We start from the raw sequence: 72,089 nt of genomic DNA on the forward strand, positions 1-72,089 counted from the left end.
TGTGCATGGAGATTAGGTCAGATGGTGACTTTAGGCTCTCACCCTCCAAAGGGAAAAAACAAAATAAACATCCTTAATCTGAAGAGAAGAAAATAAGGAAAACAAATTGGCCAGAACCACACAGAACCGCTGGGCCACAGACAGGAATCAAAGCTGCCTTGAGCCCTTGCTTACCCCTTGTATTACAATCCCAGCCTTCCTGCTCCAAGCATCCTTTTGGTTACTACTGAGAATATGAACTAAGGTTGTGCATCATCTTTAAGAAAAATGCCTCAGATGATCCAAGGCATTGGGAATTAATTCCTTAAGCCTTTTGGCTGGACCCCATGAGCTCATTTCAGTTGTGGAGCATTTCTGGAGTGTGTTGCCCTTCTGTACTGAAATAGCTACACAGATCAGAACCTGGGCACAAAATTCTCTCCATGGCACCTCAAGCCTCCAGGTCTGCCCATGGCCTGCCTTCCCCAGCCATGCCTGGGCTCCACTGAGCACATCTCTGCAGTGCCTCTAGCAGGCACACACTGTCTCTATGGCAATGAGAGACAGGAAGAGCCTGGGAAAGATGCTGCAGAAAGGACTGTCTGGCACCAGGAGGAGACAGCAGAATGTGCAGGAGACCAGAGCAAAACATTCCCTGCAGGCTTAGGAAAGTGATGTGGCCACGGGATGACAATAAAGGATCCAAAGGAAACCAGCAATAAGTGTCAGTTTGCTTCAAGTCAGGTTTTCCTTGCCATTAATGTTTTCATTACCTTTTATTTATAATGGATTAAATTTTAACCACACAGTACTGTAAAAAGTGCTTACTGTGCACCACCCAGCTCGATCTCCATCAGGCTCCTGAAAAGTGTGAAATGTAACCTTTCCAGCTCTTTAGTGCAGAACTGCACTGCCTGTTATGTACCTTGCTGTGGCACAGGAAGGGTTATTATGAAATAACAAGTACTGCATAAGAGCACTTTCAGGTGCTCTCTGTATTTGTGTCAGGCTTTTCCCTCTTTGGAAGAACTGCAGTTAAAAGGCATTACATTAGCATAAAAACCATACTTAACTAAAAACATAACTACTATTATAACTGATGATTCAGAACAGGAAAGGAAGGAAAGTAAGACTTCCAATTCACTCTTACCTATTTATTGTTTCCTTTTTAACACTTCATTCAGACAAGAGCAATGAAATGGCCTTGCCAGGCTCAGTCTCTATTTATAGCTTCTTTTCAGTACTCAGGTACTAGTGCCTTCCTGCCTCATATACAAGAACAAGAGAAGTATATTTAAAAATGTACATGTTTTAATTTTGTCAGGATTTAATGTGTCACTAGAGAAAAATGCAGCAAAAGTCTATAAGTTTCTGCTTCTGCTATACACCAAACTACTGATCATGATCAAGACAATATGACAGGGATTATTAGTCACATTAATTGTTACAATTCATACTCACAAATTGGTTTTAAAGCTGCATGTAGCTATTTGCTTTCAAAATCCAATAAAATAGAAAGGTCAATTTTTTACTTAAATCACTAAAAAGAAGTCACCTACAAAAGCTGCTGAATTTCATCTCTGTAATTTCAGGGGACAGATTAAGAAATTGGGCAAATTTTTACTTGCACCAAGTAAATGAAGAAAAAATGCAGCATGTATTTGCAGGCTTATTCACCCGTGCTGTACCCCTACTGCATGCTCTTTCACAGCCAACTATTCTCTGCAAGTGGGTAGGAGTGAGGGAGAAAGTGGGAAGAATGAAATATTGGGACAAGTATGTAATCCTGAAGTCACTGGAGAAATCAATACATTGGTAGTATATTCAAGTTCCATATGTGTGTGCAAACAAAAGGCCAGGACGTATATATAAATCTGCATATGGTATATGGGACTTCTGAAACAACTCCCTGAGACATATATTGCTGCCCTACTGCTGTGCTTTTCAAAACCCACATCTTTTCTGAGAGAGAAAATGTCTGCACCTAGCAGATTCTAACTTTGTGTGGGTGTGTAACCGACTTGGTTACCAAAGAAACTAGTTCATGTTCTACACCACTGAAAACTAATATTACTATCAGAATAAATAATTGGAAGGAGAGGAAAGGAGAGGGAAAGGGGGAAAAAAAGAGAGAGAGAGAGAGAGAATTACTGCACTGCAGATTTGTAACAACCAATTAATGGCCAGGGAGAGAAATGCCATAGCCTCTGTCACAAAATTTTCAGTCTCCCTACACCAACCAAACAAGCCTTTGCTTTCAACGCAAATATTTCAAAGCCAAGCCTACACTGCTGTGTTCACGCACCACTGCACTGCCTACACGACGTGTTTTCTGCATAAGTGAAGGAAAGTTGCAGACATCTTGTACTGTTGCCAAGACACTCTGACACTTGCTCAGAGACTCTGCTGCTGCCGCTGCTGCTCAGGAATCCTCTGACTCCCTGCACTCCAGTGCCGCACCTGGGCACTCCCCGGCCGCCTGCACCTCCTGCCTTGCTCTTCCATCTGTGGAAGGTGAACAAAACCCCAAAGAGCAGAACCGGACCTTTTCTTTGGGGCAGAAATGCTGTATTAGTTCATGCTCGCTATGCTGGCAGGGTAACACCCATATGCTTCACGCAACCCCGCGCCAGCCCCACCAGCTGCTGTTTCAGGGGGTTTTGGCCGGTTTTCCCAAAGGGCCACACCAGCGCTGTGCCCGCGGCCGGCGGCAGCTCCTGCGCGGTGCCGGTCCCGGCGGGGCGAGGCGGGAGCGCCCGGCAGCGCTGCCCGACACCGCCGCCCCGCGGCCCCGCCGCCTCCGGTGTGCCCGGAGCGCCCGGAGCTGCTCGGTGTGCCCGGAGAGCACGGATTGCCCGGAGCTGACCGGTGTGCCCGGAGCTGACCGGTGTGCCCGGAGTGCTCGGTGTGCCCGGAGAGCACGGATTGCCCGGAGCTGACCGGTGTGCCCGGAGCTGACCGGTGTGCCCGGTGCGCTCGGTGTGCCCGGAGAGCACGGATTGCCCGGAGCTGACCGGTGTGCCCGGAGCGCTCGGTGTGCCCGGAGCGCTCGGTGTGCCCGGAGAGCACGGATTGCCCGGAGCTGACCGGTGTGCCCGGAGTGCCGGGAGCTGCTCGGCGTGCCCGGAGCGCCCGGAGCTGCTCGGTGTGCCCGGAGAGCACGGATTGCCCGGAGCTGCTCGGTGTGCCCGGAGCGCTCGGTGTGCCCGGAGTGCCGGGAGCTGCCCGGTGTGCCTGGAGTGCCGGGAGCTGCCCGGTGTGCCTGGAGTGCTCGGTGTGCCCGGAGTGCCCGGACTGCCCGGAGCGCTGGGAGCTGGCCGGGGCGCCGAGTGCTGCCCGGAGTGCCGGAGCTGCCCGATGTACTCAGAGCTGCCCGGAGCTGCCCGGAGTGCCCGGAGCTGCCCAGTGTACCTGGAGATGCGCGGTGTACCCGGTGTACCCGGAGTGCCCGGAGTGCCCGGAGTGCCCGGAGTGCCCGGTGTACCCGGAGTGCCCGGAGCTGCCCGGTGTACCCGGTGTACCCGGAGTGCCCGGAGCACCGGGAGCTGCCCGCTCCTCCCTCCCCGCGCTCCCCTCTCGTCCCGCGGGGAAGGCGGCGGAGGAGCGCTGGGAGCCTACAGCGGGTCTGAGGCGAGGGGAAAAGGGAAACAGGGCAGAGGAAAGGAAAGCAAGGAAGAGCGGAATGTTCGGGATCTGATACGGGCGTAGGACACAAGTGCACCTTGTGCCCGGCAGAGGCGGGGACGTGTCCCCGTCCCACGGCCAGCTTTGGCCGAGCGCTCCCCAGAGCCAGCGAGCCCCTTGCAGGCTCCTTCCAAGAGCTGGAGGCATGGGGACCCCCACAATATCGCAGTCAGTGTAAGTGGAAGGCGCTGTTTTCCTTACAAGAATTAATCGACTCCTTTCTTTCCCAGGTAATCCCCTGTTTACAGTCTGTGGCTGATGCATCAGCGGGCTGGTGGCATCCCCCAAGAACGCTGAAAGCAGCAGACACTCGGCAAATGGAAGAAATTACAAAGCTTTACCAGGAGACGCTGGAGCTTAGCAGCCACTCTCCACCCTCAACAACACCTTACTGAAGGTTTCCCTTTTTCATTACCTTTTTTCTCACATCTGTGAGTTTGATTGTGCTAAAGCCTGGCCACTCTTCATATCCTATTCCCTTTTCTCTATCAAGCTGCAGCTGGTTTCACCTTTGTCCAGGTCATTCCATGCCACCTGGACCTCTGGCTACAGATTAGTGACCCAGGCATTAGTGTCACTTATCTTGATTTTCTCTTTCACTCAGAGGATCTCACAGCCCTGACACAAGACAGATAACAAATTTCAGAAGCCAAAGCTGAGTTCACCCACCTTACTGCAGCTGTTCTCCACTCAAGCCCTTTCCTCCCATACTTTTACCCAGACAAAACTCTGCTTCCTTGCTCTCAAATATGAGTCTTCAGGTAGCCAGACATAGCAGTGAGAGGCAAGGACAAAGCCTGATGTGCAAGAGGCTGTACAGCTATGTGACTCCTGAGTCTTTTCTTTAAATCTTCTTTCCTCTCGTTCCAGTCACAGCAAGATTCCAGCACCTACAGCAAAAGACACAGGGCCTGGCCTCCAGGGAACAGACTCATTCCATATGCAGCTCTGATTCCTTCCTTAATTGACCCTGGACACCGAAAATGAATGGCTTAATCCTAAAAAAAGCTAGTGTGTCAGCACGCAAGTAAAATGTATATTTACACTAAGGCCAAATTAATGTCATTTTGGGACCTGAATTTAGGTCCCAAATGGAACATTTCAGTGCCTGACTCTGCAGCATGAATGCTCCTTAATACATATCTGCATATAAATTCTGGAATGGGGCCGGGGATGGGGACAGATGTCTCTATAGCAAATGGTTTCCCACCCCCTACATGAGTCCCTGAATGCATTATTGCCAGAGGACCCACTGAGAGATCTGAAGACTTAATATACAGGCTTTGACCTCACAAGCTGAGAAGGAAACTTTTCAAGGGAGAATAAAACTCTCCCTTTACTGTGATTGTCACCAGTCTTCTCTGGCAACAGAAGAGACACAGGAGCACAAAGAGGGGTGATGTATGGTGGTGGGGAAAGACACTTCTCCCTGTTCATTTTCCACTCCTGTAAGTAATGTGTTCCTCAAGACCAGGATTCATCCTCTCACTGTTTTATCCCATCTGCTGGTCCCAGATCCCCTCTGCACCATTATTCTCCATCAACTGCCTAAGATTTCTGTATCTTCATGCACCTCTCTTCCTCTCCATTTCAGTCAGGCTAATTCACCTTCCATCATATCAGAGAAGGATGCATTAAAAGAAAAAGAAAAAGAAACCCAGGAAAACAATCTCCCTGAACCTCTCAGAATTGCCAGGGACCAGAGCAGCCCCTGGCTTCCAAAAAAAGCAATTGCAAAGCCCCAAACTGAGCATGCTAAATACAGTGTGGTTTAAGCAGCCATCTCTTAGGAACCATCTGCTTAGCATGTGCAAATAGTGACTTTGGAGATTATTATGATTTACTGAATTTTGGAAGGATTTTACAGGAACAGCAAGAGAAGGCTCTAAGTACTACTGTGACATAAGTATTACAGAATAATGAAACACTGATTTTAGTTTTAGAAATAGAATTCATCTGCCATGAACCAAAATGTAAGCTTGCAGCAGCCTTGAGGGAAAAAAAAATACTCATAATGATTTCCTCAAATGTACAGTAAATTTCATTGAAATATAGAACAGTCTTTCCTTGTATGATATTCCCATGCAGTCAAAATAAAGTGTGTGCTCTCAGGTGCAAAGCCAAACTCAATTAGTATTATACACAAACCAGAATATACCCTGAATGCTGATCAGAGGCAGGCTGATGATTCATACTGCCATGGTCTGCACATTCGGATTTGCAAGGAAAGCCAGTGTACAGCTTGATAAGGGGTTTTGATCCAAAAATAGGCACAGATGTGATTTTAAACATTTGCCTTAGAAAATTAGGTTTAGACACTCTGCTTTAATTGTGTGTCATCTAATGCTGATGGGCACTTACCCAGGTAGAACACCAGCTCCTCAATTAAAATGTAAAGCAACATGTAACATTTACAGTAATGTAATTCTATATTCATGAGCAGAAAGAGCTGCTTGGAATGCAGCTTTCATAGAAAGCAAGCCCAAAAACCCTATGAAGATGAAACATGCATCATATAGTAGGATAATTCCCTGCTTCTCTTTTTATCCCAGAAACATCAGGAACAATTGGAAAATCAAGCCAGATCTATGAAAAGCATGTAAGACACAAAGGAATCCAATGTTTTCTTATTTTCAATACACATCTGCTTAATCATCTGATGGTTCTGAACTGAAAATGTATGCCTTAAGAACAACTGATCTCTCTCAAAGACTGCATGCATTTCACCTGCTCATAAAAGGTACACCTGTGAATTACTAATGTGGGTTTCTTCCAGCACTGTACAATCATGCTTTGTCATGAGAGACTTTTAGTGCTAAAAAATAAAAACAGGCTTGTTTTTTTTGTTGTCTCACCCTAAATACAGTACTCTGAGAAACCTTCTCCTACTGTCCTGCATATTCTTTACATGGCAGTGTGGGGTAAGCAAGTAATGGGACACTTTAGGAGCTATTTTAATATGGTTGTGGTAGGTTTTTAGTGAACATGTGTTAATATAAGGGGTGTAAGAATAGCAAATCCCTTGCATTATGATAATGCGGCTGTTTTGTTTTGTCTTTTGTTTTGCCTCCTGAAGGTCCTAAGAAGCTCCTCTTCTATTTTTCTCCTGATGATAGCCAGTTCCTGTCTTCATCCATGGGTACTTACAGCAATGCAGGGGAAAGATGAGTTTGTGCCAGGCAGAAAGGACAGCAGCACAGAGGTACAGCAGCACAGAGGTACATCCAAACTGCTGACAAACACATCCCTGGTGCATTTTTCTGGTGTTTGTTGAGAGAGCACTGGTGCAGGGCTGTAACAATGGCCATCTGGGATCCATGTTTGTGGGAAGTCGAAAATGGGCTGGCTAAAGAGTAGGCAAAATTCACTTCCCCTTTACAATTCATTCTATTTCTTGGCTCATGACAACATAAAAAAAAAAAAAAAAAACCAGCGATAAAAAGTAAGAAAGTGTAATGTTAAGGATGATCTTACAGTAAGGGTTCTGAATAAAACTCTGCACTGGTTTATCATACTGTGTTTCCTAAATGCTGTTAAATTGCTGACTATAGTCATTCCACTCCCTGTAAGAGGCACACAACCTTTATCATCCCAGTGTTAAAACCAGGGAAACTGAGGCAAGGAGAGAGTAAAAGTGAATTTCCTACAGCAACACAGCACTTGTAGAACCTGATTCCAGCAGCTTTCAGTCCTTGGTCTGTCATCTATGCTGCATCCTATAAATGATGCAAAACCCCTGTGATATTGTCTAAAATCTACTCAATCTGATACCAGTCCATAAAGACATTCTGAAAGACTGGAGAAAAATTACAGGGTTTTTAAAAATGTCCTTTACCGAAGGTCTCTTACTTTATAGCCAACAACACTGTCAATATGACTCAATATGCAATCTAGATGCAGGTGGAATAGTGTGACAGAGCACTATGAAGACAATTCTGAGTCAGTGTGCTGTCCCAAAGCTGTACATCTGTAATATATATTTAGATAATTGTTTTTACTAACAGCTTTAGAGACACAAAGCCTAGCCAAAGGCTGTAAAGGGGATGTAAGTCAGAATATAAAGAAGTAAAGCAGGGGAGAAATGGGTTGATCAGGCCTGTCTACACAACTTGGCTGCTCTGCCAGGGACTTCCATCAAACCCACATTTTCTCTTGAAATACAGAGTAGATGAGCTAAGAGGGAGCTGTTCACTGTGCTCAGTAATGAGTCTCTCTGCATCCACAAATCACAGGCTATTTTTCCTATGCTTCATCAGATGCGGAAGTGTGACATCTAACCTATTCTTTGCCCATATCTTGGAGTCACAGAAAATAATGCTGTCTGACAGAGTCCTCCAAGATTCCTAGTCCATTCTTCTGCACCAAAGTGGGATTTGCAATACTTATGTCACACCTTTTACATTTATCCAGCTTTCTTTTAAAACCCACTAGTACTGGAAAGGCTGTGCCCTTCTCCACATTACTATTAGAAAAATGTCACCATCAAAAAGCATTTTTAATGTCCAACTCAAACATCTCCTGCTTTTACTTAAGCCTCTGTAAATATATATAAAATATATATAAACAAGCATGTAATATGTTCCGTAAATACAGTGTATGTATATATTCACATATACATGTGCATTTATGTGTGCATATGTATGTATTCATTCCTAAATCTGAAATCAGATGCAAACCTATTTTAATAGCTCCATGTGTTTTCTTCTGCTTTCACTTGCAACCTACTTCTTTTGCCCATTTTTGTATGAAGGCATATAAACAAAAAGAAGGATTCACACTATTCTAGGACTTGCACTCTGCCAAAAATCCCAGTACCTCCAGACATATTTACTAAATGCCCAGTTAATGTTTTGTTTTATACTAAAACTTGTCTCTTAAAGCAGTGCTTTACCTTTAAAGTAGAGATTTTATACACTTAACTGTGATAGTTAAATGAAAAATACCTATTTTCTTAAAATAATTTACCCACAAATGAAACCTCTTTTCTATTTTGGTCCCTTGAACCCTGAATATTATAATTCCTTTTCTAGCAGTATTCCAATATCAGAATAATCAGGGCTATTCCAGTAAGAACTTTGAATTGTGCACCCAGGGTAACACATACATAGCAATGCTTCTTCATTGGCACACAGACATTTTTCCCAAAGGATATGTTGTTTAAGTCTGTCCTCTTATTTAGACAAATTCATGCTCTTGATAAAATTTGTGCATTTCCTATTCTTTTAGAAAGCTGCATCACCCAGTTATCTAATACAACTCCACTCAGTTAACATCAACCAGACCAAGACACCAAGCAGATTTATTGTGTTGTCATCTGTTTGTTTTGTTTCCTAAAATGTAGTATGAAAGCTGTAAATGGACTCGTCTGCTTATATTAGCTGTAACATTTCAGTACACCAGGACCATTCAGACTGCAATTCAAAACAAGAACTTAATCCATCTTTCTGCAAGGAAGGACTCTTTTTTATCAGGCCATTATTATTTATGGTGAAGGAAGGACCTTTCCCTAGATCTGGCAGAAGTGTCAGCAGACACTCTTTTAAAATGAACAGGGGAGAGGCCATGATAAATAGTCTGGTCAATCACAAATATCAGAGAGTGGAGTCAAAAACATAGCCAGAGAGAGACCCAAAGGTTTCAGCTTAAGAAACAAATCTGGATCTAACAAAATATGGGGGAGCTCAAATAAAAGCAGAGCTGTGGGTTTGTGCAGGCTATGCCAATATGCAAGGGAACAGATCCATCCTTCCCCTCTACTGATCTTTCATACAAGCAGAGGGAAAGAAAAAAGAAAAAAAAAAAAAAAGCAATAAGAAAAGGAAAAAAGAACATGCTCACTGGCTCCCTGTCACATTCCAGAGGTTTTTTTTTTTTCAATCTATTCATATTAATGGCACAACTGGGGATTTCTAGTTTTTGTATCATCACTGCCAGGAGCAGGCTAATGGAGCATCTCAGAGACAGACCACAGCTCCAGCCACACAGGGCACTTTCCTCCTTTTATTACACTCTGTAGAAGATGTCACACATGCTTTCCTTTAGCAGCCCTCATGAATCAGCAAAGAGCTGCCAGAGAGTGACCACCAGGGCACTTGGGAAAGAATCAGGTGCCAGCTGTCATATTTCTTGGTGATTTACATCATTTTTGTATATCTCTCTCTCCACTTGGAGGAACAGGCCAGAGAGGAGCATTTACATATTTGCATTTTACAGGACAGACTGCAAAGAAGAGATGTTGTCATGCAGGAGCAGGAGGGAAGATTTCTTTCCTGTCAGCAGATGCAAAAAGATATTTCAGTTGCTGTGAATTCTCCCAAGATCTGCATTAGCAAGTGCAATGTGTGGAGGGTGTGTGTCCTGTCACGGGTGGCAGCACGTCAGGGCGCCAGGGAGAGCAAAGGGCTCCTCCACAGCTCCTCCTCATCTTTGTCCCTCTCTTCCCTTCCGTTTGGGGAACATTAGGGGCTTGCACACTGAAGGAAAGCTTCCAACGTGACTGATTTTGTCAGCAGCCTGTTTGAGGGAGGTAAGAAATCAGCCATCTTGAACTCCAGCAATGAAATCTGTGGGTGCAGACTGCAAAAAGTGTGGCCATCCCTCGCAGGGTATTGTTCTGGTTTGTACACTGGGTTAAGAAAGCAGCTGTTCTTGAGACAGCCCCATCCTTTAGGACCCAAAGGACTGGTGTAGAGAGGGAATACACAGCCTGTGATGCTGCTTTGTTCCTCTACTTAATTTCTTCTTTCTCTGGTTGCACAGTTTAAAAAGTCACCTTAGTTTTGGGGTTCTTGAGCTCTGAGTATGCTGTTTGTGCCCATGATGCCCCATTCCTTGGTCCCAGCCAAAAGAAGGTGGGACTGAGGAGAGGAAAAGAGGCAAGTGAAGTTTCATTGATTAAATATAAACTACTAACTGCACTGGGACCAGCTTGCCATTTCCAAGGTTTCTTCTAGAAAGTCCTTTTTAGTATAAGAAAATTGTCATTCTTCTGGGAGAAATGCAGCACATAAGAGCAAAAAGAGTGATACTTTTGTATAATATTCCTACTGTGATGGAACCCAGCTGGAAAGAAGGAGGATGCCTCCTTCTGCTTCATTCTTCTGCTAACTGCAAATGGACAAAAGTTGCAAGTTGAGAGGATCCCTCACCAATCAGCAATGGGAGATTAACTTTATCATTAACCTTGTCTGTGCCCTCACCAATTTAATTGGCATTGGCCCAGGTCCCAGACCTGAGGCCAAGAAATATAGAGCAGAGTTTGGTCGGGTGATGCAATGAGAGCCACTCCTCCTCTCCCCAGTCATCCTGGACTGGCTACATGTTGTCTTGATCTCTTGGCACAAAGCACAGGGTCTTTCCATGTCACCAGCAAGACTTTCAGCCAGTATAAATGAGCACAACATAACCAATGTCAATAAAAATAGTTTTGCAGCCCTTAAGAGTCTAACCATAATTATTAAACTCTCCTTGAAATTTTTCTTCTTAGTTCTCTTAAAAAAAAGCCTTTGTTACCCATCTCCTCACTGTGGTTAACCTCATTGTCTCCAAGATCCAGCTGGAACCTGCATTACACTTTGCTCAGTGCCCTGTTGCAAAAAACATTCCCCACTGGCAGCACTAAATCCCCTGCACATGCTCCTAAAATATCTTCTGTGGTTCCTCATGCCTAACTAAACAATGCAAAACCCTGATTCTCTGCATACCTCCCACAGCCATCCCAGCTGCTCCTGACACCTTTCCTTTCCCCTAGGCCCTCTTCACTCATCTGAAGTTACTCACCAGGAATGCCCTCCTCCATCACTTCTCTCAGTTTTTTCTTTCATTAGACCACTTTTGGGGAGTTAAGAGAAAGAAGTTATTTTAAATAAAACCTTGTCAACTTCTTCCTCTCTAAAACTTCCCATCATAACAAGATTTGAGCAGATGCATAAAGATATGCTCATTTCTGGATGTTTAAGTCATTCTCAAGCCCTCTGGCCTGGGCTGCTGTTGACAATGACACCATGGCCTCATGCTAATTCACATTACCTGTTTGTCCTTGAGAGCCTCTGAGCATGGGTCAAGGCAGTCTTTTTGCAGGGATCTGAGAGTCAACAAATGCTCCCCAGCAGACAAATCTGCTCTTGAGAGCAGACTGGAACCCTGTGCAGATGCTGCCTTTGAGTCACATCTTCCCCATCTCCCTTTTATACTCTGTCCCCAAAAGTAGCTACCCTGAGGCGTTTGCTTTGAAAGGACATAATCATATTGTTCCCCCCTCATTATCCCTATTCCCAGCATCTGCACCTCATTGTATGGCCATCTCTTCCCATCATTCTCTCTTAATTTAGTTTGGGAACTCTCTGGAGCAATGAGACATCATTATCTATTTTGTAAAGCGCCATTCAGAGCCGTGGCAGAGTGGCACACATACGTGACAGAAATCCTACCCTTCCCTTTGCTCCAGAGGAGATGCAGAGCAGGGGAAGCTCAGTGCTCACTGTGCAGCATGTGCTGCCAGCTCTCCCCTACAACACAGGCAAGAGCTCACCGGGCTTTGGTCTCCACAGAGTGCTGTGGGAGGTGTCCAGCTGTTCCCCTCCTGACAACCACAATCCCACAGAACACATTTGGATGGCAATTTCTGGAGTGCCAGAGCAAAGATGCTCAGTAGCAAGGTGATTTCACCACCTGCAAAGTCAGGAGTATGCAGGTTTCCCTGCTGGCTTGGGAACACGCATAGGGTGCCTGCAGCATTGTAATGTACTCAGTGCAGCTCCAGAACACAGCTGAGCTCCAGTAGCACATGGCAACATTCCCCTGTATGTTCCTCCCCACAGACAACCCCACAGCCAAAGGCAGGGCAATTCTTTGGGCCAAAGGGAGGAAGAATTTTGTGGAGTGAAATCCTGTGATTCTCTTTGGAAAGACATCATTTCCACTGTAGCTAACAGTGCAGCCTGATGCTGGTTACAACAGGCAGTAAAACTGACACTGCTCTGGGAAGACAGGGGAACCTCCAGCAGAATTGCTGATGCATCAGTTTTTTCCTCTATGCCCCTGCAAAAATGCATATATATATATATTGTTAATGGTTGGGTTCATGTGATTCTTTGAGTCTTCCTGGGGTCACCTGTAGCTTACCCAAAGTTAATGTGCTGAGAACTGGGTTAGATGTCAGATCATCAAACTAGTTCTCCTGAGATACCCTGGAGAAATGTGCATTGGCCACTGGATGGTTACTGAAACAATTAATAATCTCCCTTCCTTTTTAATAATGATAAAATATCTTTAATGGAGACCCAAAAAAACCAGCACAGATGATACTGCCTGCAGCAATGACAAAAGTTCTTTACTTGTTGCTAATGATGTAGAGCACCAGGCACATCCTGACGTTCCCCTGACACACAGAGGTGAGTAAGCCTGTGTTCAGATCCATGTGCAGTCATGGCAGTGAGGGGAAAGTGCTGGACTGGGACACAAGAGACCGGGGCTCTGAGCCTGACCTAACAGTGAATGGTCAACTAAACTCGGGTTCAGCTCTCTCCCATGTCTGTACTTGTATGTCCGCCTTTGAAATATTCTTTAAAATATATTCAAATTGGATTTTCTTTCTTAAACTTACGTAGGACTGATACAAGCAGTGGGGACCCACCTCTGTGGGAGTGCAGCCGAGCAGGGGCAGGATCGTGTTACAAACCCAGCATCCCTGCACTGGGCACTGTGGGTGCAGCTGCACGGACCTCACAGGCAGATCACTCCTGGAGGGATTCCTGGCCTTGGGCAGGAAACCCAGAAGAACCAGGAGATGTTGGTTCTGACCTTGGCCGTGCTCAATCAAGCCACTCGCTTGCTCGCCGCATTACAAGTGAAACATGGAAAGAGTTTAGCATTCAAGCTGTGTGACCTAGCTGTGAGGAGACAGGAATGATGTCAAGGTTTTGTACATGAAGCGTCCATGACAAAACATTAGCTTAGGTCAGACACTACTGAAATGTAAAAGGGAGGATGACCCTAGGTTGTCAGCCTATCAACAACCAAAACAGGGAGGCACTGCCGTTTTATGCAGCAATACATGTAACAGCTATCAAACAGAAACTTCCTTGCCTCAGATTTGTACAACCACCGGCCTGGGGAGTAACTGGACTCCCATTACCAACACCTTTGGATTGGGAAGCAGCAGCCTGGGCCAGGTAACAGGAATCAGCGTGCCCAAATACGCCAATAGCTAGAGCATTTGTGCTCGTTTCTGTTATTTAGATACAATTTGTGTTTAAAATCGAGGCCGTGCCCCCGAATCGCATCCCGTCTGTCCCTACACACAGGTGGGCAGCGCGCTCACCCACCCGCCGCCGGGGTTGCGGTTCGCGCTGCGGGGAGCGGCAGGGGAGCGCTGCCCGGGCACGGCATGGAGCGGCAGGTGCGGGGCTCAGGTGCGGGGCTCCCGGCGCGGGGCACGGCCGGGGCAGCCCGGGGCAGCTCCGGAGACGATGCCGGGTGGCCGGGGACCGTGAGACGGGCAGGGACAGCCCCGCCGCCGGCACCCGCTTTCCCTAATGGGCATGTGCGGCGCTCGCACATGCCCACTCGGGCGGCGCGGGGCCGGCGGGCTGTGCCGCGCTGCCGGCGCCGCCGCGGTGGCCGTGCGGCGGGACCGAACGGGGCGCGCCGTCGGGGACCCCGGGACGCGGCCGGCCCCCGTGGCCGGGGGAGGCGCCCGGGCGTTTCTGGCAGCGGGTCCCCGCAACAAAGCCCCCCACGAAACACACGCGACTCCCCCTCCACCGGGGGCGGCCGTTCCGCGGCCCGCCACCCACCCGCCCGTCGGGGCCGCGGGCAGCCCGCGCTGCTGCCCCGTCGTCCCGGGGGCGGCGGTGCCGGCGGCGGCGGGCGGGGCCGGGCGGGGCGGGGCGCGCCGCGGCGTCCCGAGCGCGGCCGGCGGGCGGGCGGGGGCCCCGGCGGGAGGCGCGGCGCTGCGCCCGCCGCCCCGAGCTCGGCGCCGCCCGGCGTGGCCCCGCGCCCCTGGGCGGAGGGCGGCGGCGGCGGGGGCGCCGCGGAGGGCTCAGCGCGCCCGCCCCGCCTCGCCTCGCCTGCCGCGGCCGGGGGATTAGTCAGCAGTCTGCGGGCAGCCCCGCTCCCGCGCAAACTCCGCGGCGGGGGCGGGGAGCGGCGCTTGCCCCTTCCCCTTCCCGCGGCGGGGCGGCGGCGGGGCTGCCCCCCCACACACACCCCCCGGCCGTCCGCGCCGCCGCTCCGCGGCGAGGGGCGGCGGGTTGGGAAGTCGGGCACCGAGGGGCTGGGAAACTCCTCTCGGGCACGGCGGCGTTGCGGGAGGACGAGCGCCCGAGGCGCCCCGCGCACGCACAGGGGCGGGCGGGCGCGCACACACACCGCACACACACGCACACGCGCGGCGGCCGCCCCCGGCCCCCCGCAGCCGCGGCCGGCGGGGAGGCGGCGCCCGGCGGGGCTGCCCCATGGTCTTGAGGGGGCCGTGGGGGAGCTGCGGGGGCCCCGGCGCGGCGCTCGCTCTCCTGCGCGCCCTCCGCACTAGGATGTTGCGGCAGGTCTTGCACAGGGGGCTGGGGACGTCCTTCTCCCGGCTCGGCCACTTCGTCGCCAGCCACCCGGTGTTCTTCGCCTCGGCACCCGTGCTCATCTCCATCCTGCTGGGCGCCAGCTTCAGCCGCTACCAGGTGGAGGAGAGCGTGGAGCACCTCCTGGCCCCCACGCACAGCCTGGCCAAGATCGAGAGGAACCTGGTGGACAGCCTCTTCCCGGTGAACCGCTCCAAGCACCGGCTCTACTCCGACCTGCAGACGCCTGGGAGGTACGGCCGGGTGATCATCACCTCCTTCCGCAAGGCCAACATGCTGGACCAGCACCACACCGATCTCATCCTCAAGGTAACCCCGGCGGGTCCCGCGGCCCCGAGCATCGCTCCCCGGCCCGGCCCGGCGCTCCGCATCCCGCCCCGCTCCCCGCACCTGCCGCCGGCACGGACCCAGCCGCGCATGCCGTGCTGTGCCCGCCCGGCTCGGGCGCTGCCACCGCAGCTCCCCGGTCACCTCCCTGCAACAGTTGGGACGCCAGCCCGCCGCGGGAGCCGGCACCGCGCTCCCCGCTCCCCGCCCGCGCCGCGGGATCTGCGCTCTCCCTCCTTTTTTTTTTGGTTTTTTTTTTTCCACCCCCACCCCCCATCTTTTTCTTTTTTCCCTGTTTTGCTTTTATTTGCTTTGGGTGAGCGAGAAGGGCAATCTGGCTGGCTTAAATAATTTTTTGGTGTCTCTCCACTCGCCTGGCAGTTGTGCTCCCGAGTTAGGGCATCTCGGGCTTTCATAAACTCAGACTTCAAAAACAGTTAGGTACCAGTCTATCAGGCTGCCGAGAATGGTTTAAGGGGCTGCTGCTGTGTCTGGACTGCACTTCTGCATGGAGAGGGGTACCACAAAACCTTCTTCTCTCTGCTCATCAAGGCAAATGACATAACTCAGCAGCTTATTTTTAGTGGGTAGTGTTTTTTTCCTCTCCACTCCCAGCCCACCAGCACCGATTCCATAGATGAAGAGAAGATCCAGCCCAGCTGTAGACTGCAGGCATGGTGCAGCCTGTGCTGCCGGTTCAAGTTAGAGCGGGCAGCATCCTCCCACTTGAGCAGCACGGAGTGTGCAAGTCACAGTCTGACAGGACATCTCACTGTGCTATAGATCATAACATGTCAGAAACCTGCCTTTCTTCAAGCTGGTGCTCTAGTTTATGCCCCAGTAGTTTTGAGCAATCCTGGAAAGAAAAACAGGGATGATAGATGCAAAAACTTGAGTGTTAAGAGGGTCAAGTTCACTCAAGAGAAAGGAAAGGAACATTTTGAAATAAGCAGAGGTGTGGCTAGCTCAATCCTGCACATTTTTGCTGTTGCCTTGTGGAAGCCCAAAAGATTTCAGCATTGGTTTGCTTTTTTTTTCCCTGAATGTCAAACTGTCAGCCCATATAAAAGCCAATGTTAATTCTTCTTTATCGCTTCAAGGAGTGTCTCTTCTAAAATGAAAAAACAGATGCAAACACCTATTGTAAGAGATTTCAGGGAGACCTCTCTCTTTACTAAACAATGAAATAACTGTTACAGTGAATTTATTTATATTTAATTTCCACTGTAGGCACATACAGAACTGTGGTACAGAGCCACACAGTATTTTCTGTTATCTTTTTGACATATTACCCAACAGTAATAAGCAAACATTTAATGAGTGTCAACTCACTAACTACAGTAACAGCAATGTTACTGGTGAATGAGAAAACTCCAGAGAAATTATTTTCATTCCTTCATTTTCTTGCACTGTGAATTGCATTTGCATCCAGTATATGCACATTTACTCAGTCATAGGACAATAATGATAATGGATTTTTTCTCTATACTGCTTTCTCTGGAGATCTGTAGTTTTATCAATAGCAGAGTGACACACAAATAAATGGTACGCAGAATCTTTCTGCAGGCAAACTTCTGCATGAGATTTATCACGTCAGCAAGAGAGGTATAACTTAGAAAGTTCTGTCAGTATTTAACACAGCCCCATTTTTAATAGACAAAATTCACGAAAAATATTATTTTTCTTTTAGTGAGATAATGAACACCATTGCCATTTGGTTGTTTAGACATTGTCAGACACGTCTGATGCATTATTTCCAACTCTCTACTTATCTAGTTAATTCCAGTATGTTTTGTGTAGAATGGATTAAGTTCCTGATGATGCTTCTGTTTGTGGGCAGAGGCAGGCTCAGGCAGCTGCCTGTCCAGCCTTGGGGATGGCCCATCCCATGGGCTGCAGAACAGCAAACAGGAGGGAGGGCTCCTAGCTCCCAAAATTGTTCTGTCTGTGGTGATGCAGGCCTACATCATCTTGAGTTAACAGGGCCCACCAAGGGAAGGAGAAAGGAAAAGGTGGCCATCAAGGCTTTCCTATACACCTTTGGTTCTGTGAAAGGGAGAAGGGAGCAAAGGCAGCCCCAGCCGCAGTCCAGAGCCAACCAGCTCAGAGGACTGTGCTTGTAAATAAGTGTCCTGGGTGAAACCACAGAGTAAATCCCACTCACGTTTCAGAGAACCAACACGGCAGCTTTTGCTTATCTTTCCTTTTCTGGAGGATGACCTCCCCAAGGGAGAGGTTTTGCTTTGGGATAAATGTCAGGTTGGATGCTGGCTCCTCTCACATGGCTGTTGCTGCATCTCCACCCACAAGCAGGAGGATGGGAGGCACAGGAGGATGGTTGCCCCAGGCAGATGCTGGATGCTCTTGCAGCACATCTTGTTGGTTTCCTTACCTGCCATATCCCACTTCATCTGCCAGAGAGGGAGAAGAATGAGACAGCTTCCCCAGTCATGTGCCAAGGAAAGGGGATTTTCCTGATCTAGGCAGAGGAAGAAGTCATCTTCTGTTACTGTTCCTGAGTAAAGAGATACAAAATTTTGGGCTCTGAGCAGTGGAAACTGAAACATAGATGGTCCTGTCAAAAGTTCATCAGTCTAACATCCAAGTCAGTTCATTATTCAATGAAATTACTGTTATGGTGACATCTCTAACACACTCTGGTTAGCTCAGTGCAGCTCCTGGTGGGCACATGACCAGGCTGACAAGTCCCCATGGCCAGTGCTGCACAATCCCTTGCTGCTGGCTGGGAGGGGGTTCTGGGCAGGCTCAGCCCCAGGACTGTCTCAGCCCAGGTCTCAGGCACAGCTCCCAGAGCAGGAGCTGCTGGAGGGCTCCCACTGTCAGTGCACATCTGCCAGCGCCACACTGGCTGCTCCCAGCACAGCCCCAGCTCCTGATGGACGCACAAGCTGCTCCACACAGGGGCTCTCCTCCTTAGCAGAGAGGTGTGTGGCTCCCTTACAGAATAGTTTTGCTTTTGAGATGATGCCAAGTACTCTTTTATTTCTTATTTTTGTGTAAATGTCTATCCATCGTTCTCATAGCTCCCTGTAAGTGCTTGCACCATTCTGGGCCTGCCATCCCAACATTGCATTTCCAGCTGCCATAGTCATTTGCAGAAGGGAGAAATCTAAACATATCCTGTCTCTGGTCTTGAATAGGTGTTCCAATAAAAAGCCTTGGTAGAATCTCAGATATGGAAGAGATGCATCCTGAGACTGAGATATTGTGGGAGGACAATAATGAAATTTTACTTGCTGCAGTACCTGCTCTATAGCTGAGCATAGGTAACTGGCATCCTGTGCTGTTGTTGTGCAGGACGTTTCTTCCTCAAGATTTGTCTTTTGAGAGAGAGAGGTAGGAGGTAAAAACCCCTAACTGAAGAAAGTGTGCTTTTACCCCTGCATTTCCAATGAGTGCTTAGAAAAGCAAAAATAATTGGGATACTTGATGTGGACCATCATGCAGAGGTTCAGATGATTATATAAGGTCTGTAGAAATTCTCTAAAAAACCTAGAATCCCACCTAAAAATAGTGTTACAACAGCCCCCCTATCCTTTCATGGTGATATTTTCACTTGCAGCGAGAGACTTGTTAGGTTAAAGTTATACAAACTCGTGGGAATACAGACCTTGACAGATTTTTGAACCTCAGAAAATACATTCGAACTTAGAATTTGACACACCGATCCTTCTGATTCTGTTTATTCCTGTATGCTTACAGTGAGTTAACTGCACCGTACTAAAGACTTTTTTGAATTAAAGATTTACCCTTTTTTGCAGAAAAATATTCTCTTTCCATTTCCATTACTGTGTTTATAACAATAACACAGTACTAATATTTTTTTGGCAAAAACTCCGCTTAAGATATCAAGACATAAAGATGAAAAGGGATTGAAATGTAACACGCCTTACTGAAGGGGATTGTATTTGCAGTTTCCTTCTATAAAAATCTGTAGATGACAAGGGTTTTTTTTCTTAAAGAAACCTTTACTAACTACAGATTTGTAGTGCTTATAGATTGCTTCTCTCCTAAACTGGCCATTATTTGATCTAGGTAGCTGACTAAATATGTATTTGTACACACAAATAAAGTAAACTCAGTTATTTCCGTTTAAGGACACATTTATTTAAGAACTTCAGAACTTCTGATTGCTGCAGAACAAAACAGTTTAGCTCCAAAATCTTGCAGACCTCATACTTGTTGGGGTTTTATTTCCTCTCTCTGCTCCCTAATTATTCTGTTCCTGTTAACGTGTGTGTTGGCACGCTCTGTCTGCGGTCCTCACGGATTTCCTCACTTACTTTGTACGTGTGAGGAAATTCGTGGAGGAAACAACCCTGTTTAGAAATAACCACGTTCCCTTGTCTGTGGTATTCCCAACTGCTTTGCTGTACAAACACGGCGCGCTTTAACCATTACTTCCAAAGTCGGTGGAAGGCGGTTGTGATTGAAAGCTGGGTCTGTTGCAACCCTGAATAACACAAGGTATCCATTTTTTAGAAACTTTTGGCTACTCCTGAATGCCTGGACACAGGCAGTCAGCTGTGGATCTAGCAATGGATGTAGTAGGTCTCCACCTTCTCAGGGTAGCTCGGGCACTAAAAACACTTCTTGAGAAACAGGCAATAGAACACACAGTGCATTCTGCTGAAAACAAAATAAAGGATGAAGTCATGTCTTTAGAGCAAGGCTGTAAGATGAGGGGAAGAGTCCTAATACAAGAAAAACAAGGGTGTGAAAGCAGCAGAAGTGCAAGCCTGTTGTCATAGCAGCACAATGCTGCAGGGCTAAAATGTATCTTATGCGAAAACAGATGAGAATTAAGATACGCAGGTAAGATCCAGGCCCAGCCAAGGAAGAGGGAAGGTAAATAGCACGTTGCAAGGACAGTGTGGAAGTGTGTGCAGAAACCCCCCTGAGCTCCAGTGTCAGCAGCAGCAGCTCCTCAGAGTGATTCCTGCAGGCAAGAGGGTTTGGTCTCTCCCGCAGGCGCTGGGCAGCGCCTGGAGCAGAAGTCCTAAAGTTGCCTGTGCCTGGGAGGATGATCACATCCCCCTGGTGCCCCCCACCCCTGGCCCTGCTCCAGTAGCACCAGCCAGGACAGGGCCCCTCTGCTCTCCCTCCTGCTTCACTCCATGGTGTGATGCTCCCTGCCAGCCGAGCAGCCCGTGCTCAGAATGCCCAGCATCCCATGTTGCCTTGCCTTTCCTGCCTTGGAAGGTCAGACTTTGCTTCCCCTCTAGCAAGCAGAACACATGGAGGACAGGTGTTTTCAATAGGTGGCTGGATGTGTTATGTGTGCTGGGGGATCACCCCTCAGGGAGAGCCCACAAGGAGGCCAGGGACATCTGTGCATCACAGCCACCGAGACCAGGCCACCCCCAGGCAGTGCCACAGGGCTGAGGGAGAGCTGCCAGGGCTCCCCACTGACCACACTTGTACTTCCTAAAAGCTGGGACAAGACCCTGCCTTTAAATTGGGGTTTGCAGCCAGAGAACCCCCTCTTTCTTATTGAAAGACAGAAGGAGGAGCCGAGTTGTTAAGCGAGACCGTGGGCTGTGAACCTGCAGCTATTAAGGTTTCCCTGCGGCGCAGAAGGGGCTGTTCCTCAGGCTTCTGCTTGGCAAGAGCCCCCTGAGAAGCAGTACAAAGATGGAAGGGTGTTCATGGAGACATCTGAAGTGCATGGAGAAAGCCACCCGTGGTGGAACTGATGCAAGATCAGACAGAAGAGAGAAGTTTTGTTCTTTTTTTCCCCATCATGAAAAATTGATCTTGTTGCCGCACACCAGGCTGCGCAGAGAGGTTTCTGCTGCCCAGGTGTCCTGTCATCCAGCAGCAGTCAGCCCAAAAAACAAGAGTGGGCTTTACAAGGTGTCAGAATTAAGATGGTATTGACTATAAAAGCTTCTCCACTTCAGATTAGAAAAGAAAAATCATATCTAGCGATTTTCTGTAGCTACCAAGAAGACAGATGGAAATGGAAATGTACGCACATCTGCCGCTCCGAGCACTAATAGTTGTCCCTCAGTTGATGACTTGTAGTTGAACCATTTTTAGATTTTATTTTTCTGAAAATTGTTCGGAGAAAAGATAAATCCTTGTGGTTTAGACAGCTGAAAAAATTAGTTGCAAAAATAAATCCCGTGCATAATTAGTGTCTTAGCGTCTCTTCAGGAAACCTGATTGTAGGACTGAGAAAAAGAGCCAAACTACTCAGAGCAATCCTTGCTGCTTGCTCTCCAGCTGTGACTTCTAATGCTTATCCCGAGCCATTAGGATCTGTTGGCTTCCTCTGCTGGCTGTGTGCAGGCTCCTCATCCCTTGCTAGGCTGGCATGGCCAGCAGGCCACTGCCACCACCCTCTCTGAACCCCTGGCCTGGACCCACAGTCTCGGACTGACAGCAGGGCACAGCCTGGCCAGGGGCTCCCTTGCCCTCCCTCTCTGCACCTTCTGATGAAAATGCACTCTTGAAGGTTTAATTCTGCCCCTATCTGCAGAACCCACAGTGGAGATTTTTTGTAAATTAAGCTGGAAGCTGTGCAAGTCTTTTCCCTCTCATAACCTTTTTACGTTTTGACTGAGGCCACCTCTTGATGTGAATAAAAAAGTACACTGCAAAGGTATGAAATGCCAGAGATTACTGAGATCATAGAAGAAGTGGAGAAATTTATAGCTATCCATTAAAGGCATTTTCTCCTCTTCACTTTCCTTGGCACAAGTTACCTGTAAAAATTACTAAAAGAGTAAACCAGCATCTCATAAAAATGAAGTGTATATTTTAAATTATTGTCTTCATCCTGCTTTCTAGTTTTTCAGACTTGAATCCAAACAGTAATAAAATTTTAAACAGTAATAGGTAATGAGTTCAGAGCCTTCCCAGTCTTTCCACCATAATCATGAGTTTAGACAATTTTTTTCTTTTTTTTTAATGAAAGCTGTGATTAAAAAAAAAAAAAGGCAATACTTCAGGCTCCAGGACTCAGAAACAACAGACTTGGTGAAAATGACAGCAAAAATATTCTGAGTGGCAACACTGAAAAGCAAAGCTAATATTGGATTTGAACCATCGGATGGAGACTGCAAGACTAAATAAGTCAAATAATAGCAGCAACACCAAGGTAATATGGCTCTGCATACGTGCTCCTGAGAGTTAAACAGTCTGCCTGCCAGATCACTGGCAGTGCAGGAGGACATTCATATATCTAGCTAGTTTTGTCTCATTGGCCATTCATTGACTGTATGTCAAGCACAAAGTATAGTCAAGTCCTTACAATGAGTTATGTCCTCAATAAACACCGCATATCACTGCTCAGCAGCAAAACCAAACATATCTTTGAGGTATATATGATAAGCAGGAGGTAGCTGTACACATCCTTATGATTAGAAATGATGTCTGTGGCTGACCCAGCTTCCAGGAGAGTCAGGATGTGTTTTCATGAGCTGGGCATGGGAGCTTGTTAAAGACTGAATGGTCCCACTGCATTTTGCTGTGGCTGTCACTGTGGAGTTTCCCTGGGAGCAAAGCTGTGCCACCAGCAAGATGAGATCCAACTGGGACACTGGTGGTTGGGTCCTCATCCCCTTTGCCCACAGATTTGATCGGGGTAGGAAATTATGTAATATGAGTTTAAAGGATTTCTGGGATTGGACCATTGTGCAGATGAATCAGCAGTTTCTAACCCATCCCTGCTGGGAAGGGATCTGTTTCCTTCACAGGGAGGCTGCAGACTTCTTTGTTACCTGATTAAATTAACAAAATTCTGGAAATACCTTCTCACTTTTGAATTAAAGGATTTTTCAACAAAGCGAAGGGGTACAGGTTTTTCTCACCCCTTCTTGTAGCTTCCTGCACCTTTTGCAGGGACTTAAGAATAAAAACAAGCTTTCCTTTCTGTCCTGACCATACATCTCCAAGTACAACCTTTTGCCTTCAGGCTCAGCTTTGATGGCACTGCTGAAAGTTGTGCCAAGCTCAGTTCAGAGGAGAGCTGGCTCATGGAGCCCAGTGTGGGGCTTGGCCATCCCAGGGCCCCCAAACTGACCCTACTGAGGGGCTCTGGCTCCCAGCACCTCTCTTCCTGTGCTGGTGGCAGAGATAGGAGGACCACCAAAACTAAAACAGTTGGAAGAACTTCCAGCCATGGCTCTCTGAGGGCCTGGTGCAAATGGCATAGCCCAGGATAAGTGGAAGGATTTTTGCTTCCTGGCGTCCTCCTGGGCCCATGGACAGAACCAGCTGGCAGGGAAGTGCAAATTCACCACCTCTCATCTGTCAGCTGTGCCACAGGCTTAGACATGGCTTGGTGGGGAGGTGTGAGACCAGTACAGCCCTCACCTGGAGATATTTGCTGCAAGGGATTTGTCTCCGGGTTGAAACCATCATTCCTTTGTCTAAAATAAATAACCAAGGGAGCATGGGACTTAAAGTAAGCAAAGACCAAGACCAAGATGTTACCAAATGCAAATGACTAAAGACTAAGGGAAAACACTGTTCTAGAAATCTCTAAGGTGGTGCAGGACACAGAAATACCATTTTCAGAAAGGAGAGGGGAAGTCCAAGGAATGGTCACTGTTTAAACAATGGCAGAAGGAAGAAATTAATGTTATTATTTCATGTCTGAACACTTTCAGGGATTGTGTGCCACTATGGTGAGGGAGCTTAGGTGGTGCTGTGCAGTTCTCATGCTGCAGTGCTCTGGCATCTCAGCAGTGAGCTGCTTTTTGGTTCCTTGCACTGTTAGCTAGCTGAAAAAGCTGGGAGTGATGAGCAAGCAGTGCATGTCTCCCTTCAAGAAGAACCATTCATTCAGATTTTGTTATTCCTTTAAATTTCCCTTTCTCCTAATAGGATCAGTAAGGAGAACAGCTGGCTCAGTGAGGATCTGGTAGCCAGTCATTTGTCCCAGGATTAGGTGCCAGGTTTATTCCAAGTTAAATGGTTACTTGCTATTAGAAACCTCTGCACTGAGTAGTGCAATATGCATTATGCATTAGCATATTGCTGATGTTGTCCCCATCACACAACAACCCTTACCATCAGACTGAAGTTTCCTGGGGGACCTCCTGGTGTACCATAGGTAAGCCAAATTGCAGACTGTGCAATCCTGTGAACTCACAGGATGTGCCCTTGTAAGCTCTTGGAGCTTCTGTTTTCTGTGGATGCCATTCACCCAGGGTTATGGCTGTGGCACAGCTGAATTCCCAGCATGGCAGCAGAGAGGAGAGTGCCATGGGACTGCAGCTCTCCTCAGGGAGGAGGCAGCACCCTGTGGCTCTCGGGCTGCCACAGGCAAGCAAAGGGAGAAAGGAGAGAGAGGCTGCACCACGCTGCAGCACACCCTGCCTTGCGCTGAGGCAGCAGAGGGCTTTCCTAGCATCAGGTCTGAAAAAAGTGCAGATAAAGTGTTGTGTTTGTCTTGAGAAGGGAAGTCTGGGTCAGAATTCCCAGTGCTGAATCCCTGGGCATGCTGGTGCAGTTCTCAGCATCCTTTGCTGGGATGGAGGGAATGGCAAGCTTTCCTCTTCTTTGGCTGTTTGCCGCCAATTTGAGACCAAACATTGTGGCCATTGGCAAAGCTCAGAGTATATCTCATAGCTGCTCTAAACTGCACAAGCTTGCAGCCAGCTCCAGGGGCTGCTCAGCTGCCAGGATGTGCCAGGACACAGAGCTGTCTGCCTGCTTCCCTGTGCTCCCCAAAGCCCCGTTGCTGAGAGGTGGGATGGGCAGCACCTGCTCCAGCCCAGCGCGGTCTCAGGAGCACCAGGCCACTGCTGCAGAACAAGCTCCTCAGCCTGGAATGATCATTTCCAAGAGGGAAGGAGTATTTTAGGTATGACATTTAGTTTCTAGCCTTTCACTAAAGATGAAGTAATAGATGAGGTTATTTTATATGCTAAATATTAGAAGAAAGTGCTTCAGATGTGGAAGGAAGCAAATGCTGCAGTGAGGCAGGGTGGGTAAATAGCAACACACACTGTTTGATTAAAGTTGCATGTCAGTTTAGTTTCTTCTGCTTTGTGTCACTCCATAGATCCTCTCTGAAGGAGTTGTATTGTGAATCTAATAAAGGCAGGAAATTCCTTCTATTCCTCCTGGTTTCCCTCAGCTGTGATCCTTTATGTGATGCCTTGTTTTATAGCTGTTGTCAATGAAAACCATTCAGTAGTTCCCACTGCAAAAAAATTAAAATCAGATATCTGTCTTTGATCTGGTAAATCAGGGCATTTTCCCCAAACTGTAGTCACATAAAATAGGATTTGTACCCCAAAACAGCAGAACTCTGCAACTCCAAACTGAAAAGATGGGAAGTATTCCCCCATTTCTTTGTCATGTTTCTGCAAATATTTTATTTTGTTTTGCTTTAGAAGAAGTTGTGCAAAAGACTCTAAACTGTTGCACAAACAATTACATTTTTTCTCCCACCACAATGGAAAATTTTCCTTCTCACCATGGCCAGGTATCATGTTCTCACAGAACTATGAAAAAATTTGTTAGTTCAGTTCATTTCTCAAACTTATGTTCCTAATGTCAGTATTGAACTGTTATTTCTGTCAAAAAAATTAAAACTACTCAAAGGTAGAAAAATACACCCCCAAGCTGCTAGAGAAACAAGATGAGAATATAAGAATGTTGTAATCTTTGTCTATATGATGTCACTTTATCCTGTGGAATGGAGGCAACATAACTAAATTTATACCCATCACAGAGTGTGCAATGGAATCACAAAACAATCAGGTTGATGGTACCATATAAGTTAGGAGGGGGAAGGGTGGCTGGGTGGGCTGCTGCAAATAAGTCTCAAATACCACACAAAAGTCACTATGATACAGGGGGTTAGCCAGGATTATTAGGCATTTTTTCCTTTGCCCTCAGAAGAGTGTATAAGCTCTACTGCTCTCCTGTACACTATCTTCTATTTTTTAAACAGTGTTATCATCAGACAGAATGATACACAATAGCAAATTCAATATTTTTTTTTAAACACTGTAACTCTAGCCTATTTGGGCTATTCTTTTGCCATATTTTATATTTCTTGTTTCTTCTATGTTGACTAAAATGGATTCAGAAAAGGTTACAAGAGTTTTCTGTATTTTTCAAGAAGCGATGGTAATTTTTTCTGCCTTTCTCATGCTCAAAAAATATTTTCATGCTCAAAAAAACTGAATATTTTTGGGATCAGAGCTCAGGCATGGCAAACTTGAGAAGGATGAGAAACAAAAAGGAAGGTGCACTAAGACCTGCCACACCTAAATAACCTACAAACCCTAAAGTTAGGGGACCCTCACTAATTACCAGAACCTCTCAGAGAGAGCAAGAGAAAACCAGTGTCTGTCTCTGCCATTGCTTCCTGCTCTCAGACTGCTGAGGATTTGATGGGGGAAAGAGAGAGGAGAAAAGAGGGCAAATTAGTTTTTGCCAGATCTCTTTTCCCTGCTATGCCGATGGTCTCTGTAGGTAGGACATGAAGCTGTGGCCTGTACTGGTCCCCTGCACTGCCGGGCTGCCAGCACATCCTGCACGGGTGGCACACCTGGTCACGGTGCTCTTCTGCCTTCTGTACTTCAGGTTGATCTCTTGAGAGGGTAATTGGGCAATTCTGAGCACAACAGTGTCCCTGGACATGGTTGGGCTTTAGCTGGACCTGTTGAGTTTACTTATTTAGAGAGGCCAAACAGCAGCTGCACGTGGCCCATATGCACATCACATTATGTCAGAGTTACCAGCAAAGGACACTGGGGAATAATACTGCTGATTTGATGCATGTTTCCTTTTTTTTATCTTTTTTTTTGCAATGAGTGTGCTATTAATACTGCAGTCACCAGAACTTTTGTTGTTGTTGCTTAGATCAATAGCAAAGGGACAGCGGTGAGGAGCTGCTGTGGTTCTGGCTGCTGCTGCTCGAGATGAACTGGTGAATAACGTGTGTGATTTCTCTTTCCCTTGTAGTTGCACTCTGCAGTGACCAGGATCCAAGTTCAAAGACCTGGTTTCAATTACACGTTTGCCCATATATGTATCCTGAACAATGACAAGACATGCATAGTGGACGACATAGTGCATGTACTGGAGGAATTAAAGGCTGCTCGTTCTTCTAATCGAACTAATTTTGCAATCACTTACCCGATTACTCACTTAAAGGATGGCAGGGAAGTGTACAATGGGCATCAGCTCGGTGGGGTCACTGTGCACAGCAAGGACCGGGTGAAGTCTGCAGAAGCCATTCAGCTCACCTACTACTTGCAGGCAATCAACTCCCTGAATGACATGGTGGCAGAGAAGTGGGAGTCCATTTTTTGTGACACTGTTGAACTTTTCCAGAAATCCAACAGGAAAGTCAAAATGTACCCTTTCACTTCCTCTTCGCTGAAGGAGGATTTCCAGAAGACGAGCAGGGTGTCAGAACGCTACCTGATCACGAGCTTGGTCCTTGTGGTCACCTTGGCCATTCTCTGCTGCTCCATGCAGGATTGTGTCCGCAGCAAACCCTGGCTTGGCCTGCTGGGATTGCTGACAGTGACCCTTGCCACCCTGACTGCTGCTGGGATCATCAATCTCACTGGTGGGAAATACAATTCCACCTTCCTGGGAATCCCCTTCGTCATGTTAGGTAACTATCTCCTCTCTCTCTTTTGTGTGTTTGTGCCTCCCTGATGCATTTCCCAGCAAGCAGACAAGCATCACTGCATGGTTCCTGTTGTCTCATTCCTGCAGCACTGCCCCATGCCAAATCCACACTGCCTCTTTTCCTAAACTGTTTTTATGGTGCCTGGACATTAAAATCATGTCTGGGGCTCTAGTATGGCACAGCACAATGCTGTGGGATGTGCAGCCTGTGCAGTAGCAAGGAACTGCCACTGCAAGGCAAATGCTTTGCCTTTTGCAGTGAGGGAGCCCAGCTGCTCCTTCTCTGTGGATGTTTGATTCTGGTTTTGGAGGGAGACCTTTGCAGTGGTCCCCATGCACCACTGGCAGCATCAGCTGTGCTGGCAAATCAAAGGGCTGCCCATGTTGGGCATTTAGGGAGTGCTGGCTCCTTTGGAGACCAGGGCGATGCTGTCCTGGCTTGGCAGGTGCCTCCCTGTGGGATAAGAGTGGTAGTTGTTTCTGGGTTGCATTTCTCCAGCAGCCCTTGTGTTGGCTGAGCAAGTGTAGGGAGAGTTTCACAGCCCTGGGTTGAGAACTTTGGCAGCCCTGGTCAGGGATGGACCTGCAAGCTCAGTACCAGCACATCCCACGGCAGAGGGTTATGGAGGGAAGGGGCTCTGGCTGCTCCCTGGCTCCTGTGCCAGCAGAGATATCCTTATCTCCCTGGGGTTTGTTCCACCTTCACTCACTGTGGAGTATGGAGTGGTTTCAGTTTGTTTTATTTTCATTGAGGGTAGGAAAGGGGAGGACAGCAGTCTGGCCATCTTGTTCCCAAACCAAAGTCAGAGCCCTCTCCTGCTGGCACCAGGGCATTTGTGGGAATTCTGCCTATTGTACCCAAAGAGGCAGGAGGACTTCACAGGAGACAAAACGAGAGCTCTGGAGAGTTCACAGCCTCTTTGTTTGTTTTTGGTTGGTTCATAACCAGTGTGAAAAGCTTTGTGCACTGTAGGTGTTTAATATGTCCTTGTTCATGCCATTATTCATTTGTGGAGAATAATACATGCATTGATTTGATCACAGCTTCCCCAGCTGAAAATCAGTGTTCAGTAATCCTTCAGGTTTCAAATGTAAGAGTGTCTCCACTGACTTAGTCACATCATGTAGTGATATGACACGTTTTGAGCACAGCTATTTTTATATCCAGCACCAGGTTCCTGTGCTGTGCTGGTACTGTAGTGCTGCTGCACTGTGGTATTGTTTCACTTTAATTAAAGACTGTGCTTCAGTGCATCACACTACCAGTTAACATACAGAATATATTCAGTGACAAACAGAATCCAGCTACATTACATCGGCTGTCATTTCCAGATGACATCCGTGAAAATTAAACTACATTGTAATCTAGAGGAAATGCAGTGCCAGAAAGTCAGAGTCAAAAGAAGGGTATCTTTCTAACCTGAGTCTCTGGGGTTTTTTGGTGGGTTTTTATGCCTATTCATGTATTATGAAATTCAATTCCTCAAACTAAGTAGTGTATATGAAGTGTAACTTTAGATAGGAGGGGATTTTCTGGTGTGTTACAAGAGTAGCAGAAAAGCAGTCTAAAGTCCAGACATATGAAGTGAAAGTACGTGAGAAAACTGACTCAAAAATATGAAATATTAACTTTGTTTAGGGATCAAATATCTGCTCACTGGGACAACCTTTCAGATCTTTAATTTACTAGTAGTGACAATGCTGAGACTTGAAATCCTCAAAGACTTACAGATAACTATGAAAAGTTTCATATGTCTATTTTAGTGCTCCTTTAAGTGCCAAGCTGTATAGTCAATTCTGCTTTTCTTTTAGGTTTTTTTTCTTTTTCCTGATTTTTTTTTGCTCTTGCTTGGTTGAAGTATTCCACTCTTAAAAGGGCAGCTCAGGTCCCACTGTGAACGAGTCAAGGTAGAGCAGCCAAGTTCGTGTAAATCTTGCCCGCTTCCCCAGCTGCATAAAATCTCCCAAGGGATGGGAATATCAACAGGTGAACAGAAGGCACTGACAGCATTTTGGAGTTTTTAATGGGAACTGTTTTAAGCTGGCAGATAGCTAGAAGGGCAGGTTGGCCTTTTTTTTCTTCTTCTTTAAGTACAAAGGCAAGATTCATGCGTTTTGAGATGTATTTCATACCTAGATGTTGTTTTGCTTATAAAGGATGTTTTAAGGCAAGGCAACTGAAGGCTGGAGACACCCAGAGCCTCCATTACAGCCTGCTGAACTGCTTCCACTTAATTCCAGTGACCGTCAGATTAGATCATAGATTACCTGACCTTTAGAAAGCCAAAGGATTTCTGGCTAACGACATAGCCCTGTATCTATTACTCATAATCTCATGGCTAAAAGCAGAAATGAGATAGAAAAAATGATTACACCGGACACATTTCAGGCACAGCCCCTTTACTGGTATACATCATTAATGAAGTTTCCCTGGTTTACAGCAGCTGAGGATTTTTAACTTTTCATCAGCGTTGCGGAGGCGGGGGGACACTCTCCAGACATCATTTGACACAGGATGAGATTACATATTTCATAACAAATAGTTTTCATCATGCACTCTGTCTCCTCCTTGGACCACTTCCTCCTGTGTTTCACTGCACAACCACTACAGCATTTGCATCATGTCTAACCTGAGTTCCCCTTTTGTGACTTAGCTGTCCTCCTTATTTATCCATTGCATCTGGAAAATAATTTATTTTCTTTGTCTTTGCATATTTGGTACCACTCTCATTTGCTCGGTCTTCTTCCTTTTCATCCCAGCTTTCCTCAGACTCACACAGACTGTGTTTACCAGACTTCCAGCAATCTTCTTACTTTTGACCATTCCACATCTTCCATGGAGTGTGGTGCCTAAATCCAGGCACAGGATTCAGACTGAGGCTTTCAGCAGCACATAGAGTAGGAGGAGGATTTTTCACATCTTGCATATGGCACTGCTGTTCATACATCGCCATATGTCATTCATTTTTTTCTCAGCAGTATGAAATGGTTGGCATTTGGTTGGTGGTACATGGTAATTCACAGATCCTTCATGTCATTTTCTACCCTGTTTTCACAGCCATTTATTCCAAACAACATGCAGAAGTTTGCCCCTGTCCTTGCTGAATTATAGCTTGTTTATCTCTCACCATTTCTCCTCAATAAGTTTATCTGGAGACCATCACTGTCTCCAAGATGTATTAGCTGGTCAGCAATGTTTTGCAATTATCAACCTTTTCATATTTTCAAGAATTACTTTCTGAATAGGTTGTCCAGTCACAAGCCCAGTCTAAAAATATAGGCAGTATGTCTGGAAAACAGTCTGATCAAAGTGCTTTGTAATACTTCTTCCATTCATCCTGTTTTCTTTGACATCCCTTATTCATCAGCCATTTCCAAGAACAAACAAGCTACAGTGAGGAGTACCAGCCTCTGTAGATGTTGAATCCTCAGCTTTTCCATCAATAGGGAATTTAAAAAGTTACTAAATTACCACGACTTACCAAATTACAGTCTTAGGCTGTGTAAGTGTAGGCAGCAGGAATATCTTTTGCCTGCTCCACCTGTTAAATATGACATGCCAGTTTAAACACGTCATACTCTGGTTTTAATCTTGGTAGTTTATTCTAATTTATTTTACTTTTCATTAAGGCAGATAATTGTAAGCCATCTTACAAAAGATGAGTCTGCATAGCCTGAGTTTGTCACTACTGTGATGACTTTTATGGTGAGGCAGGTTTCTTTTTTGTTGTCCCTGATTTCTAACTCAACCACAAAAACTGAAGCTGGGAGAAATATTGCCAGAGACCCCCTTCCCCAGCAGATACTAAAGAGTGAAGGTTCTCTCTGGTGCCTGGAGGTCCAGCTGTGAGAGGCTGTGGCTGGGGCTGGCCTGAGCCCCACTGATGGCTGTGGGGTGAGGCGGCAGAGTCCAGGCTGGCTGCAGCCACTCTTTTCTCTGGGATGTCTTGTCAAGTCAAACTGGGAGCTGCTCTTCTCCAGTTATAGGTTAACACAGGTACTTCTAACCTGAAAGTGAAGCCTAAAACCTGGGAAAATTAGCAGGCTCCCACCATTTGTCTGGACATAGTATGAATTAGCTTATGTCTCTGTGGTTTTTTCAAATTGCCATGCACATCTATCAGTGTGCAAACAAGTAATTTAAGTACAAGTTTGCTGACATGTCTAGATCTTGTGAATACTTTGCCGAATTAGGGATGTTCATTTTTGACCACAGGAACAAAAAAAAAAAAAAAAAAAAAAATTCTACAGTTAGGTTGTGTTTAAAATAGCTGATTTATAGTGTCAGCTGAAAAACAGAATTAAAATTCTGATTTCCTATTGCCTTCTTCATTAAAAACTACAGATGTTTGGTCTGGCACAGATGCTAATATATCCATCATAAGTTTCCCTTAGACATTTAATGCTGTTTAAAAACTGCCAAACCTTTAAAAATTATGTTTTCCTCAAAAACATCACAGCGTTACCAAACAAATCATTGGACAACAACCAGTGCTGTCTGAACAAGTTTTTGGCGTGACTTTTTTTCCCTTCCCAGAGGCAGAGTGGAAACCTAGGCACTCAAAAGAAAATTGCAACATAGCCTTTGCACTGCAAGCTAGCAATGTGTTTGCTGTTCCTTCAGAAATGGATACAGCTTACTCGGGGAGAAGTGGCTCTCTGCAGCTGCCAAGTTCGTGAAAAGCATCGGCTCTGTGAAACCGCGCTGGAACGCCGGGCGCTGCCAGATATGGGCAGGGACACAGGGCCAGCTCCCTGAGCTTATATTTAGCCTCCAGTGCTGGCAGGGGAAAGCCAGGTAGAAGTTATGAGAGTGGCTTCAGCATGTAGCACACTGTAAAAGGAAATTATAGGCAGCCGTGTGTGAAACTCAGCAAAAACGGGTAAATGAAAACCCCTTCTTACAACCCCCATGGCATCCCGCCCTGCAGCGTGCCCCTTCTGGGATGAGAGAAAGGAAAAGCAGTCAGCAGAGAGATCCAGGGAGGGATGGGTGGGAAGGAGCAGGTGGAAATGAAGGCAGGACCCAGGCAGGGTTCCCCTGAGGTTCAGTCTCAAGTGGAGGAAAGTCAGGGGGAGAAGGAGACACCCTTGCAGGGCTGCGGAGGAGGCTCAGGAGCAGGTGAGGTATGGAGCACCTTGGAAGGTACCTGGAGGAACCAGGGCTCATAGTGGCACCTTACAGATGCAGAGGAGTTCCAGTCGCTTCTTAGAAACACAGATTTGTTGGGGGCACTCCTTCCTCATGGCTTGCCTTGGGGAGAGCTGTGCTGATGGAGAAGTGAGCTCAGATACCTGTACGGGAGCTTTACAAATGCAAAAAGTTGGAGCACCATAGATGGGATATGAGGTCAGAGACAGTTGGGAAATAAAGTTGGAAGGAAAACGGCAACAGAAGAAGAGGGGAGATCAATGTGTTTGATGATAGGAGTGAAAAGCACAGGAGGGCAAGTGAGAGGACTGCTGAAGGTTAGAGACCATGAAGGCAACAGGCAACTAAACCCAGCAGGGCAGCTGGCAAGCAGCACAAAAACCTGAGGGTGTTCAGGCCAGCACACAGCAGTACATGGGGCTCACTGGTGCTGTGCCTCAGTCCAGTAAGGCACCTGGCCTGGCTGCTGCTTAGTTCTCTGGAAGAACATGCTGGTAGGGAGTTGCAACATATGCCAAATTCATACGTCCAAAAAGCATCATTATCCTCCCTATCAAGCATCCAAGTGTTTGCTATATTCAATAAAACTGAAGAGTCAACATTGGTTACATATAGAGAGTCAAAGACAGTGAAGCAGCCCCTCCACAGGCCTCCCCAGTGCCCTTCAGTCCACACACAGGAGTAACACACACCCCCAAATGTTTGACTTTGTATAGTATTTTTCCACCAATTTTCCTGCTGTCAGCTAATAAAAATGTGACACTTACTGAGTCTGTTTTTTTATTCCCCAGTTAAGCTTTCTCGTTCTACCTGTCCAACTGTCCCTCTGCTGTCCTTTCATGCTGTGAGGAAGCATGGCCTCTTTCAGCTGGCTCAGCTGCTGCCCCCATGTCTCTTTCTCCCATCTCATCCATCTCTTTAGCAATATCTGGCAGCCTCCTCCAGCAGGACTCACCCATCTTCCTGCTCCAGGCCAGGGCATCTCCTTCCTAATGCCTGCACAACTCTTGGCATCTTTTGGTCTCCCTAAGCTTCCTTCATCTTTTCTGCTGTTTTTCACATTCCTGTCAGTGTTTCCCCTCTGCCATTTTGGTTGGGTTTTCTTTAAATTTCTCCTCTCTCATCCTCCCCTCTCCTCAGCCACAGCTGGGCCCATTGCTCCCACCATTTTCCCTATATTCTTCACAACTTCCTTGGCACTCAGCTAGGTCCCCACTGTGCCCTGCAGTTGTATCTCAGCTGCTTGTGGTTTCCACCATTCATCCTTTCCTTTTTTCATGCTGCCAAAGCACTCCAAGTACGCTTGGTTTTTTGTCACTCCATCTGCTCAGCTTTCCCAGTTCAACCCTGCACAGCTCAGTTACAGTCCTAAAGCATTTTGTGGTTTGTTCCTTTCATCCCTCTTCTAAGAAATGAATAAAATTATCTGGTTTTATCTACCCTGAACAGACAGAATCCCAGGGCTGTCACTTTCCACACCATGCTTTTTTCTTCTCCCTTTTCTGTTCTGAGTCCCTCAGTCTTTTATTGTGGATTCTTACATTTTATGACATCTCTAAGCAGCCATGCATCTTTTGCAGTCCTTCAAGCATCACATGGTATTTTTGTTTCTCATGTGGAAGAGGGAGTAAGAGCAGAAGTAGGTTCCCAAGCCACCCCTCCTCATTCAATGTTCCAATTAGTCCTCTCACCAAAATCAGCACTGTCCACCCAAGGTGGAGCTGATTAATCACCTCCTTCACCTGCTGGTCTTCCCCACTCCAGCTCTCCTGAAGGATGATGTCTCCAACCACTTAAGGAACCCAAGCACAGAAGCCACTATCGCATGGGAAACAAATAGACTTGAAAAACAAATGGTGCAGACTGTTTTAGACAGCAGCCCTTTCCTGAGCAGTTGGAAAGCAGCAGGCAGAGCTTGCAGCTGGCACACAGGACAGACACACAGCCAACATGGTGCCCAGGCTCCCCCTTCACCAGCACAAAGCCCAGAGAAATCCCTGCACACGGTCGTGCTTCTTGGCTTCAGAACACTGCTGATGACTCAGATAATTTACAATGTTTTTTGGAAGAGAGGAGCTGTATCCATAGGAAGTCAGTCCAGAGAACATCTTAATGTTGAAACCAAGTGCTGTACAGCCATTTCCTCTTCATTTTTGGTGCCCCAATATCCACTTGTGAAAAGTATGTTACAGGTGATGCAGCATGTTCAATGAACATTTATTTATGCAAAGAGGAACAGAAAGCTGTTCCACTTTCACTGTCTGCATTCTTTTAACTGTGAGGAATTCAGTGCATGCAGGGGCTCAGTGGAGCCTTCGTCAGAGGTGTCCCAAACAGTCAGAAGTACTGAGTTTGGCACTGACATCCTGATTTTCTTCAAGTAGTGAAGTCCCTCAAGAGAAACTTTCACATATATGAGAATATACTGGAAGTTCAGAGGTTAAAGAAAGGAATCTTGTCTCTATATCTACATCTACATATCTACATGTAGAATGTGTGTATGTGTATATATATATATATATATATATATCAAGAACTGATATGACTTCATTTTAGGTCTGGCTGCAAGAGAGATGGTGCACATTGTGAGCTTCAAATAAATGACATTCCCCAAATAGACAGTAGCCTGGAGGTATGCAGGGAGGGGACCAGTCATTTTCAGGTCATGAAACCTCTGGCAGAGAATCCAGAGGTGAATTAACTAAATTGGAGTAAGTCTGGATGCTTTGAGAAAAGCCCAAGTTGAGTTCCAAACTTGTAATTTTTTTTTTTATCAGTAAAAATAGTGAGTTGGATGTGCTTTAACTGAATTTTTGCAACTTTCTGAACATTGTGTTTCACATATGGTTGATCTATATATTATGAGTAAGAGTAGTGACAAACATCACTAAAACAGGAGAATTTAAGTGTATGCCTGAGATGTTGCAGTTGTAGCTTTCTCGCCAGAAAAGGAGAAACTTGAAGAGTGGTAAACAAATTCATATTCCACTGGCCCATGTTCCACTGGGACAGCACTCCTAGAAGCAAATGATATTTTAGCTTGTAGCCTTAGAAATTTAAAGCAGATTGAAAACCTGGTTGCCCCAAGTGTACCCAGTATGCCTTACTCCATCTTCAGGAGGTTTGCCGTGTGTCACTTGGCTGCTCTGTACCATGGTAGATATTAACCTAGCACGGGTGATTGCAGGAGGCTCTCACTTGTAAGTGCTTCTTTTCCACAGCATGCATAAAATCTGTCCAAAAATTACCTAGTGATGGAAATCAGTTTTCAGTTCTGTCTGCTGATATGAGTCACAGCATGTCATACGTGAGACAAGCCCGGGTTTCTTAACAGACTAACTCCACGTGTGACCACATCCTCAGCTAGTGAGGCTCGAGCTTTGTGCACCATGGGGAAATTCATCCTGCCCGCTGTACCTGTCCTGTCCTGGCACTCTCCCACCATGTACAGCTCCCCTGGTGCACAGGGCGAGCTCACACACCCTGGGGTCTGCACCCATGCCAGCAGCAGTGGGGAGCAGACCCTGCCCTCCTCCCCTGTTTTCCTCCTCGCGGTTTTCTCCTTCTCTCTTCAAAAAACAGCTCACCCAGGGCACTCTGCTTCCTGGGAGATTTCCTGGTGTTTCTGAGCTAAAGAGGATGAAGAGGCATTCCTGGGAGGACTTTGGGACAGGCAGATCCTTTGGAGGCCAGACAGAGTCAGGTGCTTGCTCCAGAGCACAGACTTGCATGTACGGCACAGGTTTGGCTCAAATGCTTTTGGTTCACATCTGCAACAGGTCTGGGGGGTCAGTAGAGAAGCAAGCCATGCAGACACAAATATTCCAGCAGCTAAAACCAGATTTTGCTAACACACATCTCCTTCTGTTGCACTGAAAGAAATATGACTTTTAACTTTTGCCATGTCTTTTGTGAAGACATAGGAAAGCAAGTGACACTTTTAAATAGAGCTGACAGCCTGCTATTTAAATGCCAAAACAACCCTTTACTGATTTTTAAGTGGAATAAAAGTGGATTTTGAACTATAATATAGTTTGCTTATCAAAATACAAGATCTGCTCAAGTTTTGTCTCAAATGTATCTCTGTTTTTAAAATGTGTTTATATGGCATTCTTGCTATCACTGTAACAACAAAATCTCAAATATTACATTGTTTCAAAAGTAAAAAATACAAGAAAAACATCCATCTTTCTCCCAAAACCTAAATCAATAATTTTATTTAATTGAAATCAATGGGTCTGTTCAGGATTTACCATGTAAGTGCTGAATTGCATGTATAATCATTATAGTAAGAGGTTGTTAATTTAAACAGAAGTTGGTATACTTTAAAAAATTATTTTGAAAATGCAATATTAAATAGTAAGATTTTTTTTATTAGTAAATAGCTCTAAAATACTCCAAAAATAAAAAGTAGTGAACCATGTTACCACCATCACTGATTAGGGATTGTGGTGAGGTCTAGGGACTATGAATATCAAGACATTGTTTAATTCTACTTAATTAAAATATTTCATTCTTTTTGTTTCTTTCCCCCTTAAATAGATAGAAAAATTACAGAATGTTTATCTGTGTCTTGTGTATGTGCATGTATTTCTTCAAAGATAGAGATTTATATGTAGAATGATTTTTCATTTCAGTACTTATATGTCATCATGGTTTATATATATATGTAATATGTGATCATAGTTTTAAAATTAGCTTGTGACTTGTACCATTTTCATAAATATTGGCTCATTTTAGTTTGTTTGCCATGATAAAAAAATTGTACTGAGGAGTTTATAGTGTGTGTGCTCCAGGCACCCCAAGCATTGCTGACTGTGCCCCCACAGTTCAGGTGAGAGCGAGGGGGTGATTTCATATTGTCTGTGCCTGCTTTGTGCCCATGTGTACTTTTTAGTACAGGTCAGAAAGGGCTACACCTGACCCAAAGAGACTGTTTCAAGGACAACAGAGAATTGACTGGGTGCTCCATTTGCAAAAGCTCAGTTTAAAAATTTAGGATATTATGGCAGACCCTCATTGCCAGAAGGTTGGGATCTAAATTACTGTGGTGCAGCAGATCCCTACGAGTCTTAGGAGAACCTACTCCCCTTTTGTGACTGGGAGTGCTACACAAGACTTAAATGAGGCCTCAGCCTTGTGCTGGGTTTCCAGACACACTCCATTTTCCTGACTGTGCATTAAGCAATTTCAGTGCAGGCTTAATGGCCCAGAGAGTCTTTCAGCAGGATCTATGACTGAGAACATCATTGTGGTCTCCCAGTGTGAAGCACTGAGCACCAGTTGAAGACATCTTCTCTGCAGGCACCAACCGAGGCAGCGTGTGCTGCACGGGGACACTTTCTCTTCACAGTGCATTTCTGTGGGCACAGCCACCCACAGCTGTGAAACACAGCAGATTCTGAGAGCATATTATTAAACATTTTGGTTTCTCTTACTTTGTTGCCAAGAAGATACTGCACAAAACACAGCTCTCTCTGCAGAGACTGAAGCAGATTTTTATCTGATGTACATGCACCAAGATACTGTGGTTTTGATGCTGGTAGTAAATTGAGGAATACTTGGGCATGCATGGGGCTTTGTGACTGGGATGACCAGTGCTGTTGTAAACACAGTTGGAGAGATCAGCCTGACACTTGAGGATGAATGGCTAATAATCAAATGCAAAGAAAACCAGAGATTGATCAAATGGTTTCATGCCTAGATACCTAACAGGCTCACCTACCTAATTTCAGTATGTGTCTCTCTTGGGAAGATCCCAAGTCAGATGTTAGTACCAGCCATAGTACATCTCAGGTGATAATATGTGTTAAATTTAGTACCCTTTAAAACAATAGTTGCAAATACAGAACCTACCCAACAGTGCTGTTACCATGTTTCTGAGGTGTGTTGTCATGCCTGGAATGCAGTTACAATCCTGACATGCGGAGTCTGTGGGACGGCAGGTGAATAAAGCCCTGCAATATGCACAGCCCATGCTTATACCAGTACATCTCATCCCATGTTGCTCTTCATGTGTCCCAAATTCCTGTACCATGCCTACACATAGCATTTGGGTTTACTTGGCCTTTGAACCTGTGCTTGGAGGTATGAATGAGTTCAGCTGAGCTTGTGTGGCTTGTGTGACTTCGATCACTTTGCCAAAGAGGATGCATTTAATGCTTCTCAACTGTCCACAGCCTGCAGTCCCCTAGTCACAAATTCCCTGAAATAAACACTGCTGCCTGGAAACACAGTTGTTTAGCTGATACCTTACAGGATGTTAGTATCCTCCAGGATTTTACTCTACACTGTGAACTGGGCTCCCACAAACAGGCAAGTGTAGGAAAAGCAAGTAGGATTCACAGTGCATTTCTCAGCTCAGCACAAATGTTTGGGACAGACAAGTCTGCACTGTGGGATGTTCAGCAATACACACCCTCCTTCACGTCTGACATTCATGCAGCAAAACTGAGTGTTGCACCATTTATGGACCTCAAGGTTGGACATTGCTTGGGGTTTGTTAGAGCAGCATGCTAATGATGGTATAGCTGGTCAGCTCAACCCTTGCCAGTAAATCATTATCCACTCAGTGAAAAAGTGTTGTATAAATTAGGCTGATTCTGTCTGCATGCTGAAGGATCTCGTTTAGCTGTAGTATTGCATTATTTCAGTGAGAACAGGCTGTGGAGCCAGATGTTTGCTTCAGCTGGATGCAAGTATTCTTGCTCTGCCTGTCACCCTCAGTAGCAGTTTGAGCCTGCTGTATGTTCTGGGCTGAAATCCTGCCTGCTGGGAGAGGCCACGTGAAGCAGGCCAGGTCTTCAGTCAACAACTGGTTCATTGCAACTCCTGTGACAAAGGGAGTCTGGATTAGTGGCTTCACTTGGCTTGTCAGAAGATGGGAGCTGATGAGATCACTGATCTAGCTGGAAAAAAATAAGTCAGCAGGGGGAAATTATCTCAGCCTCTTTGTTGACATTACTGTAGAAAGCAGTTCTAGAGTTGAGCAGTGTCCATTGTTATTTTTAATACTGTCAGCTAGGAAAATTCATTGCACCTTCATTATATCATATGTTATTGCAGGTACCATTTTGGAAAGGGCAATTCCTGTGATGTGATTCTGATCTCCTATGTACTATTTTTGCACAAGAGCAGTTCTTGAGACCTTGCCTGCATTGGCAGCAAGCTAGGATATGCATTTACAGCATCCTAGTTATTTGATGTTAATTCATCTGGTGTTTGTCTCTGCAGATGATATTTCACTCCACTTTGAATGTGAATCAAGCTGTGCTTCACAGAGACCCACAAAGAAAGCTGGTGCAACATAGTTTGCCCTCTGTACATTCACACCCTTTTTCACAGGACACTAAATTCCTCTTGCAGACAAGTGCTCCAATTCAGAGGAGTTATTTCAGGCTTAAATCAACCTGAGTGGGACAACACTGGTCCAGCTGAGCTGATAGTGTTACAGGGACGCAGCCATTACAGTGCAAGCAAAAACCTTAAATCAAAATCCACACTTAACCTCAGATATTCCATCAGAGCATGCTTCCACTTCAAATTTTCAGCCACCCAGTTTACAAGGCTCCCATATATCCTACCATGAGTCATTACCCATTTCAGACAGTCTTTTGTGCCATCAGCATCAGGAAAAGATTTTGTTTCAAAAGTGGCCTTCAAAAAAAAAAAAAGCTACTTTCTGATCCCCACCATTCCTTTAGTCCAGTGTGGACTAAAACAGGTGAATCAGTAGCCATGTGGGAGCAGAAAACTTCAGTAGGAGAGGGGAAGTAAGGCCTGAGAAGTGAGAAACACCCATAGCCCAACTTTGCCACTAGGGAAGTCTGCTCCTTCTGGAAGACTTTGATGCTTTATTGGTGTTAATTGTGGCAGTGAATGGACACCATATACCCTGGTGCAGTACTCAGCCTCCCTGAGGGGCAGATCTGGTGTTGTTAGTGTTTTGTGTGCCTCTGCATTAAAATGGGATTAATAAAATCTATTTGCCCTGAAATGCCACCTTCCACACAGAAGGTTGGAACTTCACAACTTTTAAGGGGAATTTTACTCAAGGATCAAACACATACAGAGACATACAACCTTCAAAACAGTAAGGACAAAAAAGATGAGACCCACAGTGTACTATTGTCCTCTACTTTCATAGATGGGTAAAAGTGCTAAAAGAAGTACCAAAAACCTCTTTCTCAGTCATTCCCCTCAATTTCTCTGATGGAAGAAGTCTATTTGGATATCCAAGCCTCATATTACCACAATAAGATCAAAACTTCACATGATTTTAGTGCAAAATTGATACCCCTCACTTGTTTTACAAAAGCAGGCAGCCGGCATTGTTTCAGGTAAGCAATTAAACCAAGCAAGTAGAGAACAGGTTTGTGACTCCAGAGACCAGCAGGTCACTTTGCTGCCCTCTCACCGGCTCTAAGGGTGGTGAAATCCCTTCTCCTCCCTCTGCTTTGGTCTCACTACTTGCAGTCAGGAGCAGAGCCAGCACTAAGCCCAGGCTGCCTGTGCCAACCCATGAGGGCCCCTTGCTTGAACAACCACTTAACAGGGGAAAGGATGCATTTCTTTTTTGAGGTTTGAAAATGGTACTAAAAAGAATCATTTCAGTGCCTGCACATAAGTAGTATTTTAAAATGAGGTAAATGATTTGATAATTTTAAGGAAGATAAAAATTTTCTTTCATTTTCACAACTTCCTACAAATGCTTTTTTCTTCTGATGTAGGCTCTGCATTGATTTTGCAGAGCATGTGTAATTGCAAGACTTGTTTCTGAAGGAGGCAAATGAAACTTTTTATAGCTTTTTCAGGCTACTCATAAAAGTGCTGTATTTAAGATTTATCAGGTTTACTGGTATTATTACTATTATCATCAGGCTCTAAAATTAAAGGTAGCCCACCTCAGGCTAAAAAACCTGTGGAGATCCTCAGCATTAACAGTAGTTTTCTTCTTCATTTTCTTTGACTACAGAAGTCAGAATGTCTGCTCTCAGTCCTCCAGCATAAGGTAGGAGTATCTCCTAAATACAAAGCAGCAGAAAAAGAGAATAAGAAAAAAAGTTTGATTCCCATTTCGTCCAAAATACCTTTCTCCTCTCCCTTTAACATTTTCCTTTGACCCTGAACTTCTTTTCCTTAAAAAACTCCCATCTTTCTGTGTACTTCTTGTTAGCTCGTGATTGTACAGCCTGGCTGTAGGGCATGACCGGTGAATCATAGCAGCAAATGTCAGCAGGAAAAGATCTCCAGTAGCCCATTAGCTGTTTGAGTTCATATTTATTATTTACTGAATGACCGTGAATAATGAACAAGTTGCTCTAAATGATTGCAGATTTGCGCCTAATTCTCTATTAAAAAGGGAAAATCAGTTGAAGCAATTACAGAATTTACTTACAAGGAAAAAAATTCCCTTTGTCTCATTAATATTACATGGAGAAGATGTAGCAACAGTGAGAGAAATAGAGGTAATTGGTGCAAATTGATTAGGGATGCAAAAAATGAAAACTCTGAAATGACAGCGAAGTAAAAGAAATTCTCTCAAAATGCTTCCATGGAGATATCTTCCCTAGTCTCTGTGGACTAGACTTATGTGAACATCAGCGAGTTAGAGTGATGGAGATTGTTCTCCAAGTTGTGTTTGCAGTCAGTATTTAGAGGTAAATTAGGTTCGGTAAATCCCATCCTAGCTAAATACAGCTAATCTTTGGACTGCCTAATTTGTGATTGAGTTTGGGCCTAATTTTTTTCTGAAGAAACTGGATAAGGTCAGGAATGGCACTGGTGCAAAAGTCTGCAACTTTAGGCATGTCCTTCTCAATGTAAATGATAATTCTGTACCTGTCATAGAAATGGACAGAGAAATCACAAACTGTACAATTGAAGGAAAATACCAGCTCCTAGTACATAGATTGTGTAGCAAACAACAAAAGGAACCTATCCTAAAATAGGAAAGTATCCAAATATTTTTCTCTTGGCTTTGTGGAGCACATGTGGTGACGCCTCTTCATGCATTTACTTGAGCAGTTCTCTAAATCATATTCCATTTTAGTGTAGTCCTGAAGATTATGTAAGAGCAAATTGTGGTTTTATCTTTCCTGCCTAAAGAAGGAATGTGGTATCAGAAGTCATGTTATCAGGCATTATCCAAAGCCTTATACCTGTTAAAATGTCATGTTCAGCATCATATTTAACTAGCTCTAATTTCCTTCTCTCATTGCACATTCAAATGTTCCCCAAATTAATATGGCTATTTGAGTATTTTTAGTCAAGAGCCTATTAATGCTGGGGTGGTTTTTTTTTTACAAAAACATGCTATAGCTAAAGCTCATGATGGAAGTAATTTGTAATATTCAATGACCTCATTTTATTCTGTTTTGCTCACTCAATGCTAATGCGTATGATGCCATGTGAAATTCGCAGACGAGCCTGTCTGCAGGACTCATGGGAGCCATAAATGGATTAAACCTCTCACTCCCTACTTTGGCAAGTGATCAGTTACATTTAAATAAAGGTCAGTCTGTCTTTACAAAGAACACACTGAAAGCAAGCTTAATAGCTTTCCCTACTGAGCCTAGAACATAACTATTTGAAGCATAATTAGCAACGGGGTGCCAGTCACTGATTGTGCTTTTTGCTTGATTTTATGTCTGGGGAGTTCCAGTATTCCCCATTAGCTCTGAGAGGGGGCACAGTGCTAGTTATCAAATTGACAGTCTTGACCTGGCCTCTGAAAGCAGCTGTAAAACACTGTTGGGGAAAATTAAGATGAATGCCAAAGCCAGGTCTGTAATACTGCTACAAATTGGACATTTGAGGTCCATGCCACCACTCTAAATAACAAAATTGGTAAAATATCTGATTTGCATGAGAGTGTGAACTTCATTACACTAAACATCAGGTGATAAGGAGATACACCAGTTGTCCTATTGTCTCATCTTATGAGCTCTGTATTGTGACTTCTTTATGAAATACTCCATACCTATTCTTTTCAGCATAATGGAGTGACCAGCTCTGCCATCTGTCAAAATGCAGATTTCAAGAAGGGTGGAGTGAATCAGCAACAACTTCCCCTACAGTAAAAGGTGCTGATCACAAAAGGGTTGTTTTGTCAAGTTAACTAAATATTTAGCCTGTATGAGGCATTTAAGAATTAACATGGTTATAGACTCACAGCATCACAAAATGGTTTGGGCTGGAAGGGACCTTCAAGATCATCTAGTTCCAACATGCCTAATAGATCTTGTGGTGTTCCCCTTCTTCAAAATACCTCATTTGCCTTGGGTTTATGGGCTGGTATTTATATCTCTGGTAGCAAAAGTGATAATTGTCTACAGGGGAAGAGAACAGAGCTGATACAGCAATCTTGGTACTCTGCAGACAGCCTGAAATTCTGAGAGATCTGTGAATTACCTTGACCTTCCTGACTGGAGCATCAGCTTCAAAAGTTCAGTGATTGCACTTCAGTGTTATCAGCAACTAATTTAGCACTGATCATTTTATCTACTACTATCAGAGAAGATGGATAAGAGCAAAACACAGTGGACTGACTTTTGGGAATTTCTGGAGATAATCCAAGAGCAGACCAGAGAAGCAGACAAGTGACAGCAAAATCAGCAAAAGAATGAGGAGGAGGAGGAGGAATTAAAAGGCAGCAAAGGGGCTGGGATTATATGGAAAAGATCTCTTAAGTAAAGATAAACGTTATAATAAATTATTATGAGAAAATATTACCATCTAACATTTTAGGTGTGATAAAAGACTATATTCTGTTTATCTCTGTGTAAATCGTCAAACTACATTTACTTCAGCTCCTCTCACCTGGTAGATGGTAAATGGCTGCATTCCCAGCCCAGGATCACTTGAGATCAGAGAGCAGAGGTCTGTGTCCTCCAAATGCATCTTCACAACATAGAAACTGTAAGAGGAAGATGACTAACCAGGGATTAAAATAAAAGCATGTACTTTTCCTGATTTACCTGCACTTGGGGGTTAAACACAGGATTTTAGGTCATTCCTTTTGTGAATGGTATATCCATTTTAAGAGTCAATTAAATACATTACAAAATGTAGGCATTGCCAAGAAATATAGGGCTGTATTTGTTTTATAAGCTCTCAGATATACAAAGAAGACCAATGCCTTAAGCAGCTCCATATCAGTTTTACCACTCTCCTTCTCTAAAATTTATTTGTGCTTTTATTTGTTTGTTTCATTTCTAGGATTTCTTTTTCCTGGTGGAAAATTTGTATGGGAGGTGGAGAAATCAGTAACTGATTTAATTGATCATTTTCAGTTTGTGTGGAATTTTCATTTTTTACAGGTTTTCTACAATGCAACCAACTAATGCTCTGCTTCCAGCACAGGCACTTCAAGGTCGTATTTCTTTGTTTTCACCACAGGTCAGATACCATCACCAGGAAAAACTAATTTGAAAGCATCTTCCATCACAGGCACTAGGAAATAACGAAACGAAACAGCCAAGCAGAGTAAAAAAATCCTGTTTCTTTTACCCATGGATCCTGTGCCAGCAGTGCAGAACTCTCCTCAAGCTCTCACAGTAAGGTTTGCTATGCAGGTAGCAAACGTGCTCCTGTGGTTTACACCTCCCTAATCATTTCTCTCTTCTACAGGACATTTCCTTCAAGCACTGGTAGCATCCAGCTGTGTCTCCTTTGAGCCTTTTAGCATGTTGACATTACTTTCTTCTGTGTAATTTGGTATTTGAATACATTGAACACTACCTTTGTTCTCTATTGTAGGTCATGGGTTGTATGGGACTTTTGAAATGTTGTCCTCCTGGAGAAAAACTAGAGAAGACCAACACGTTAAAGAGAGGACTGCAGCTGTATTTGCAGACTCCATGCTCTCGTTTTCTCTCACCACTGCCATGTACCTGGTCACTTTTGGAATAGGTGCCAGTCCCTTCACTAACATTGAAGCAGCCAGGATTTTCTGCTGCAATTCCTGTATTGCAATTTTCTTCAACTACCTCTATGTACTCTCCTTTTATGGTTCCAGCCTGGTGTTTACTGGCTACATAGAAAACAACTACCAGCATAGTATCTTCTGCAGAAAGGTACCAAAGCCAGAGGTATTGCAAGAGAAGCCTGCATGGTATAGGTTTCTTCTGACAGCCAGATTCAGTGAGGACACGGATGATTCAGAGGAAACGAACACTTACGAGAGTCATCTTTTGGTGTGGTTCCTGAAACGCTATTATTGTGACTGGATAACAAACACTTATGTCAAGCCTTTTGTAGTTCTCTTTTACCTTGTTTATATTTCCTTTGCCTTAATGGGCTACCTGCAGGTCAGTGAGGGGTCAGACCTGAGCAACATCGTAGCGACCGCGACTCGGACCATCGAGTACACGACTGCCCAGCAGAAGTACTTCAGTAACTACAGCCCGGTCATTGGGTTCTACATCTACGAGTCCATCGAGTACTGGAACACCAGTGTCCAGGAGGACGTGCTGGAGTACACCAAGGGCTTCGTGAGGATATCTTGGTTTGAGAGCTACTTAAATTACCTTAGGAAACTCAACATATCTACTGGATTGCCGAAGAAGAATTTCACTGATATGTTGAGGAACTCCTTCCTGAAGACCCCTCAGTTTGCCCATTTTTCAGAGGATATCATCTTTTCCAAGAAGTACAACAATGAAGTTGATGTTGTGGCTTCCAGGATGTTCTTGGTGGCCAAGACAATAGAAACCAAGAGGGAAGAACTTTATGACCTCCTGGAGACCCTGAGGAAGCTCTCTCTCACCTCCAAGGTGAAATTCATCGTTTTCAATCCATCATTTGTGTACATGGATCGTTATGCCTCTTCAGTGGGAGCCCCCTTACAAAACTCCTGCATTAGTGCTTTATTTCTGCTCTTCTTCTCTGCATTCCTGGTGGCAGACTCTCTGATCAATGTCTGGCTCACTCTAACTGTTGCCTCGGTTGAATTTGGAGTTATAGGTTTTATGACCTTGTGGAAAGTGGAACTAGATTGTATTTCTGTGTTGTGCTTAATTTACGGAATTAATTATACAATTGACAACTGTGCTCCACTGTTATCAACCTTTGTCCTGGGCAAAGAGTTCACAAGAACTAAATGGGTGAAAAATGCCCTGGAAGTGCATGGGGTAGCTATTTTGCAGAGCTACCTCTGCTATATTGTTGGTCTGATTCCTCTTGCAGCTGTGCCTTCAAATCTGACCCGTACACTGTTCAGGTGCTTGTTTTTAATAGCATTAGTCACCTTCTTTCACTGCTTTGCCATTTTACCTGTGATACTGACTTTCCTGCCACCCTCCAAGAAGAAGAGGAAAGAGAAGAAGAATCCTGAAAACCGTGAGGAAATAGAGTGTGTTGAAATGGTGGATTTGGATAGCACCCGAGTGGTTGACCAAATTACAACAGTCTAACTTGATTTGTTGGTTGCTTTTTTACACTAGGTCTTACTGAGAAAAAAAAAAGAAACCAGTACTGACTAAATGTGTGGGGACAGGAAGATTGGAGGTTTTCCCCTCCCTCCTCTAAGCTAAATCCAGGAATATTCAAAATTATGGGAGAAATTAAAAATAAATTAAAAAAAAAAAAGCAAGAGCCGGGGTATTGTACCTTGCTCAGTTCCTATAACAGGTAATATGGGAGAATTTGCACACCCATGCAAAGAGAGGTTAAATTTTAGATGCATGAAGTAAGATCTAATGGAAGAAGTTGGGTTCTTAAGCAGTCGTCTGCATCGCCTGTACTGCAGATGCTGCAATTATTGTGGCTAAACCAAATCATGTTGAAAGGTCAACTGTCAAGGCTGAAGTAGCACTAAATGTTCGCTGGATGTAAAGGCTTTACAAACTTTCTGCACAGCAATAACTCAAGTCAGTGAGTCAGCTCTTATAAGTCTTTGCCATCACATTTAATATTTCTTTTCTCCCCTAATCTAAACATTTATGCAAGACTATATAAAAAATAGCAAACTGTACTGGGAAAGAAGGCAGTACACAGCAACCAAGTGCTTTCCAAACACCTTTATGTTATGAATCACTTTTTTTTTTCTAAAAGTATCATTATTTTAAAATTGAAATCATCCCTTGTAACATTTTTAATCATGGTTTTATAGCTGTTTCTTTTTCTTATAAAAACAAAAAAGAACAAAAAAAAAAGGAACAAAAAAATCCATGTGACTCTGTCACTCTAGAAAATATATGTCTATTTTATACATGTCTCGCTACTAGTTAAACATGTAATCTGCTTTACCAACTGTAATTTTGTTAGCACTCTACTAAGACATGTGAGTGGATCTAGCAGCAGTCAGAAGATGGTGTACTGAATATTTCAGCACCAAAATCCATGATACAAACCTCAAATACTAAAATGTCATCGAGAAAGTGAATGTTAGGGCTCTTTTAGTGAGAGCCTATTTCAGGCCATTCACTGGTAATGCACACTAAGAGGATTAGTGGGTAGTTTTACATAATGTATAACTTAATCCCTCAATCTTCCTAGAGTACCTGTAAAGCAATAGACCTTGCAGCTATGGGCTCTTCCAGGAGACAGTAGACAGTAAGATTTGAGTGGAACAAACTGAAGGTTGGGTCTGTGGTTTAGCAACAGCAAGTTCAACAACGTCCCCAAAGAGCCCGTGTCTTAGGGGCCTATTGAAAACATCACATGTAAGAGGGAAAAGAAAAAACACCCAAAAAAACCAACTTAAAAAGATTACATTACCAAGTCTTTTTGGAGCAATGAGTTCTAAATCAATAATTCTGTCAGCATCTGTGATGTGGAGTAAAACAGATAAAGCAGCATCTCTTCCCTCCTCCACCCCCTCCACCCTTAAGAGCGACAGGCTCATTGCTGTAAGGTTTTATCATGTGGTTGAACCCCAGTGGGGATATGTAAGCCAATTCTGTAGGTTTTGCTGAGAGTATTCTGACCATACATTGCCTGTGATGCCCCAGTGGCAGGAGCTGGCTGGTGTGTGTCGGGTGGGTTCGTATGGACTGTTGCTTTGTGGTGCAACATGAATGTATTCCAATCAGACTCCCTTCTGCAGCTCATCTGGAAACTAAGAGCACGTGAAAGGTTTTCAGCATTTGGCACAAAGTTTGCTTCAATGTCAGTATCTGGAGGGGGAGGGATATTGCAAGAGCCTTGGGGCTTGGAGCACTGGGAGCACCATGGCTTGGGAGGCTGCTGTGGTACCTGTACAGCCACTAGGACGTCTGTGGTCACAAAACCAGGATGTGCTTCATTGCTTGAAACATCTCTTTAGCATCCAAATCCCAGTGACCCCCAAATGCCCTGTACAAAACCTGCAAATGCCACCTACTGAATATTAATTTTCCAGCAAAGAGATATTTCTGAAGCATCCTTCCTAGCAGAAAATAAGATAACCAGATATTTTGCCCTGAAGCAAAATATTACATTCTCACTAGCAAAACAAATCAGCAGAGCAGCTGGCAACATTTACTTTCCCCTGGATAAGTCCCTTCCCTGACCAGAAGAAAGGAAGCTGTGTCCAGGAATGCACAGGCTCTTTGCTTAAGTAAACAACAGTTGCTTCAGTAGCAGCTGGGAAGCTGTAACAACAACTTCGGCCTTGGCAGAACACAGGCAGACACCTTGAAGACAGCCAAATGAATGTAAGGCTAGGAAAAATATCTGTTTCCCCCGTTTTTTTAAACTCAGGCTTGGGGCTATGTTTTCCGGCCAAAAAATATTCCTTAAATGTACTTCACTGTAATTTTCTGTGATCATTAGTATGTTGTTTAAATACCAGTCACCCCATCCCCTGGCTGTTCAACAGGCAACTGCAGTGGCTTTTGAACTTCTGAGGGCATTAGCAAATTAGCTGAGAGTTACAGAGGAACTGCAATTCCTCTGCAGTGATCCACTGACTTGTGTGACACTTGGAAATGGGACACGTGTCAGAGAGGCTGTTTGTACACTGCCTAGAGGAATACATGGCAAACACTGATTTTACACCTCTGCTATCCCTCATGCTATTCCCTTGCAAACACCAGATGCCAAGATAGTTACCATAAACCTCCTCACATCTAATTGCAGTGCATAGACCAGGAGCATCTTTAAAGAGATGTCCAAAGACAAGCTTGCAGTTTCACAGATCTCTTATTAAATCTCACCATGTGAGGCCTTCAGAGATCTTTAAGAAAGGTGATAAAACCAGGGACAAAATTACTTCTCTATCTCCAAACCTGTCAGAAAAAGGATGAGGAGGCATTCCTGTGACAAAGTGCTGCAGAAGAGGCTTGAGTGTCCACAGAAGGCAGGGTGAGAAGTCATGGAGTCTACGGTCTACGTCCTTGCCCCCAGGGCAGAGCCAGCAATGTAAATTTACAGAACAGAAATTTAAATAATTTCTGAAGCATGTTTGTCCAGCCCATTCCTAAAAGTCTTTTTAAGGGCAGATTCCTTTCCCAGTAGTTCCCCCCAGTGCCATGTTACCCTCTCTAGTAACCATTAACTCCTGCTAGCCACTCAAGACTGGGATGGAGAAGAGGAGCTGTGCCCCTTTCTACACAGTGATAGGACGGGCAGGAGACTGGAGCATCCCCAAAAGAGAGAAAACCCAGAACAGAGCCAGAACCATCTTGCATACATTTTTCACTGTGTTTCACATCAAGCTGCCATTCTGTTCCCCAGCACTGGCAGGGTACAGCCATGGAAGTGTCCAAGGTGCACTCAGCCCAGGTCCGTGAGACTCGGCCTGGATCCTGATGTGTCTGAGGGATGCACCAAATGCTCCTTCTCTGCAGGTAGCTTGAATACCTCAACATGAACCACATTCTCAAGGTTTCAGACTATGCTAAGCCACTTTGGCCTTCCTCCCCTTCAACCTTTTCCTCTGGAGCAATTATCCTCACCAAAGTCAATGGACCTCCCTGCACTGATTGATTAGTAGGTGCAGATGCAGTGCTCTGTTCTCAGTCCAAAGCACGCCCAGTGGCTAACTGTGCATGAGATTTTACCCTTACTGGTGAACCTCCAGTTTGGAAGACTACCTAGGCTTAAGCAGATTTTTGTCATACTCTTAAGTGGCTTTTCAGCCCAGGTATCACTGTGGTTTTGTTTGCAATATAGATGATCCAATTTTTTATAAATGCAGTGAGTAGAGCAGAGTATTATACACTGTCAGGCACTGACTAAAATCTAACAGTGAAAATTTTAGCTTAGGCTAACAAGACTATGTAGGACTATGGCTCACTGAGCACATATATCTTCTACAAACATGAAAATTCCCATACAGTAAGGTATGGTGTACAGGATATTTTTACTACAGGGTAAGCATGGGGGAAAAGAGCCAACCTACCTGCATATGGCCCTCAAGATCAATCCAGTTTTCTTGTAATATAACTTCTGATATTGTGTTAGCACAAGTCCACTTTCAATTTACAATTACTCTAAATGGAGAAAAAAAAATTAAGAAAATTTGTTATAGCTGGAATAACTATGCCATAAACATTAATTGATGAAGACAGAATTTTCTGCCCAAAGCAGAAATGTGGAAATGTTCTAGTTAGATTAAAATTAGAGCTGGAATTGTTGAGAAAAACCTGTCTGTGAAAGAAAAAGAGCTTCTTTTCCAAAGACAAGCAAATACACTTATTATGGTCAACTGCATGGACCTGGAGGGAATTCAGTACCAAAGTGGCCTGAGGTTATGTTGAGTCACAAGAGGATTCGCATCTGCTCTCAGAAGTCTGCTGAGCCAACGCTGAATTCAGGTAAAACATGTACTGTAAATTGAAAGGTGTACTTTTAAATGTTTATTTCTAGGCTGACTGTCCTCCTGTGAGGCATGAAATCCCACATCAGCCAACACCTTTATTTTTATTCAAAGGGAAAGCAAAACTAAGTGGTGGCACAACTGGGCAGAGATCAGGGGAGTCCAGAAGGAAGACTGGCTTCTCTGAAAAACAGAGAGAGCCAGCAAAGCAAATGGGTTGTGGGAGAAGACCTGGTGACTTCAAAACTTAGCAAAGTGGTGGTTTTTCCTACTTTGTTAACTCAGAAAGCATGGGAAGGGAAGCTGAGTTAGTTGGGCATCAGCTCTGGGTTTGCTGTGCTCTCCAGTTACAGCAGCTCCTCTGGCACGGTTGGGAGCTGTCAGCAGGATGGGAATTGGGCAGGGCAGGGCTGGCAGTGCTGTGGGCACTGGGGATGCCAGACCAGGGGCTGTGGTGGTGCCATTTCCCTTGTCCCCATCCCACAGCCCTGCCAGGGGTTCCCGGGGTGTGCAGCCTGCAGAGAGCATCAGCTGCCCTGCAGGAACAGCTCCTCACCATTCTCACCCTGTGGCAGCACTGTTGGGGGGTTTTGCTGAACCAGTGCTGTCATGGTAAGGCACAAACCCTGTAGGAAACCACTTTCTAGAAGCTCTTGGTTGGAAAGAATTACCCAGAGCCTTTTCCTCCCCTGCCTTTGCACACGTTAAAATCCTGATCCATAAAAATCAGATTGTACAATTTAGCTCTGTAGGGACCAAGTATTTCTTCCATGGCTTTATCCCTACATTTATCACTAAAAGTACCTGTCATTTATTTTCTTATCAACATTGTGAAATAACTAAGCCTTTCTGGGGAACACACAAGTCTGATGAGAAGGAGGTGGGGAGGGGGGAGAGCCTCTTCCCTTTCCCAAAGGTAGGAAGCATCTTCCACCCATGCCAGGCACTACTGCAGGGCACTCCAGTGACCCCAGCTCAGTGCAGTGGGGAGGACAACCTTATCCCCCCTCCCTAATTTTATTAGAGAGCAGGGAGAACCTTTAACTCCAAATTTTGGGGGGAGATGGGCCCCAAGGAAGCCCTTGTGAAACTCATCCACTGCCAGAAAAGCGCAGTGGGAAACTTCTTGTTTGGTTGGGTTTTTTGAGAAAGAGATGGCAAAAGGATCCCAGGAGGGCGTTTGAACACGAATTCCTGTCCATGGTGCGTGGGTTGGAGCAGAATGGCATGCCATGGCATGCCACCCCTTGCCCTGTTGTCCTGGCACAGCTTTCTGCCTGGAGAGAGGGCACCTCAGCATCACGTGCGCCTGCCTGGGGCAGCCGCTTCTCAGGCACAAATTGTTCTGATGTCGTTGGCATTCTGCAAGTCATTACCTTTTTTTAATTTTTGGGGAAAAACAAAACAAAAAAAGATCGGCAGAAACAATTCTAGATTATTTAAGCTCCAAGAAGTCTTAATCTGTGCATCAAATAAATGGCTTGCAAGATGTCAGGGGTTTTCCTTTAGGCTTTTTTTAACCTATTTTTACTATTTTTGTATTAATTTAGGGGAAAAATTGTATAATGAATCTCAATGTATAGCATAAGCCTAAAATAAAATGGCTGTCTCTCTCTTTGCTTCCTGTGCTCCCAAACTGCTACAGAAATCCCATGCCATCGCCAATGCAACAAACTGATTTTCCTGGCCTAACCCAAATAATCAGGATGAGCGTGGTCTCCAAGTCCCCACAGAGAGGGGTGGTGGAGGAGTTCAGGGGCACCTGCTCAGCACAGAGCCAGCAATGTCCCCAGGATGATGGGCATGCTGCTTCTGCAGGAGCCCCTCTTGTTCCAGGCTGCACACTGCAAGCACAGGGAAAACCACATCCATTCATTTCCATGTTATTGGGATCTAAGTGCTTTTTGGGAGTGTTTTATATAATCCACCAGCAGAACTCCAGCCTCAGCTGGCAAACCAACAGCTAAGGCAAAAATCTGAAACTGCTTTGATCAAAAACTACATTTTATATCCTCAAACAAGACCTGGACCTTCTGAGATCTGGTAGGTAGGCCTGAAAGTATTACTGTTTAACAGAAGTATTGTGATTGAACAGACTTATTGTTATTAAAATTTTTCTTACCGAGACCTTACCATTCACAAACTCAGAAGCCCCATCATCACTGAGAGACCACCTCTCTCACCAGCACAACCACAGCTGCTGCTCCAGGATCTTCTGATGACTGTGCTCCATCATCTTCTTCCCATGCCCTAGCAGATAACCCATTTACCCTTCTTTCCTAGTGTTTTGGAGAAGGGGATCAGCATCCATAAGGCCCATTTGGACCAACTGCTTCAAAGCAGAAGCAAACCACTCCACCAGGGCATGCGGGTGACAGCTACAGGTGCTATGTCACATGTGACTGCAGAAATGAGATATGCACCACTTTACTGTAAAAAGCAGGTGAGCCAGATCCAATCCCAAGTCACTGCAACAAATAGCAGGAGTTTGGTGTTTTGGCTACCAAGGGCTTTCAGGAACTTTAGTTTAATGGGAAGTTTGGGTCTGCAATTTAAAGGTGATTCCTGTCACCTGTTATGGCTCTGGGCCTTGTCCCTTTCAGTCATTCTTTCTCTCATTGCCTTAAATTCAGAATCCAGAAGCACTGTTGCCAAAAATTCTGTCTGAAACTGAAACTCAAACGATATCAATTTTTCTAATTGCTAGTGTGATGTAAAAGAGGCTACGTCTAAGCATCACACAGGAACTCAAAAGCAAAACCCCCCTACCAGGCTGGTGTTCCTCATTTGTATTAGCAGGAGCTCCTTCGTGCAAATCTCCACTGATCTAATTTACAAAATTCAGCCTTTCCAAATGTATAATCAGCACGTTTCATTCTGAAAGTTCATCTGTACCTGTACCTTCAAAATAAAAGCATGTTAAATCTGATTTTTAACTTATCAAGGAATATAGTTCAGCCCAACAAATGTTCATGAGCAGCATGTCTGAATCCCACATGCAATTCTTACATTGCTGCATACAAGTCAGAATATTTTCACTCCCAAATGCCACATCTCCTTATTTATACAACTAATGTGCACATAGAAACTAGGCAGGATTGTGGACCCAAAACAGTGAAGCGTGCTCATGTTTACATTCATCCTGTATATATCACTTAAACTTTTAAAGGTTAGTGGCTATATACAACTCATTGAGAAGAACAGGATTTTTTTTGCTGACTCCAGTTTACTGGCCAAAAATAACAAATATAAGCACTAGCTAGAAAGAACCAGGGAATAAGACATCCAACAGTCCATCCAATCATCCACTTGAAAATTTATACATATGAGAAATGTATGAATCATATTAAAGGCCTTAGCTGGATATCCAGACTATACATAGTATATGTTATATATGAATGCAGAATATTCTATTCTTTTTGGCCACATTGAATCCTTTGAAATATGCTCTGTTCTGTGAGGAGGCATACTTTTGAGCAAAACTGACATTTATCTTCTTAGAAATTACCAATTTGCACAGGTGAAGTTTGCTGGAAACAAAATTTTAAATGTATACAAACAAACTGATGCCAGAAAACACAATTTGTAAAAATTATGCCTTCACATACTGATTATATTTCATAATAAGCAATCTGTTCCCTGATGCTACAAGTAAAAACTGATTTTTTATTTGTCAGCTATATTGAGGAAAATGAGATGCCCCACTAATGTATATATAGTGCATACACCCCCATAGCAATTATGTATTTCTTATACGCCCAGCACAAGTTGGCTCTGTATAAAGAGGAGGAAAAGCCAACCTAGAGATGTAGTTTGAAAGCTGGTAGGAAGAATAGTTTATCTGCACTGAGATTAGTAATGGATCAGCAGGGGAGGAGCAACAGAGAAGTTTGGTAAGGAGTTTAGGAACAAAGAAACTGGCTACAGAAATGCAGAGCTGTCAAGAAAACTCAGGTTTTATTGTGTCAGGAGGATGAGAAAGAAATTATATAAAAACCCTCTGAGTTGCAAAGGGAAGGAAGGTCTAAGCTAGTATGAGACTGAGAAAAATCATATGAACATATGTAAGACTAGCAGCTGTAAGGTATATTAAGGCTGTTTAACAAAAGACAGGATCTGTCTATACAAGGAAAATAAAAAAATCACAGCTGCCTAATTATATGATTTCAAATATAGATTCAGTACCTCATTGTTTTGGAATAAAAGGAGGATATCATTCCTAATCTAATCTGGGCCCAGAGCTGAAGGATTTGACATGATCTATAAACAGTATCATACAGAAAAAGAGATTGGTCATGGATTCTGGCTCATAACTTACTTAAAAATGACAAATTGACCCTCACTATTTTACTGCAGCTCTTATTTAGAGAAGAGCAGCTGACTTTAATGTTCTGAAACAGTCATGCCTTCCTGACAAAAGACTTGTGCACTGGAAGGATTTCTTTTCTTTTCTTTTGAAGATGTGATCAATTTTCTCTCTGGACAAAGTGAGTCCTCAGGCACAAAACCCACAGCAAGAGGTGGGAAATTCCTCTCTTAAGGTGATTCCCGATTCAAGGACATCCATCTGCAATTGCATTTCTCTTTTCTCTCCTCTCTGCATACTATTGCAGGCAGCTCCACACCTGTTTATTGACAGTCTGACCAATCAGTGCATGGTACCCTTCTTTGCGAGAGAGGCGGGGCTCTGCCAAGCATCCCCTGATGCTGGCTCCAGAGGCTGTGGCCACATTATAATTTCAGGATTATTCTAGCCCCTCTCCTGGGAGCCTTTCTGTCAATATCTTGGATCTTGCTGGAAGGGTGGCTACAATGGCTGTCACAGGACAACCAACAGCAATTTGCTGACCTGCCATGCCTCTGATATATGCAAGTGACACAGCAATTTCAGATCTAGCAAGGAGAAGTGTCCAAAGCTCACTATCACGACACCAGGATATTTAATATCAACTGTGAGGATGTTTATACAGCAGACTTACTATATGGAATTTGCAGAAATAGGGAAAAGAGAGATAGAACATCAATTAAACTCCTTATTCAGCACTTTCCATATGTCTCCATCAAAGGAAGAGTTCTTGCCTCACAGTCAGTGGTGATACCAAACATTAAGAATCTATTTTACAGAAAAATATTAAAAGGATTTGGCTTAGAAAGGGGAAATGTGGAGCAGAGATATGTGACCAGAATTATGGATAAGATTGCTAACATCAGTGAGTTCTTTCTTTTATTTTCTTTTTTTCTTTTTTTTTTTTTTTTTTTTTTTTTTTTTTTTGCCAAGTATATCCCTCAAAGCCAGAATCTCAGAATACAAAATATTTGAAGTAAGAAGCAAATAATAAATTCATGGAGAACATTTCACAGGTAGAAATGACAAATACATATTAGAAACTATAAAGTCAAGGGAGACAAAAAAATCAACTCAGATGAGAAATGCTTAGATTTATTGTAGAGAACTCCATGAAAACTTGGACAGAAAACCTCCTAAATGTACTCACAGTCCTGGAGAGCTCTTCAGGTGGTCTGTTCCAGCACCAGATCAAAAATAAGGTAAGTTTTAAATTATTGACAACTACAACCAACAGAGCTTTAAAGCGTAGAACTTGGGTAAGGGAGAAATGGAAAAATTATGGGAAAAATACTGAATTTCTTACTCCTTGTGTTCATCAGCACCTCTCCACAGACTTCTCAGGAGTTACAGCTAATAGCTTTTGTTTAAAGCACCACCCAGCACATCCCAGACCCCAGCTCTCCCCTTCTTCCCCTGGAAGCCTGAGGCTGAGTTTCATTTTGTGAGTCTGCTTCCAAGGCAGATGATCCTTCTGACAGTGTCTGAGTGACAAAGGACCTGAGACACAGAGGTGAGCACAGAGCAGCACGGGAAACACCAGAGACATGGCAAGGCAAAGCCTTGTTCCTCCTTCATCAGACAGCTGTGCAAAAGAGGGCATTCCAATTTCTAATGTGCTTTAAAAGCTTATAAGAAAAATTGGCCTCTGTGAAACACTGTGGTTTCCCTAGGCAGTAGATGTGCTGTGGATGCTGTCCAGGCATCCTTATGCTTGTGCTTTCCCAAATCTTAGCAGACCTCAGCTTGGCTCCATGCCACACAGTCCCTCTGAGACTCATATTGCAGGTTTCATTGAGATACCTTTTTGGTGAAAATTACTTCTTTCACAACAAACAAATCTGTTTAAATATGAACTCTTCTATTTGCCCCAGGCTCCCACACCTGCCATCTCTATTCTCTGTCAGTACATCTGGAAATGAAGGTGGCCACAGTGGGAAGGAGAGAGCTGGAAAGCAAATAAAAGTCCCATCATTTCAGTTCAGTGGCAGCTAGTTTTGTGAGGCCCAATTACCAGAAATTTTGTGACCCTCATTTTCCAGTACCAAATTTTTAAAAGGTGCTCACTATTCCACTCCCAAGCCAGGAAGAACTATGGATTTTGAGAATACTCCAAGCAGAATATAACTGCTCTATTGAAACCATTTTGTCCAGTGGAAATAAAGCATTGGCAAGGGGAGGAGAGATTAATAGGGTTGCTGGATTTGAAATTTTCTGCAGAAAAGACTGGGTTTTCTTCTTTTTAAAGAAAGTTCACATTTCTACCTTTGTTCTGAAAAGAGGTCTTTAAGTCTGATAAATTCAAAGCACATTAATTCATATACAAAACCTTCTGTTCAGGAGAATCCAGATGTGAGCTGAGCAAAGATATCAAGGCAGTAGCAAATGCAAACAACAGCTAACATTGCACTTCTATGGAAACACAGATTTGAATGCATAATTGGCTGAATGTTACCAAAAATCTCCTGATGCAGGAAAAATAAAGTCAGGGAAAGATTGTCAAAAAACTTTCCATGGTTTTTGACTTCTTGTTATGGCTCATCTGGGTCTTTTACACTCCATTGAAATCTGTAATCAGTTTCTTTAGACATAGTTATCATTAATATACATTCAGCCATTGACCAAATACAAACCATACTCAGCTGGCCAGCCATAGATCTCAAGTAATCAAAGGTCATCCTTTACAGCTACCCCCACTCCTAAAATACATATCAAGTGTGTGTATTTCACAGAATAGTGGGAAAAATCTATACAAAATTTTAACCTACCTGGAAACAATTTGCTTTAAACAAGCCAAACAGAATTGAAAAATTGTTTGCAGCAAATACTTTTAAAAGCTCAAAATGTGAAGGTAAAGTAGCTCTATTCAAACCTTTTGAAGAGAATGAATGAGAGAATGAATGTGAAAAAGCACATGGAGTGCAATTTGAAGAAGCAAGCAAGCGAATCATGACCAGAGAATGTCTATAAAACCTTGGCAGTTGACCTTCAATGGGTGAGGATGGTAAGTGGTTTGGAGAATCAGCATTTCATCAAGTGGTTGAGTATATTTTTACCCTTTTCAAATATGAACCAGCTCATCAGGTAAAAACTGGTCATGCAAGGTTTGTCCATTTGCCTGCTCTCAGTGAGCATGAAAAAAATCATATTCCTAAATGAGCCTGTGGTTTCTGCTGGCTTTGGTTAATTCCAGTGTGTTTCTGTTGACCACTAAGGGGACAAAAATCCTCCAAATCTCTATTGCTATTTCTTTTCTCAAGAATGTATCCTACACTTCCCATTACCATCTCCTTTTGCTATGCCAGACCTCTCATGAAATTCCCCAGTTTTGGCCAGTTGACCCAAGAGCTCCCCTAATGCACTCTTGCAATTGTAAGTACTCAGGGGTTCCACTAAAGGGGTGGCTGGATGCAGCTTCAGGACTAATTGTATCCTATGAGTTATAGAATTATGCACCAACAGCTAAAAGGACACAATTAAAAGTGAACTATTGTGACACACACTGTGTAATCTCATACAATCAAATGCAATGTTTAGTAAACATGAACCTCTTTGTCATTTTGTATTTATTTATACAGGTTTAACAAAAAATAAAAAATAAAGCACACATTTAAAAATATCCCTTTCTCCATTGTGTCTCTGCAGCATTATGCAGCTTCCTGTTGAGGCTGATGGGAAGGCAATGACTCGGCCAGAGCCTGGGGAACTAGGCAGTGACTAGCAAGGAACGTGCAGCTCTTGTTTGAATTGAATTATACCTGCAAAGAGAGGGAGACAGCCTTCCAGAGAGTGTGGGAGAGAAAGGGAACGGCTCACCAGGCATTTGCTAGGAGCTGCCTAGGTGGGAACACCAAATTTCTGCAGAAGTAGGAGCCTTAACTAGGTCACTGCCTAAAGGACTGCATTTTTCCAGCAGTGTGCCAGTAATGAAACACCAAAGGGTTTCTAATTCCTGGGCCCCTCCCTTGGCTACAAAGTCTGAAGGAAAAAGGAAAGGGGAAAAAGGAAAGGGGAAAAAGGAAAGGGAAAAAGGTCTTCCACTTACAGCTGGAGAACTGATAAATCTCTGGCATGCACTCAAAGCAGGGAGGTGACACCAAGGAGCCAGGTCCTGCCAGTTTGCCCAAGGACCCATGGTTTATCCCACCACCAAGTCTCTGTAACACACAAAGACTCTGCTTTGCAGACCTCCAGCAGCACGCCCCTCTCCTCTGGGAGTGACAATGCACATTTCAAGATCTCTGTCTTTCTTCAGAGGAAGGTTCTCTGGCACCTTGCCCTCCTGCAATGCCACCCTCCTTCTCTCTCCTTGCTTGTTCTCATCCTCATTTATCTCACAGACACACACACAAGAGATTGCTATGCAAAAGGCTGATCTCAGTCCATGCCCCTATGGCCTTAGCCATTGGCAAAGGAAAGCAATCCACAATTTTGGCAAAATCATCGTTTTTCTCCTTTCCTCAATACACCACAAGAAACAGAGAATGATCTAATGATGGATATTCAAAATAATGCAGAGGGAACAAAAGCCAAGAATGCTACTAATTTTTACAAAATATGTGCTGTGAGTTTAGTTTAAGTACAAAGAATGGAGAGGGAGTTATTTTCTACAACGGTTACAGAAGCAGTTTTGTGGTAGCAGTTTTGTGGTAGCAGTTTTGGTCTGTGCTTTGAATACAAAGCAATTACAATGTCAAATGGCACTATTTTGAAAAAAGAGAAGTGTTTCTGAAATTTAATTGTGTTCAAATCCCAGAGCAATTGTGGTACAATGGGAATTACCAGGTCAAATTTCAAATCTATCTCTACATTTGTATGATTCCATGCTCACATTTGGTGTACTCAGTGGTACCCTTAGCAGACACACAATGGGGAGATCCCACATGGGCCCTTCAGGGCCAGCTCCATTTAATATTTTCACTACTACCAGCATGGATAGTGCACAAAAGAAGATATTAATAAAGCATTGTCTGCCTAAGTTGGGAAGAACTGCAGAATTCTGAAGGCCGAGAACAGAGTCAAAACACACTCAGACCATCGAAAGAAAGAATGATGTGAAATCCACTGTAAGAAATTCAGAAAAGCCAAGTCCATGGGGGAAAGCGTAGTGCAAACACAAAGTATGGAAAAACTGATTACCCAGCAGTTTTGCAGAAGAGTATCAGAGATTGCACTTGGTCACTGCTTCACAGTGAATAAAAACTGTGGCAATGCTACAAAGCCACCACATCTAATCCTTATCCAATTTATTAAAAGAATCACATACAGAAGACATGGAAAACATTTTTTTTCTGTTCTCCTTAGAGGAGATGAATCTTCAACGGAACACTGTGGGCATGACCCTTGGAAAGAGTATGGAATTAAATGAGAATGAGGAATCAGAAAAATGCACTTTCTTCAGGAAAGTCTGCTTACTCTATGAGAGATGAATTTGAAAACCACAGCAACACTTTTATGTATGAAAAGGATATATAAGAACTGGTATCAAATGTTTCTTGTGTCCCCTGAAGGTGGGACGAGATACAATCATTTTAATTTGCAGCAAATATAAGTCAATTTGTATATCCTAATTCCAAGAATAGGCATGCACTGGGAATATGCCTAGGCTGGCTGTGGGACCATGTTTAGCAGGGTTTAAAGAAGAGGTTACACAAAAAACTGCTTGAAACAACCTAGATACTGATTCAGCCCCCTTTTTAACAAAAATCCAGTGTTTTCCATCTCAAGTATGGTTTAGCAATTTAGGTTGCCCCAAGCTATGTCCCTTAAATTGGCTCAAATTATGTATTCAGAAACAGAGGCACCTTGAATTGCTTGTCATATCTCTTAGCATACAAGCTGGATTCGTGGCCTGTAGAGGCTGGGATGTGTTCAAAAAAACGGGAGATTTATGTGTCTGTAACTAATACTTTTAAGTACGGCAATTTAAAATTTGTAGCAATTCAGCCACAATAAGTGGAGAAAATGTGGTGTCTTCTACTGTTTCCTGATGCACTTTAATATGTATCTGTGAAATTCAAGCTCTTGAGCTCACAGAAAATCTCTGCTGTAAAACATTCAGTCAGAAGGGTCCATGAAGTACAGAATAACAGCAGAAGAAAGAGACAAATTAATTTTTTCAATCGACAATTATTGGAAGCTTAGGAGACAAGAAATACCAGATTAAATACTTTCCCCATTTCTTTCTTGCAAATCAGTCTTTGGGTGTTTAATGAGTTCCTATCGGTCTATGCAAATAATTCACAATGAATAATTTATCTGATATTTTTTCTGTTTGTGGTATATCTAAAAGCAAATTGGTTTCCTCTCACATATTCATTATTCAAAATTATATTAATACAGCCTTGGGTGAATGTGTTTTCACTGCAGTTGCTTTGCTCCACAATTCAGTTTTCATACCACCTACATGTGGCGAGGGTCCCACCAAATTTATCTTGTCCTCAGGGGAAAGATTTCTTCAAGATGTGTTAAGGTCCCACTCTCACCAGGCTCTGCAGGATGTCTCTGTCCACTGATGCCACGGAAGGGGTTAACCTCTTAATCTGAGCATCTGGATCTCATGTGGGCATCTGGATTAGGCTGGCTGGTGGGAACTACTGCCAGTGCTAAATTAAGGATCCAGAATCACTACCAGTGCTAAATTAAGGACCCTTTTGAGCTCCCACTTTCTAAAATAACTGACTGAAGAGAAGCAAGATTACCCAGGAAAAGAAAAGCAGCACTCTTCCAGGCATCCCATTTCTGCCATTAATGCTCCTCCCTATCTCTTCCATTGGCTGTTCTCAGTCAACAACAACATAGAATCATGGAATATTTTAAGTTGTAAAATACTTTAGGGGCAATGAGTCCAACTGTGTTTTAGATGTATGGTTTGCCCACAAGAGGTAGGCAAAGGATTATGATCTTAGTTTTGGATCTCACTTTAATAATTCCTATGTGAAGGAAATTGCCACCGTACTTGAAGCCTTCACCCTTTTGGGTACAGTCCATGAAACTCCTTCTGCTCCTTGGAACAGAGAATTAAATGCTTGTGTGGAGAACTTTCAATTCCCCTCTTTCATGAAGCTTAGGGATGCCAGACAGGGCAGCTAACACAACAGGCATTGTTCCTGTCCTGTAAAACACTGAGAATGCCAAATGTGGCCAAGAACTGGCAAGGTCCTTCAGCAAGCCAATTTTGAATAGGAAGAAAAGCTTGAACTGCAGTTGTTTTTCCAGATGCAGTCAGATCTTTTGATAATCACATTTCTATACATTTTCTCATTACTTCAGTGCAGACAGTTAAGGGGTTTGGTAACTGAACACAATGAAATATTTGTGTTGCTAGAGGCACTTGACAAGGGGACACACTGTATTAGAAGTCCAGTGTGTCCAGCTCCTTCAAATTCCTTCTTTAATGCTTTCAGAATGCAGAATGCCAACTACACTGCAGCATTTGCCTTTGAAGTTTCGTCTTCCTCAGAAGCTCACCTCAGACCTCCTCTTTCACCATCTCAGACTGCCAGAAGAAGTCATTCAAAGTTATCAAGAATATTTTTGTTCACAAATGGAAAGGCTCATTCTCTTTACTGCCATAAAAAGCCAGCTTAAACTGCTGACTGCTTGTGGCTAGCCTATCAATGTAAAAGTGAGAGAGCATGCATGGAGGAGATAAGAAGGGGCAAAGGAAAGAACAGAAAGCAGGCAGGGAGAAAAAAAAGATTAAAAGAAGAGGGGGGAAAAGTCAAAGAAATAAGTGGAATGGGACAGAAGCAGAAAAGGAAGGCAAAATATAGAGATGCCATCAGTACAAAGGAAGAAACAGTGAAGAAAAACAAGGATATTGGGAAAAGGCAGGGGTTATACCAGATCTTAAAATAATTTTAAGAAAACAGTAATGTCAAAACCCCAGTAATTTAATTTTTGCCTTGAAAAGCCACTGACAGCTTTGCTTAAATGTTTAGCCGCATAAAATCAAACTCCACATCCCTGACTGCATGTGTTTCTCAATGAAGTCAACAGGAATCAATAGCAACTGCAGCATTCAAATCCACACTGTTTTCATTGTAGAAAAGGTAAATACAATATTCTTTCCATACCTGCACCATTTCTCCATATTTTTGTAGCCTCTAATACACTTCCTGACATGTCTATCCCAAAGCCACTGTTGTTAGCCTTCCTGAATTGATGGCATCCAGCTGAAGAGAAGCCAGTGAGGGAGAGCTCATATATTGTCTGTTCTTAGTAAATAATCAATCATTAAAGGATAGATTGGCAGCACCACAGCATTGTCCAACACTCAGAATCTATTTGCCTTGAGTCAGCTGCTCTGTACTTTCTCCCTATTCTTGAATAATTGAATACTACATCTTACATTTCTTTTTTTTTTTTTATCTATGCAGGACTGGTCTTATCTGAAAAATATTGTAAATTCATTCAAATTTCATTAATTCATTGGACCTAATGCGAACTGGAGGTACAGGAAAACCAAATAAATTAGTAAACCAGCATCTCTCCACTATCTATTAATAGTGGTATTTTCTGTTTCCTTTAACTGCAACTCAGGCCTGCCTGGCCTCTCCCCCATCCTTTGCAAACGACGCTGAAAAATTTATTAGCAGCCCAAACTTCCTCAATCATTTCAATATCTCAGACTTACAACCTATCACATAAAGTGAGTGCTCAAATGCATGAATCATCACACTGAGGCCACGTTTCTTGGACCAGTGTTGTTTCCATCCATCCACCCACTGGGTCTGATGAGACTCCTGCAAACAGGGGCCAGACAAGGAAGTAATAGTGTCACATAAGAGTTAGATAAATGCTTCACTAGTGGAAGTAGTTCAAAGATTTCTTGGCAGTTTAGACAAATCCTGAATGTTGTAAGCACAGGAGCAAATGAGTGAGTAGGTCTCCTTTCAGACCTGAAGCTCAGGTGACCGTGGTGGTGGAGAGCTGTGGATGAGCACGGGGCACACAGTGTCACCAGGAGGGGCAGGGAGCTGATGGGGGCTGTGAAAAATGTGTATTTTATGATTGGCATTTTGCAGATATTAAAATGAATATTGTATGTGTTGTGTAAGAAAGTAATGCTGTATTAATTATCTTAAGTAGTGTGTTAAATATAGTTTTAGGTTATAACAAAATGTTAAAATAGAAACTATGCTATGTAGGATACTTTTTTCTAAAGAAAGGACTCACACTGAGATAGCAGCCACAGGACACCTAAATCTTTCAGAGAAAGGGAATTTATTGCTCCCTTATCAGGAGAAATGAACTTGGGCAGGGTGATGCTGTTAGGATTATGAGGAAGAAGTTAACACTGATCAGACAGAATCCTGTATTTGAATGGAATTTATGCATCATGTATGATGTGTATGAATATGCAACAGGCTATTATTTTTAAGGGTTAATCCTCTGTAAACATGAGTCCTTTTTTGGGTTTATGCCACCCAGAAAAAGGTACCTGGACGTCCATAACTCTTTGTTTCTATTGTCTTAGATTGTCCTAACTCATATTGTCCTAATTCAAATTATTGTCCAAATTATTATTACTCTAATTGTATTACTATTTTTATAACCATTTTATTACTATTAAACTTTTAAAAACAAGTTGATTGGCATTTTTCACAGGGGCCATGACAATCCAGAAGGGGTGGCAGGTGGTCAGAGGGTTTCTGGAGTTTTTGGGGATGCCTCTTTCCTACCTTTCCATCGATCTCACAGGTGCTGGCACAAGATCTCCCAGTTTATTTCTTTTCTCTCTGGTGGGCTTTGGTCTGTAACAGGGGCACAGCACAGCACCAGACCCAGCCCATGCCCTCTGGTCAGGCTGCCAGGCTGTCCCTGCCCTGTCCCAGCCCAGGGGACCCTCCCCAGCTGCCAGACAGGTGATTCCCTGCAGGAATCACACCTGCAGGGGACAGCAGGGACAGAGCAGGCACAGCTCCCAGCAGTGCCAGCCCCGTGCCTGCCTGCTGGGACACAGGAGGAGCACATGGCCCCGTGCCTCAGCCTGAGTCGGGAGCACTAATGCTGAAAAGCACATCCTAAAATCCAACAGGCTCAGGTCCTCAAGACCATTTTGCCTGTGCAAAAACCTAATGATTCTTCATTTGGGCACCAGTCTAGAAAGCAGAGCCATGGTGATCCAGAGGGAGCTGTCAGGCCTCTAGATCTCTCTGTGTGTCTCATTTGGGATGGAAGACAGATAATAGACAATCAGGTTGATTAGCCAGAGGCAGTGACTTACAGCTTCGTGTACTGAGTGCTTTGTACACCTAAGCAACAGAACAAATTCAGATATATTCCTGAGTGGCCTATATAATAAAAAAATCTATATCTAGGCCCTAAAACAGGGAGAGGATTTGTCTCCCTTTTAAAAGTCAAGGTATCTAAGCACATAATATAGAAGGAAAGAAAACTTAGTATTTCCCTCAAGAGGTCTTTTAACAAAAGAATGTGTCACAATGTTTACAGAAGGTAGAAAATAAATTTGATAAAATAAAAATACAGGAAAAATATTATTTTTAAGGACAGTGTCACACAATATTTTGGTTATGATCCAAAAGCATATTTTTGATTTGCACAATAAGATTCTTTCCAGAAATACTCACTATTAGTTGTAAAATGTCATGTTGTAAAGCAGAATCATCCATCAAAATGCAAAACAAGCAGGTTTCTTATTTTGGGACAAATGGAGCTCACCAAAGATATGAGGTCATGTGAAAAGAAAGAAAATTTTCTGTATTTTTCAGCCAGCAGGGTTGTGAGAAAAATCCTGTCTGAATCCTTGCCATTTATGTGATGTACCTGTGCAGCTCAAGGTTCCTCGTACACAGCAAGCAGGATGCATTAATCATGAGGAACAGAGGGCCTGAAGCTGCAGTGTGCCACTCCGCTTGAAAAGCCTCTAAAACATGCTAGTGCCAGATCTGCCTGGGCTGAAAGCTGTGTACTGCTCACAATGATGCATCTGAAAGGAGTAAAATTAAATGTATGCTCTCAGAAAACTTGCTGCACATCTATTCCCAATTTCTTCCCATTTCTGCCCAACCAAAGGGTTGCAATTTCCATCTCTGTCTTAAGCATGCTCCTTCTGTCTTTCATCAGACCAACAGAGCTTCCTCCTGCCTTTCTCATGCAATTGAGTTCACCTCAATGAAATCACCGAGGTAAATAAGGCCGGCAAGATTTTCCCTCTACCTCACAGGGAATTCATCTGCCCAGGCTTCATTTTCTGTAATGTATGTCTTTTGTTCCTGGCCCCCTGCACGCAGTTAGGCACCCAGGCACGATGGTGACGTGGCTTTCTGCCCGTGCACACCTGGCAGATGGTGCTGTGTGTTAGCTCTGCTCTCAGCAATGCAGCCTGCTCATCACCACTCTGGAGCAGGAACAGCCTCGACCACGTTCCCAAGCACTCACTCTTTGTCTGGAGTTCCTCAGATATTTCAGTGCCAGCCATACATCACAACTTTAAGAGCTGAGGTGACAATTCAAAATATGAAAATCATTGCAGAGTAAATGAAGCAAATGTTTGTTTTTGACAAATACACATGAGTGTGGCACTCAGAAATCTGGCTTGGATGTCTCTAAATAATTAAATTTATCTACCTCAGTGGCTACATTTGAATTGCAAATTAATTCTCCACCTCAGCCCGGCCTCATGTGAGTGTCTCCACTGGTACCTGAGCTCCCACAGCCACAGGCTCTGAGTGCAGGAGCCCCTTTGGGCACCAGCATTTCAGTGCAGAGAGCACCCAGTGTGGGGACACTTGGCTTTGCTGCACAAGGTCTTGTTGTCACCCTCCTTGCGCTTCCTTTTGGTGCCTTTTAGTGGGAGCTGTGCTGTGCAGCACATCCAGAGCCCAGGGACAGTCCAAGCACGGAGCTGCTGAGGCAGGGCTGTGCTCCTGCACACCTGGCTTGAGTCCATCACGTGTGCTGTGGTATCTTTTAACTGCACAAACCATCCTCCCTACCGTGCTCCTGTCCTTCTACACAGAATAGACAGGGCAGCACTGCTCCCCTGATACTCCCCACTGGGGGAATGACAAAGTTCATTGTTAAGTCCCTGTATTATTTCCATCTTTGTTCAGTTCTCCACCAATGCCACCCTTATTGCAAGTCACTCAAATTCCATTGTCACTTGCCTACCACTTCTCAGCATAGGAGCATTTTCCCAAGAACAAAGACTTTGTTCTCCCAAATGTCCTGTGAAATAAGGAAACTCCCATTTTACAAATAGAGGCTTGAGGCACAGAGATATTAATGTCAACAGGGCTAAGTCACTTTGAAAGTTTATAGTTTGGCTTTCTTGGGGAACCAGGCATTTTATTGCACTGGGTTTCTCCACAGCAATGCAGTTTCCATTAGAAACTCCAAGCATTCCTCATTTCATTTCAACAAGTCAGACAGAAGGGCTCAGATAAGAAATCCAGAAACTGAAGAACACACAGGCATCACCTGTGAGAAATATCAGTGAAGTGATGTGATTTAAATCCCAGTGGAATTCTGGCAAGTCGGGAAGAAAAGTAAGTTCTCCAGGGCAGCATTTAACAGCCCATCCCAGAAGAATTCCTCTTGTTCCATCTTATTCACTGCACAGACTCCCAGTTCCCACAGCAGATGATGCAGAGGTCCTGGAGGTGACAATTTCCCCCATGGCTGTGACACATCCCCAGCCCATGTACCCTGAACTATTTACAGCTCTGTGGAAAGCTCTGTGTGTGGTGTGAAGGGTGAGCAAGTAACCCAAAATTGCACTTATTACCATTCAGGATTGTAAAGTCAGCTTTGCACAGGCAACTTGAAAACTGATCTTTTTTCTAGTTCCATGCCCTCTTCTGGTGCTGTAAGAAAGCCCTTAGGACAAGTGCAGAAGGGGCCAGGAAGTTCCCAGGTTTCCTGCTTGCATGAAGCAACTCTGAGGCAGGAATAATCCTCTGCAGAGGTGTCACAAAGATGATGATGGCAATGGCCACTCTGGCTCCTCAGCAAAAGAAGCTGCACTCCACAATGGCAGTAAGAGAATTTTTGCCCTTGCACCTAAGCTGTTCTATTCCTCAGGCCAGGTTCAGCCCTCCTGACCCCTTGTGACTCCCAATGCCTCGGGTTGGTGCCACCTGAGCCCCACCTCATCCCACAGGGCCCCATCCTGCCCCCCTTCCTCATCCCCAACCTTCCCAACCTCCCACTCCCATGTCCCTCTCCACCACACACACACACAGAGGGACCATTCTGCACACAGAATGAAATCAGTCAGCAGAAACTTCCCTCTTTCAGGGCTGTTTTCATGGAGAGAGTAAGGGACAGATCCTGACACCAGCCCTGCTGCTCACCCAGCTTTCCAGCCCTGCCCTAAAGCTCTGCCTGGGCAAGGCTGTCCCCTCTTTCTTGCAAACAGGAAAATTGTTTCAGAGAACAGAAATTGCGCACATGTTTTGGCAGTGAAAGTTTTAAAAATAAACTCTTAAATTGTAGCAAAGTTATGAAACATAGAAAAACAATTATAAATATTTTTGTAGCCTGGAGCGAGGCTTGATTACCTGGCTGCATTTTTTAAGGACAGCTTTTTCAAATAGAAAGAATGTGCATGTGATCTCTGGATAATCAACCTCAGCTGACAAAACAGTAACTAAATGACCACAGGACTCAGTTTAATTCTCTCTGTCAGGTGACCAGGTCTCTACTACTCAGAGATTAGGAAGTGAATTCTCTCTGTAGAGTCCTTTCTTTATATCTGGAAGCAAAATCCAAAGCTTTTTAGCAGCACTTCCAATTTATCCCTTCCACTAACAGGCAGCATCCTCTTAAAAATCTTTTGATCTCTCTACAGTACTAAATTACACAGTCCTAATCCCAAGTGAATCAGATGATTGTGCCTGTCTGTACTGTAGAGGCACTTGGAGACAGTTTCACTCAACATAAGCAGCATCTGCTCTGCAAACATCATACCTGCTATCCACACCTAAAAGTGCTTTTGGCTGTCTGACAAGTATTACTCTTGTGACATTAGCCCAGCTGGATAGTATTCATTTATATAGTCTGTTTTATAGGTATGTGTTTATTTATTACTATTAATAAATTACATATTAGAATAATATAATGCAATTATAAATTACACAATTGTTTGTTTGTTTTGTTCAGATAACTAATTTATAATCTGTTAGCCCAAATACATCTTTACGTGCAGATAGAAGTTTGGGACAGCTATAGGCTCTCTGGAGTCATCTGCCACATGTAGGGGGTACAGAGATCATGGACAGCCTTAGCAGGGGGAGGAGGCTCCTGTGAGAGTGCTGTGTGTATTTTTAGGAGTTTTCTCAAATCTGTCAAAGAAGAAAGGATGTTATACTGATTCCAAGCGATCCCATCACTGCAGCTGGATGCAAGAGTGATGGGATCACTTGGAATCAGTATAACATCCTTTCTTCTTTGACAGATTTGAGAAAACTCCTAAAAAAAGAAACTGGGTGGTCAAAGTGCCTGCTCACAGCTCAGTGTCCCACACCAGATGGGTGGCAGCATCACCTTTCAAACACACACAGGCCTGTGTCGCTGTCATATTTTCTGGAAAAATCCCTTTGCCAGGATTTCTCTCCTGAGAAGCTGAGAAGCCACAGAGAAAAAGGAAAACCATATTATCTCATTTGCTTCTCCTGTGTTTTGCTGCTTTGGAATGTGGTTTGGGCACTGTTTATCCAACAGGTGCATGTTTGATTGGTTTCATGTGAATTGTTTTGACTTAATGACCAATCACCATCAGCTGTGTCAGGACTCTGGAAGGAGTCACAAGTTTTCATTATTATCTTTCTAACCTTCTGTAAGTACCCTTTCTCTATTCTTTAGTATAGTTTTAGTATAGCATTCTTTAATATAATATAATACCATAAAATAATAAATTAGCCTTCTAAGAACATGGAGTCAGATTCATTCCTTCCTGCCACGAGGGACCCCAGAAAATGCCAAAGGCCTGGCTTTCCATGACACATCTGTCTTGCCATTTAGGATTCTCATCTCTCTGGGATGAGAATCCAGCCTGGCAAGGCTCCCAGCAGGCCTCACCACTGTGACAAACCCATCAGCAAACACCTGAAATACAGAGCACCGTGGTGCTCTGGCTGGACCCCTCTCACCTGTAGCTCCAGGTTGCTCCAAGATGACAAGGGGAACTTTGGAACACGGTTCAAGTGGAACATACATTCATTTGCAAAGTAATGTGCAAGAAGTTTGAGGAGCTGCTGTCACAGCAGGGAGCTCACTGTCACTGAGCTGGTGCCACAACCTCTGCTGAAGGAGCTCAAACTCCTTAAACAGCTCTGAGCTCTTCCTAGGGCCAGTGCCAGTGCCCTGGGCAGCTTCACCCTGGCACTCAGTGCCCTGGGCAGCTTCACACGGGCACTCAGTGCCCTGGGCAGCTTCACCCTGGCACTCAGTGCCCTGGGCAGCTTCACACGGGCACTCACTGCCCTGGGCAGATTCACCCTGGCACTCAATGCCCCGGGCAGCTTCAGCCTGGCACTCAATGCCTTCGGCTGCTTCAGCCTGGCACTCAGTGCCCTGGGCAGCTTCACACTGGCACTCACTGCCCTGGGCAGCTTCACACGCGCACTCAGTGCCCCGGGCAGCTTCACACTGGCACTCACTGCCCTGGGCAGATTCACCCTG

At 44.3% G+C, this 72,089-nt stretch overlaps 1 protein-coding gene across 1 annotated transcript; it reads left to right on the plus strand.

The window, feature by feature from the left end:
* Positions 1-15,131: 15,131 nt before the first annotated feature.
* Positions 15,132-52,378, plus strand: PTCHD1 (patched domain containing 1). The gene is made up of 3 exons (XM_058045459.1): positions 15,132-15,548; positions 27,522-28,182; positions 46,111-52,378. The coding sequence occupies exons 1-3, from the start codon at positions 15,198-15,200 to the stop codon at positions 47,763-47,765; spliced, it is 2,667 nt and encodes an 888-aa protein (XP_057901442.1). The 5' UTR covers positions 15,132-15,197; the 3' UTR covers positions 47,766-52,378.
* The last annotated feature ends 19,711 nt before the right edge of the window (positions 52,379-72,089 follow it).

This window comes from Melospiza georgiana, chromosome 2 (assembly GCF_028018845.1).
Source record: "Melospiza georgiana isolate bMelGeo1 chromosome 2, bMelGeo1.pri, whole genome shotgun sequence".
In the NCBI taxonomy this organism is placed as follows: Eukaryota; Metazoa; Chordata; class Aves; order Passeriformes; family Passerellidae; genus Melospiza; species Melospiza georgiana.

What these genes read in the sequence shown, in the direction of transcription:
- PTCHD1 (XM_058045459.1), top strand. Translation starts at nt 15,198, where the DNA reads ATGTTGCGGCAGGTCTTGCACAGGGGGCTGGGGACGTCCTTCTCCCGG. An exon ending in ACACCGATCTCATCCTCAAG is followed by an intron (nt 15,549 to 27,521) that starts GTAACCCCGGCG and finishes TTTCCCTTGTAG; the next exon opens with TTGCACTCTGCAGTGACCAG. An exon ending in AATCCCCTTCGTCATGTTAG is followed by an intron (nt 28,183 to 46,110) that starts GTAACTATCTCC and finishes TCTCTATTGTAG; the next exon opens with GTCATGGGTTGTATGGGACT.